The sequence below is a fragment of the Xiphophorus maculatus genome, chromosome 13, assembly GCF_002775205.1.
Source record: "Xiphophorus maculatus strain JP 163 A chromosome 13, X_maculatus-5.0-male, whole genome shotgun sequence".
NCBI lineage: Eukaryota > Metazoa > Chordata > Actinopteri > Cyprinodontiformes > Poeciliidae > Xiphophorus > Xiphophorus maculatus.
The window spans coordinates 13903378-13974233 of record NC_036455.1 but is presented as its reverse complement, the minus strand read 5'-3'; the positions used below and the strand labels follow the sequence as shown (position 1 = coordinate 13974233).

Genomic DNA, 70856 nt, shown 5'->3' with positions numbered 1-70856 from the left:
CCTCTGCAGCTTAAGGAGTTTAAGCTCCTTGTAAAAGGAGGTGGCAGTGTCATGCTGTGGGGTTGAAAAAATATAATGTGGAAATATTGAAGCAACATCTTAAGACATGAAACAGGAAGTAGACGTTTGGTTATAAATGGTCTCTTAAAGGGACGGTAACTGTCCGTGGTTCGGAGGGCGGAAACCATTTTAAACATGGAGGACGTAATTCTGGACTCAAATGCGGCGTCTCACATCCGATGTGACCTTTGGTCTCGGGCCTGAATGGACCGCCCGGGGTTTCGCTCCCGACCTCGGCCGCGGGAAAGCAGGTCGCCACTTATCAGCGTGTTTTTTGTTATTTTGTTCTTTAACAGCGAACACAGCATGTGACGGCGGCGGCTTTGGTCCAATCAGAGGCCAGGCTGAGGCGCGCTGATAAGCGGCCGGCGGCCCCGGCCGGGCAGGAAGTGTTTCATAAGAGGCCAGAATGTGGCAGAGGAATTTCTGCGTGTTTGATGGATGTTTGGTGAGCTAAGCCGCAGAAACAAAGATGTTTTCCCTCCGATCCGAACATTAATCACAGAAACGCTGCCACGGGCATCGACTGGGAAATCTGATTACTCAGACCGGGAAAATGTGGGAATTCCTTCCCAGCTCTCTGACTGGAATGTTGTTTTTCAATAGTTTTCTCACACAGGAAGATTGTTTGCTCTGCAGATACTTTCACAGCCTTTCTACCAAATTACCAGCACCAGGAAATGTTTTTAAACTAATTTCCAGCTAATATTTACTCCATGTTTCTCTATTGAGATGCTGAGTCACATTTCCGGGAATAAATCAGTTCCTCCTCATACCTGGGACCACAAAGAGTTTGGTGTTTATAATAAACATAGTTTTTATTGATCCCAAAGGAAAAGCCTGCTAGCTAAATACTTTAGCTAGAAGCTAAATATTTACCTTCAAATTAAATATCTAACTTGCAAACTAAATATTTAGCTTACTAATTGGTATTATATTATTGCTAATTAACTATTTGGCCCACTAACTAAGTATTTATCTTGCTAACTACATGTTTAGTTTGAAGCTAAGTATTTAGCTTGCTAACTGTAACTATAAATGGCTCCCCGTTTCCTCCTGTTTGTTCTGATCTGTTTGGTTCTGTCCATCCTGGTCCATCATCTCGTCTGTCCAGAGGACATTGTCCCCGTAGTTTTGTCCTCCGTTCAGGTTCAGCTCTGCTAACCTCGGTCCGGCAGCCATCTTGTTTCCAGGCTTTCTCCTTCATCCCTTCCAAGCAGCCATGGTGGTTTAGTGAAAGTTGGCAGCTGAGATGTTTTCCTGTTTTCTCATTAATTATTTCATTAATACCATGACAGAAGCTGGTTTCAGCTCCAGTTTATATGAAAATACAGAAAGTTTTGTAACGTTCTGGCGGTGATGTAAAGCTCTCCTGATCTCCTTCAGATGCTTGACGCTGCTGACCTGCAGCTTCAGGCCGGCTCCCAGCCGCTGGCTGCTATTGTTTCCTGGGCAGGAAATACTCCAGGGTTGAGCTTGAGTGCAGACGAGGCGACGGCTGCATGCCTGCTCAGAAATAACAGCCCCCGACCCCAAACCCCCCTAAAACCCCAACAATGGCTGGCTGGCGGCCGAGCCTTTGACCCAGCAGGTCGCTCCGCCGAGTCGGCCGTGTCTTTGTGCTGCAGCTGTTCATAAAGTGCAGTACATAAAGATCAGACGGCGCACAAACAGTCAGGACTCGGTCCGATCAGCGCCGGCCGTCTGGACCGAACCGAACCCAGACCTTTGGGTCAGAACCGAACCGAACCCAGATCTTTGGGTCAGAACCGAACCCAGACCTTTGGGTCAGAACTGAACCGAACCCAGATCTTTGGGTCAGAACCGAACCGAACCCAGATCTTTGGGTCAGAACCGAGCCGAACCCAGACCTTTGGGTCAGAACCGAACCGAACCCAGATCTTTGGGTCAGAACCAAACCCAGACCTTCGGGTCAGAACCGAACCGAACCCAGATCTTTGGGTCAGAACCGAACCGAACCCAGACCTTTGGGTCAGAACCGAACCGAACCCAGATCTTTGGGTCAGAACCAAACCCAGACCTTCGGGTCAGAACCGAACCGAACCCAGATCTTTGGGTCAGAACCGAACCGAACCCAGACCTTTGGGTCAGAACCGAACCGAACCCAGATCTTTGGGTCAGAACCGAACCCAGACCTTTGGGATCCAACATGTTGACTCAGGAATGACAGAAATACTCTGTTCCTTTGTCGATGTTCCTGATTTGATCTCAGTTTGGTCCAAACCGTTACATCATCCTCCGGCTGTTTGATCCATCCGTCCATCAGCATGATGCTGCCACCACCATGTCTCGCAGTGGGGAAGGTGTGATCAGAAAGCGGTGGGAATATTTTATTACCTCACAGTTCGATTGAAAATTATCTTTCATAAAGATTTGTGCTTCATCTGTTGGTGAGAAAATGATCCTCATGATCTGCTTCGCATCGCAGAATGGAGACGTTAAAGAGTTTCATGTTTCATGTTTAGTACGTTTTAAATGTTTATCTCTCCTCTTTTCCTCCATTTTGCTTTTACGAAGCGGTTGCACTTTCCTGCAGCGTCTCCTCCATGAAAGGCAACATTGCATTTTCCATCCTAAAATTTTGAGTAACTTGAATCTTTGTGAAAAATTATCCAGAATATTTTATTACATCGGCTAAATGATAATGACCTGCGGATACAAAACCCAGTGGAAGCAAAATATCAACATTTCTGCGTGGAAGACGAACACAAACGTCTGACCAATCACGGCGTAGTGAAGCTTTCAGACGCCTGGAGGAATCGAGTTGCCTTTTTTAACAGCTGAAAAAATCTTTCCTGAAATCCACAAAGTTTGCATCTATTTGCTTAATTATATATTATTAAGCTACATAATTCAGCTGTATCATGTTCTATTGTGTTTTTCTTAATTCCTCGTTCACATACGCTTTAAGTTGTGAACTCAGCTGCTTTTCATACTTTGCATATGAAAAACATTTTTGGCCTTCTTGGTGTTCCATACTGGGGGAGCAGAAACGTCTAAGTGCAGCGAGTTTTAGCAAGCGAATCTAAAATACAAAATAACACCATAAGTTATGGTTGTTTGCATGAATATATCAGTTTCACAGAAATGTGCAGTTAGATCCTGAATGGAGGCGAATTTGTTTTATTTTTTAAATTTATTTCTGACATTTTAGGTCAATTCTGAGTGAAAATCCTCGCTGTGACGTTCACGTCCCAGTCGCTCTGCAGCTCCTCCATCCTCTCTCCAGGTCCAGATGACGGATTGATCAGAACTCTGGCAGATGTTGGCAAACCTTCACATCTGGATTTAACCTCCTGGAGAATCTGCTTTGTGTCGTTTTGTCGCATTAAAGACGTTAAAGTTTGTGGCTGGAAGGTGAAGAAGTTCAGGGGTGACTGACCGTCCTCTGGATAATCCTGAGTTCTCGACCTGATCCTGTCTGATGATGATGATGATGATGATGATGATGATGAGAGCAGCCTCTCTTTGTTCTCTCAGTAACGACCCGTCTCAGTTCGCTGCGGTTTGTTTCTCCTGAACTTTTGTCCCGACCCGCGGCGGTCGCGTGCGAAAACATAGATACGTAAACAACGATCAGCAGACAGGAAGGCCTTTAACCTTTAACCTCTGAAGACCAGGAAACCCTAAAAGCACTGAGAATAGCAACAAAAGCCTCGGCGTGTTTACCTTCCTCTGACCTGCAGCCCCAGTTTGTCCCTCAGTTTTCTTCACTCTGAAGATCTGAAACTTCTTACTGGTCATCTTAAAACTATTTATTTTTTCAGCTCAGTACATCTGAATATTGAAATGTCCTGAATCGTACTGATAGAAAGTTAAGTGGAAGGAAAAAGTGGACAGAAACTTGTTGAGGTGATGTTTCTACAGTGAGTAAGATCTGGAAAACATCTGAGCATTTTCTCATTCTGGACTGATTTTTACCTGCTGCAGTCGATCCTGCAGGCGTTTCTTCTTCTCTGTTCATTTTAAATCAGTGAAAACCAGTAAGTCCTCCAGAGGGGGGCGCTATAATCCCAATCTGAAACTTTTTATTCTCTTTATGCATCCCTTCATCAGATTTCTAAACCATACATAAAGAAACAGCACAACGGTCTGCATTACATATTTTCTACATTGATATTTGTTTCTAATGTTTGTAAACATTTAATTATTGTTTTAATCCACATACTGAATGCATTTTAATAATTACTGATTAATTAAAGCCCTTTAACTAGTTAAACAAGTTTCACCAAACAAAATACATTTTTGATGATAAATAAACAGCAATAAAATAAATGAGGTGTGCCTCCGTAGATTATGGAAAGTAGATTATGAATATTTTATAAAATATGTTTCCAAATGCAGATTTCTAGGATAGAATAAATCCCGGGTGTACTTCCCTATAAAAACCACCAGATGGCAGCATCACACGGCTCAGTTTTCATGTCCAGGTTCTGAAAAGCCTGTTGCTCACATAACCACAAATACTAGATTAAACAAAATAATAAAATAACAGTAAAAATGAAATAACTTCAGTTTAAAAGTTGCTTGTGCAGGAACCGACCCGGTGGAGTCCATCGCCGAACCGGGTCGGGATCCGAGCCTGGCGCTGATGATCCGGAGACTCTGAGGAAAAACATTTATTCTGTTTATTATAAATATTCAGCTTTAAAACAGCCGTGATCCACAATCAGGGAAACGATCAGTCAGAGAAGTGGAGATCATTAATCACCAAAGAACCGGACCGGTCCAGACTGAAGGGAACAACTTTTACAGGTCAAAGGTCAGGACAAGGGCAGCCAGCATCTCTGCAGGTCCCACACAGATCCGATCCACAGGAGTTCAACCTTTTCTTCTTCTTTTGCAAAAAATTATGTAGACATAAGTGTAATTGTTTATATCTACCTGATATCAAATGTTTGAACCAGAACTTCACCATCTGCTCCACCTCCAGCTGCTGTGGTTCTGACCCAAACCAACCTGTTCCCCTCCTGGCCTGTGGGGGCGCTGCACCAAGAACCACTGAAGGAAACGACACAAAAACCTCTGAAGACACTGAGAGCAACTTCCTTCTTCACCAGATGGAAACAAGATGGAGGCGTCAGATTTTAGTGTTGGAGGATTTCTCTTTAGTCTTTGGCTGAAGACCAGGAGCCATTTCTGCTGCTAGCGCCAGGCTAACATGTTAGCTTTGGTTGTATTTACCCAGAATGCCCTGCGCTGTAGTCCACTTCCTGCTTTTGGAGCGGGCTCAGATCCGCTTGCCTTTCACAAATCAAACCAGAGTTCACTTCAACAGAACCCAGACCGAGGTTTGGAGGAGGTCAGTTAGCATTCACACCTCACCAACTGAACCGGACTTTGACTAGACCAGGGGTCGGCAACCTTTTCTACTCAAAGAGCCATTTGGGACCGCCTCCCAATAAAAAGAAAGCACTTGGAGCCACAACCCATTTTGACGTCATATATATAAAACCTATATGCTATGTACAAAAATCGATACTATGTTGCGTTTATAAAATCAACGAACTGCTGCAGAGAACACAACATTTTATTTCTGCATGTAACAAAACACATTTTACACTTTGTTGATGCTCAATTTCAAACAACATACCTTCTGTCTATTGGGTCTTTGTATTTAAGAAATAAAAATCGAAACTTACCCAACCAGCACTGAAGGAGAAATAGAAACAGAATGCAGTCACCTGTCCTCCTCTTATTCAGGAGATAAAAATCAAAACTTATCCAAATATTATCCACCGGCACTGAACCAACCAAGCAAACCAAAAAATGCGCAGCCTGCTTCTGTGTCCCGTAGTACGGCGCCCTCTAGGGGACATGGGGATTTTTTTCTTTTGCGTTCCCTCGCAATAATCTACTGGTCAGTTATGCAGCATAATTGAATCCTGTAAGCCTTTCCTACAGTGGGCGCCGTACCTTCTGCTTTAATATAAGGTTATGTGAGGTTTTTCCATGAATGTTAGAATCTTTTAGTGAAATATCTGAAGTTTTATATCTTTCTTTAGGATAGAAAGGCGCCACAAACCTACGATATAAACAGAAACTTTCCGTAAGTAGGAAAGAAATAAAAACACATTATAATTTGGACTATTTCTGAGTTATTATCATAAATCATCTGACAGTTTTGATTGTGTCTCTGTTGTTCTAGTCTGAATGGTTTAAAGAGCTGCTTTCAGTTCCATCTCAGCCTTAACAGACATAAACATGCAGGAAAAAATAAATCGATTTTCAATCAGTGTTTTGCACCAAACAGTTTTTACTATTAACAAGTTTTTATTATTAAAAACACGACAAACTAATGATGGTAAAGGGATTAACTCTGAGTTAACTCGGGGAATCTAACCTGTCCGTTTATCAATCAACTCCAAACCTTTTCTTTGTTCTGTCACAATTATCGATTTATTCCATTTTGATGATCAGGCTTTAAACTTTGCCAGGACTGACCGCCCCGCTCACCGCTTCCTCATACACACAAAGCCAGCAGGTCAGTATCCTTCCCATTCACACCTGGTGACGTCACGCCCACATCGACACACCTAAGTGTCAAAGCCTCCTGCTCCTGTCATATCAATAATTACTGATTTCATTCATATTGTTCCTACAGAGCCTCAGTGAAAACTTGTCTATTATTAACAGCAACACAGGACTTAGTTACCACCGACCCGGACCTCCATGGATCCGGTGGAACGGTGAAGTCGGTACCCAGACAGTGTAGCTCCTGTTAGCATCTCAAAGAGCGTCCAGCTCTGCCCGTCTCAGCGCAGCGTTTATTTTTAGCTCGTTAAAGTTTCGATCACCTGCAGAGTTTTCTTGGTTCTGCTGGTGTAAATGGCTCAAAGTGTTGTGGAGAAATGTCCAGGGTCCAGATCAGGTCCTTCGTTGTTGTTCTGCGAATTATCCAGATTCTCCTCAATTTTTATTTTTTAAATTACAGCAGATAGTGTGGCATTAAAAGACACCAGTCAAACGCAATATGATAAACAACTACTGGGGTAAAGTTAGCCTTCCTGTGTTTGTAGAGTCCAGTTCAGCATGGACCTGATGACGTCATCAACCCATCGGTGAAGAAATGGCGACCTCCATGGGTGAAAAATATAACAACAGATGTACATTTTTTAAATAATTATGAGTTTTGATGTATCACAAACAGCAATTTTTAGGTAATCAGAAATTTGCAGCATTTTTAGGCCAAAATGTTCAACTAGTCCTGGATCATTTAAGATGTTTTCATTTTATTTTGATTCTAAAAATTCAGGTCATCAGGAAAATCCTCAGTTTTTCTCTCAAGCTTCAGTTTTTTTTTCTCAGCCGGAAACGACTCGGCGTGTTTCCCAGTGCAGAGGGATTCCTGGCTGTCTGCTGCTGCGTTACGTAACGGCGTGTAGCTGCAGCGCCGGCTGCTGCTCCTTAATGGACCCATGCAGAGAAAATGTTCGTCTTCTGCAGCCTAACGAACGGTTGCATAAGAGCAGAGGAGGCTCAGGGAGTCCAGGAGGGGGCAAAGGTCATTCAGGGGGGCAAACATGTCGAACTGCCTCAAAGGTTCATTATTATTATTATTATTATCATTATTATTATTGTTATTATTTCCTCACATCGATAAACATGTGAGTCTGATGTTTTCTCTTTAATTCTGATTTTTTGGTCGATTTGTCTGATTTTAAGCAATTTTTCTTTGATTTGTGGATAAATTGGAATTTTTGTCTTTGTCACTTTTTGTTGTTCTTATTCTCCTTTGACCATAAACTTCGCTGCTTCTCCTGGCATCAGCACCAGATTGTTTCTGGTTCTGTTTCAGTCGGTTTGAAATCATTTTGAATCGCCTGGTTGTTTTTCAGGGTTTTTTCCTTGTGGAAAATTAGCTCTTCTTTCCCTCGTTTCTCAGGTTGCATCCATTGTTGTGTTCTGTGGTGGCGTTGATGTGGCTCCCCACCCAGGGCACCCGTCTATCGAGGGGCGGCTCGTATTTCTGTTTTGAAAGTTGCGATTGACACAGTTAACATCTTTTTCTTAATTTCTGTTACCTATAAATGAATCTCTGTAACCTGTAAAACACAATTACTGAAAAAACATTTGAAGGTCTATTCATGCTATTTCTAAGTCTTTTATTGTGAAGGGCGGTTGTGTGTTGCTTTGATGCTTGTGTAACTGCTTCCTGTGGTCTAAGCCTGCGGTTGGCACTAATAGTGATGTAATTGTGGTTTGTTTTGCAGTTTTTCTCTCTTTCTGCAGACGTCTACTCAACTTCTTTCTCCCTTTGTTTTCTGTGTTTCTTTACGTTGGAAATAAACTCAAAGAAATTTCTAAAATGGTTAATCGAGCGGGGCATCCTGATGAAAGCTGTAATGTTCGTCTTGTGAAGTAAATTTGTTGGGCCTCGCCCTGAGACTCGGTCAGATTGGACGTTAAAAGATCTAATTAACAGTCTGTATGAGGTAGCAGTGTGTTTCATTCAGAGTCGGAGAAACCAACTGGACCTCTCAAAATGGCCACCGCTTGCACCATCATCAGGAAGCTGTGGCAGAAACCAGTTTATTTTACAAATTTGTAAGAATGTGTCTAAAATCAAAGCTGCATATCAGAAGTGATGTTTGGTTACGGAAAGAAAAGTTTAAAACGACGTCGCCATGTTCCAATCCCGACTTCTCCATCCACGTCAACTGAAATGGTCTGCATACAAAAGCACACCACACTTTTCAGATTTACCCTCCACTTCTGTTATGCTTTACTTTACTGATTAGCCACATAGAATCCTTAAAAAACAGATTAAATTTACTGTTTTTAAGAAAAGGTGAAATTTAAGTATTTTTTTGCTCTTTTTTCCTTATTTTCTTTTCTGCAGAGGATTTGATTATTCTAATTTCATTCTAATTTCCATCCTGGCTCTGTTTGTGTGGATGAAGCGGCGCAGAGGGGAAACCTTCACGCCAACATTTCAGTGTTTTTGTTCTCCATCTTCTGTTCTTGTTGTTCTGACGAGAAGGCGGTGGGCGGCCGATGGAGGGGTAAAAATAAAGAGCAACCAGAATGAGTCACGGCTCCCTGAATCCCAGTCTGGATAAAAATACTTCCTCAGACACGCGTGCAAACATACGCTGCTCCACGCGCACCGCGCGTTACATAAGCTGCAGCGTGGGAGGCGGGATGCGAGGCGTGCATAATTCATCGACGTGGGGAGGCTCCCGAACACGCAGAGGCTCGGTTCTGCCTGGACGGACCTGGGAGAGCGAAACCGGATCAGAACCAGACGGGAAGCAGGAAAAACTTCATTCACCAAAAACAACGTTAGCAGAAGGAGTTGTAAAGTAGGGCTGCGACATTTAATCGATTGTTCTAACGATTAATCGTTCTACAGAATTTTAAACCATTTTTATACAATACTGCAGAGATTAAAAGATGCAAATAATTAATTCAGTTCTTTTCTGATTGAGAAAACATCATTCCTTTTATTAAACCTGAGCCTGTTGAAGATAAAGTGACGTCACTTCAGGAGTTTTGGCTGAAATATGTTTACAGAAAAATGTGTTTTAGCTTAAATGTTTATTTTTCTACAATTTTAGCTCAATTACTGCTCTGAATATTTTAGTGTTTTTTTCAGTAAATGACCTTTTCTGAGTCTGAATGCTCCAGTTAACGATTAATCAATTAGTAAATTAGTTGATGATTATTTCAATAATATGATTAATCATGATTAATCGTTTCATCCCTGCTGAAGTAAAGCAGGAGGAAAAATCTCCATCAGCTGTGAGAGAATAAAATGTCCTGCAGCAGTTTAACGGGATCGGCTTCAAACGGATCCGTTCCTGGAAAACCTGCAGCCGAGCCCAACTTCTGTTTGATCCCACCGGTTCGGCTCAGGTCCGGTTCGGTTCTGTTTGGTTCTGGAAAAACGAAGTGTGGATGTTGGCCAGTGAGTTTCCAGGGAAAACCTGCAGACTTTCATGGTGTCAACCTTTCCAGTGACGCAATCCGGAGGGAAAGTCCTGGCTGAAGCTAATGAGGGAAACTTTAAACTTACGAAACCAGAGACCAGAGAGCGGGAGGAGAAAATATACTAAAATAAAAATAGAAATAATGTTTAACATGGGAATAATCAGGAGAAAACTAAAAAAGCCACCTTATAAAACTATTTACTGAAACCATCCGTCTGTGCAGACTTTCCACTGAATTCTTCCAAACCTTCATAAATTTTCTATTTAAAATTGCTATAAAATTAACAGATGAATTTATCTGGACTGGAGTTTAAGGTTGGAAACGTTAAAATTTTTTGAAAAGAAGACAGGAACCCTGGAACCTTTGTTAATGGGATTCGACCTTTGTAAGGGCGTAGGTTTGGTCTAAGTTTTGGTGAGACCTTACAACGTACTGCGCCACCCCCACCCCCCACCCCCGCACCGACCGTGTTTGACCAGTGGGGGGTGCACAACATTGGCTTAATAACCCCTCCCCCCAACCATAACCATAACTTGATCATGCATCTTGTGTATACAACCAGATACAGTCATGCTCAGCAGATCAGTTCAAGAACATTTTACTTTTTCCTTATCAAAATTCAGCAAACATTACAAGTAAGATCAAAACAAATATCCTCTGGATCTACTGATTATACAACAAACACAATTGCAGATAAGAACAAAAAATGACTTCTTGCACTTCAGGAAAAAGATTCAATTGTTGAGATATTATTGCGTGATAGATATCTAACTTATGGGTCCCCTCACTGTACTTACAGCCGAGGTAGCAAAATAACTTCTAATGTCTGTCGTCCTTTTCTTTTTTGGTGGCGACATGGAGACTCATAATAAATGTCAAACTCAGAAGGAGATGCGTTCACTGTCAGCATCGTGGACCAAGCTTCCATTCCGCGTGTGGCCAGCTGGCCGCCGCCTGGTGCAGCCAATCAAAGAACGAAGATCCACGTCCTGTGAGCCAATAGCGGGTCGTCATAGTTCATAACAGCGAATTTTAAAATGAATGCTACCACTGCGTAGTATATTGAAATATTAAACTAATCAATGTAGATTTTCGTTTATTTATTTTGTTTTTGTTAAAAAATACATGTTTGTTTTTTTTATTAATATGGCAAAAATTGGTCGGGACTATTTTATATCCCTTGAATATTGGTCGGGACATGTCACGACCGTCCATACCCAAACCTACGCCCATGGACCTTTGACCTTATCTGACGTGAGCCAGAATGCTTCCTCTGTTGACTGGCTGTGTGTGTGTGTGTGTGTGTGTGTGTACTGGTTTATCTATCCTAATTAGGACTGTTTCTGTCAGATTTGCTGATCTGTGCATTATGGGGCCCGGAGCCCGACAGTGATCCAGATTATTAATGTCTGTTTGGCATTCAGTTAGTTTAAATTCAGTTCTTAAAATGAATGTTAGTCACTGAAGGCCATAACTCAGATTGTTCGCATGTGAACAGTGTAGTGAATATTTAATGCGTTTACATAACTAACTGGTGTTTCCAGATATTTTCCCTCCGTTCTCGAACCGGTTCCGTCAACATCTGGGATCCGGATCAGTCCTGCGGTCGGAGAACGTTCCATCCGGCCCCGACTTTGCTTGTTTAAATGTGAGTGAGACTGAAAGGTGTGGTGGTGGGAGGATATCTTGGTGTTTCCATGGCAACAGCCTCAGTTATGCAACAACCAACATAACTGATTGCTGGTTGTTGCAATCAGTTACTGCAACTGATTGCAACAATCAGTTGTTGCAAGCGGTGTGGTGTAAACAAATCATCCACCTTTCATCAGATCTGTGATCGATTCAGGAAAACTGAGTTTGATCTGGATTTATCTGCAGCCTGCGGTCTTCAGGGTCAGTGGAGGTTCTGCAAACAGAACAACATGAATGAAAACATAAATGCTGGAGCAGCGCCGGCCTTCACCAGACTCCTGCCTTTCTCTGGATCTGGGCCTGTCCTGAGCAGACAGCGCCAGGAAACCCCGCGGACTCGGGTCAAAGCGGGACAGAGGATCCGATTGTTCCGGTTCGGCTCTGCTGGGCAGCTGCGCTGGTAATTCGTGGTACCACGGAACCGAACCGCCGCAGGGTCCAATCAGGAAGTCCGCTTTGACTCGCGTCTGTAAAGTTACAGTCAAAAATTAATTGGATTATTTAAACTGAGACAAACATGGTGGTTCATTTTTATATCAAAGATTTACTGAGCCAGACTAAATATTTACTAACTAAATATTTAGTTAGTTAGTAAAATATTTAGCTCTCAGACAGGTATACTATATTTACTAACCTGTTTGTTTACCAGCTAGTTTAATACCTAGTTCACCAACTAAATGCTCAGCCTTAACTAAATATAAAAAAGCTACTTAAGAGCTAATGATTTAGCAAATATTAGAATTTATTTGCATAGAAGAGGAAAATATTAATGATAGCATTGACATGAAGAGTTTTGAAAGCAGAAGTTTATAAGAAATTCCCAAGATGCAGCTTTTATTTTCATAAAAATACTTATCTGAGTTGAATAGCTTCAAACTAAATATTTAGTTGGTTTATTAAATACTTAGTTTGCAAGATTTTTGAAGAAGTTTAGTGAGGAAAAATAATTTCAAAAATCCTTGAGATTATTCTTAAAGAAGCACCACAAAATCTAAACCATCCTGGAGCGGCAGCCAGAATTCATTCCAACAGCGCTTCTTTATTTAGTGAAATTATAATATATTTGTAACAAACTTATGGGCCCCATTGGTGTGTGAGGAAAATGGTCCTTACAATACAATACAAGGCCACACACACACACACACACACACACACACACACACATGCACACACACACACACACACACACACACACACACACACACACACACACACACACACACACACACACACACACACACACACCTACCGTCCCGCATTTTCCACCCTGAGCTGTAAAAACTATAAATCTGCTTTTATAAATGCAGCTGCTGTTAATTGTCACACAGGGAGCTCTGTCCTCCACCTCCCTGCCGCACCAATCAGATCTCTGCCACGGCTGCTTCCTGCTCAGTAAAAAGTTTCGATATTCAAATGTAGCATTTAAAGTTGCTGCAGTTGGCAGAGGTGAGTCATAAAGTCCCACTCTGCTGTCTGCAGGAAGCCGTGGAAGTGGGCGGCTGTCACATGCCGACTTCTTAACGGGGACATTTTCCTTCACTGCAGCAAACTTTCTCCAGGTGATGCTGGCTTTTTCTCACACACTTTATTCAGCTGCTACAGCCGCCAAAAAAAAACGAAACATGGATCAGGGTTTAAAATGTAGCTTAACTTCTCCATCATCAATACGTCACAATGTTCTGCAAAACTCGGATTTTCTCTGGTGAAAATAGCATTTTGTTAAAAAGTCCCTCAGAAGCATCATTTACAGATTTAAGTTGGTAACTAAATATTGTTTACAGTGTATTACATGACATTAAAATGAAAAACCTGGAGATGTGACAGAAAGTAGTGCCACTTTCCACCAGCTTGAAAAGAAACTTCCCCACAGCATGAAGCTGCCACCACCATGCTTCACCATGGTGAAGCTCCATTCAATTTCACTGAATTACACAGATTTTAACTTGCTAAAAATGGTAATTTTTCAATGTACGCACAAAACCTAGAGGCGGAACCTTTGTATTTGTTTCTGGTACGCTGTTAAATTTGACGCACCGTCCGCTAACAGCAGCAACAAAGTGGTTAATTTCTACTTCTAACTGATCTGATTGGACCCTGGAAAAGATCCAATCAGATCACAATATCTTATGTTTTGCATATTATGGGCTCTTAAAAGAAGCATATTTTAACCATAAATAACGACCTCTAAGCAGACATTAACCACACGGAGCCCACGATTCTGTATTAAAATGTTTTCTCATTGGTCCGATATAATATTTGAATCTAATTTTAATATTTAAAATAACTGTGATGATATTTATCACAGGGAATTTTGCAGAATTCAGGATAAGATCCAAACCTTAGCCTGGGCTAGCAGCTTTTATTTTGAAGGTCGAGGGTTTCCCATTTAATTTCGTCCTGTTTTTTGGAGCAGGTTATGTAATCTGAATGTGACTTTTCTCACAGCGATCAGAAGAAGCTGAGTGTGAGACAGTTTCCCAGCATGCAGCCGGTTTCTCCTCCTATCAGAGCTGAAACGGTTTATTATGATGAGCCTGCAGTGGAAAGTGTGAGGCGCAGTAGTGAGAGTGTGAACTCAAAGGTCAACGCAAACAGTCAGACGGCTGGGAGGAGTCTGACCTCTGATGTGCAAATTAGATTTAACCCCTGAAACTGGTTTAGATGGATCTTACCCTGTAAATGACACAAAATATGTCATAAAACAGGATTTCTATGTGTCATTATTTGCTGCAGCTTCCTCCCATTGGAAAACAACTGCTGGGGTCTGTCAAGAAAATCCAAGCTCATCCCACTTCCCCATGCTGGAGATTTTAGTTTAACAGTAATAATAAATAAAGTTATCTTTAAAATGAATCACTCAAGTGATATCTAGGCCCAACAGTAGACTTAAGTGTCAATAAAATAAATCTGGTTGTGTGTGTTGTTTTTGTCTCATGCAAACTTTGCTTTAATTCTACTTTTCTCTATTTAATCATAAGAAATCATAGTCAGTCAGAGAGAGTCATGAAGCAAGAAAAGCAGGTTTCCTGGAAAAAGAGGAAGTAAGTTCCAGCCTGCAGATTTATAAAAAATAGCTGAGACTATTTCTTATTTTAAATCATGAAAGTTTTAAAGAATGAAATCTAAAACATTTTGAGTAATTTGATAAGATTCAAAGTAAAATACTTATATTAATATTGGTTTACTTGTAATAATATTTACACGAACATTTGTGGGAACAGTTACAAGAAAAACAAGTAACTGTAACTTTGGCATCAAATAATTAGAATCATGTATTATTCTTGGTTTCTTTTCAGAAAAACATCTGTAATAACTCACATTAGGATTATAATAAGGATAATTAATAAGTTATGGTTATAAAATCATAAATGAATGATAAATCAGAGAAGCTGAAGAAAATAAATGTGATATAAGTTATGGTTATAAAATTATAAATGAATGCTAGATCAGAGAAGCTAAAGAAAATAAATGTGATATAAATGTGATTTTGACATTGAACTTGAAATGGTGTAAAAGGTGTAACTGCAATTAAACATCACTGATATGTTGGAGGTAGAGAGTAGGTGAAAGGTGAAAGGCAAGGAACTAACAGGAGAGCAGAGATGATCAACGCCTTATTTAGAGAGTAGGTGAAAGGTTGTGCAGGCAATGGACAGGAGGTTGAGCAACTCTGAGACATTAGCACAGACATCAGGACATAATGTCTGTAAGACAGTGATGGATATGAGATCATCTGTCTAAGCAGTCAGAAACCCTATAAAAGGTGAGTGCAAAAGAGGAACCGTTCGTTGGATCCTCCGGGCAGCTTCGAGCCAAGATCGAGATGGACAAAGAACTCTGCAGCTGAAGAAGAGCCGGGGCCACGGAGCCGAAGACTGTCCGGCCATGGGGACCAACCCGTCAGCCCCACAACCTGTGGCTTCGAATCGCACTTCTCTCATCGGCTGGGTTCAGACCCCAAAGACAAAGATGAAGACAAAGGCAAAGGCAAAGACAAAGAAGAAGAACTGGTGCCTTTTTTCTTGCCAGCACCAAGTCCTGTGTGACCTCACCATCCATGTGGAGAAGAAGCTCATCAGACCTACAGAGATTCCTGCCTTCGCCGATCAACATCTTCCTCCTGCTGCAACATCTTCATCATCATCAAGCCAGGTCTGGGGTTCGAAACGTCAAACTCCGTCCGTCTCTCTCAAAGGTTCCCTTTTTTAGTTTTCAGTGTCAGCAGTAGGGAAAGATAGACTAGATGATTGATTTTACTTATTTGATTATTTCTGCTACTGAATTAAGCTGTACTGACCCTTGCAAAAATGCCTTACTAATAAAATATTTAGCATAAAGAAAATCTAAAAGATGTTGTGGACATTCAGTTAATGAGTCACCTTAAAGTTCTTTGATGGTTGTAAAATAGCTGTGATGTTTGATTCTGGAGAGGAAGAGGTGGAAAATGTTTTATAGGTTGCTGGTAGCCCAAATTTAAAACAACATCCTTGGGACTCGCCCGAGTCACTAAAACCTACCTGGTTCAATAACAAATGCAAGTTGTGAAATAGAGAACGAGCGACCGTTAACAGGTGTGCTCTGTGAAACTAGTTGGCTGTAGGCTGCTCAGTCTGGCTAATTCACAGGGGGAAGAAGGGTGGGACACCTGGATGTAGGCCGTTAAAAATCAGGTGAATCGTTTCTCGAAACCAGCTTAAACAGAGTTTACTTCAGTTCTGGACAGGGTAAATCCCGGCAGATTTAGGAAACTCAATTAACCCGTTAGATGGAGAGCTGGTAGCACATCTCCCCTCTCAGAAGAGGAAGTAGAGAGTGAGAGAGTAGAGACAGAAAGGAGGGGGGGGGTGTTGCGCAACAACAAGTGGCGCCCAACGTGGGGCGGCGCACAACTGAGTAGGCGGGCCCCAAAGATACCAAGTCAGTGAAAACAGATGTGAGGATCTGAATAGCTCACTTGGTTTGTTAACTCTTAGGGAATAGAGTTAATGGTGACTGATAAGGCCGTCGGTCACAACCCTTGCAGTAACTGTATGGCATACAGGTGAGGGAAAGCTTCTACTGAGGATAAATGACCGGATCCAGACAGTGAAGCTAGTAGCCAACATAGTCTAGACCCATCCCTGCTCAAGAGCGCAAAGAGAGGCTTTGGGGGATAGACAACTCGAACCGACAGAGAGACGGAGTGATGGATGATCACTTCGAGGAGGAAAATCTGGGGAAGAAACCGGAGGAAGCCGGCCGTCCAGATCGTTTGGAAAAGGAGGAGACCTCAACAGAACTGCATCAACTTTCTGCACAGCTACCCAGGGCACCCAGGACAGCGGATGGAAGGTTTGTTCATCAAGAGCACAGTCCCATGGGGTTCAGTCTGCATGGATGTAGCAGAGCCAATGGGGACAACAGGAAAGAGAGGTGAGAAGTACCTCTTGTGCTGATGGACACAGTGACAACTGCTAGAAGAGCAGGTCTTCCCCTGCAGAGGAACTCCGTTCACGTCACAGAAAGCAGGGAGGCGAAGACACTTCTCCTTTTTGCTCAGAGAAGAAAAAGGGAAGTTGCAGCTCAAAGTGTCACTGAAAACAGGGCAGAGAGTTTGGATTAAAGCTCAAGATCGGCCTGCAGCTACGGTGATCAAGCTGAGATTCAACGCCCGAGATTTTGTAAAGCAAGTACTGAACTTCAACACAGTACTACTGATGAAGAAAGGGGTCCATGAGGAAGCAGTGCTCAAGCCAGTTCTTAGCTACAGCAAACCAGAACATTACGAGAAGATGGCCAGAGAATCAAGCACCATGCCATCCTACAGTAGACTGGCCACTATTACGGGAAGGTTGCCGTTCAAAGAACAACTTCAAGGCTTTGGACTGGGAGGGCCGTGAAGAAATTGGACTATGCTAAAGAAGAACTCCTGTCACAACCTGATGGATTAAAATGGAAAAGGATCATGATTACGGATAAAGCATCATGATGCTTATGCTTTTTGCTTTGCTCTGCTGAACAGCCAGAATTTTTTTTTTTTTTTTTGAGGCCTTCTGTCTCAGCCCATCTTCCCTAAAGAATCATCCCACATCCTGAAGAACTGACAGTTCATCCAGCGAAGGTTCCTGTAGAAGAATCAGAGCGATCCAAGTTTTCTTCGACATTCATCACCTCATGGGGGAAATCAAAACTCCAAGGAGGGGGTGTCAAGAGAAGTGGAGTTTTGATGACTACACTGAGCCCTCTGTGACAACTGAGGATGAAGAATCTGCATCTTCACATCCCAGACGAACCTCTTCTCTTTCCAGGGGATGAGGACGGCGAACTGCAGGAGGGTGATGGACTCCCAGCATGTGAAAGGTCTGACCTCGTGGAGGGGGTGTCAAGAAAATCCGAGCTCATCCCACTTCCCCATGCTGGAGATTTTAGTTTAACAGTAATAATAAATAAAGTTATCTTTAAAATGAATCACTCAAGTGATATCTAGGCCCAACAGTAGACTTAAGTGTCAATAAAATAAATCTGGTTGTGTGTGTTGTTTTTGTCTCATGCAAACTTTGCTTTAATTCTACTTTTCTCTATTTAATCATAAGAAATCATAGTCAGTCAGAGAGAGTCATGAAGCAAGAAAAGCAGGTTTCCTGGAAAAAGAGGAAGTAAGTTCCAGCCTGCAGATTTATAAAAAATAGCTGAGACTATTTCTTATTTTAAATCATGAAAGTTTTAAAGAATGAAATCTAAAACATTTTGAGTAATTTGATAAGATTCAAAGTAAAATACTTATATTAATATTGGTTTACTTGTAATAATATTTACACGAACATTTGTGGGAACAGTTACAAGAAAAACAAGTAACTGTAACTTTGGCATCAAATAATTAGAATCATGTATTATTCTTGGTTTCTTTTCAGAAAAACATCTGTAATAACTCACATTAGGATTATAATAAGGATAATTAATAAGTTATGGTTATAAAATCATAAATGAATGATAAATCAGAGAAGCTGAAGAAAATAAATGTGATATAAGTTATGGTTATAAAATTATAAATGAATGCTAGATCAGAGAAGCTAAAGAAAATAAATGTGATATAAATGTGATTTTGACATTGAACTTGAAATGGTGTAAAAGGTGTAACTGCAATTAAACATCACTGATATGTTGGAGGTAGAGAGTAGGTGAAAGGTGAAAGGCAAGGAACTAACAGGAGAGCAGAGATGATCAACGCCTTATTTAGAGAGTAGGTGAAAGGTTGTGCAGGCAATGGACAGGAGGTTGAGCAACTCTGAGACATTAGCACAGACATCAGGAAATGTCTGTAAGACAGTGATGGATATGAGATCATCTGTCTAAGCAGTCAGAAACCCTATAAAAGGTGAGTGCAAAAGAGGAACCGTTCGTTGGATCCTCCGGGCAGCTTCGAGCCAAGATCGAGATGGACAAAGAACTCTGCAGCTGAAGAAGAGCCGGGGCCACGGAGCCGAAGACTGTCCGGCCATGGGGACCAACCCGTCAGCCCCACAACCTGTGGCTTCGAATCGCACTTCTCTCATCGGCTGGGTTCAGACCCCAAAGACAAAGATGAAGACAAAGGCAAAGGCAAAGACAAAGAAGAAGAACTGGTGCCTTTTTTCTTGCCAGCACCAAGTCCTGTGTGACCTCACCATCCATGTGGAGAAGAAGCTCATCAGACCTACAGAGATTCCTGCCTTCGCCGATCAACATCTTCCTCCTGCTGCAACATCTTCATCATCATCAAGCCAGGTCTGGGGTTCGAAACGTCAAACTCCGTCCGTCTCTCTCAAAGGTTCCCTTTTTTAGTTTTCAGTGTCAGCAGTAGGGAAAGATAGACTCTATCTAAAGAGCAAAGGGGCTTGATTACAGCGTAATTATATTCCAGGTAGCTCAAAAATTGTCTTAAATTTTCATTTCAAACTGAAAAAAATAATAATTTTTGCTCTCAAGAGAAATGCAATTGAATTTGCAGAAGTTGAATCTGATACATTTTCTATATAAAATACATTTCGGATCTATAATTGGAATTATGACCAGTCAGAATCAGAGTGAGATATCTCAAATTTATTTTGACTAGACCTTATTGTTAATATCTGAAATATGTTTCACATAGTAATTTATTGTAAATATGTAGAATTCAAGCCTTTGTACATCTTAATGGTAAATATGACATAATTTAGTCAGAATGTAATTAGATATCTGAAATAGCTTTTTTATTTAGTGAAATTATAATATATTTGTAACAAACCAATTTGATATGACAAACCTGATATGTCTTAGCATAAAAGCTAACGGTGTTGCTAACGTTAGCGTCGGTTTTTGTTGGGTTTTCGAGCTGAAGTTAGCATGAGGATTGAAGCTTCCGATTGGCCATCTGACTGAAGGGAACATACTGCATTGGTAGCTCTAAATCAGATACTAACTTCATTGTATTCTGAACCTTTACAGATATTATTTTATATTTATTTAAGCTAATAGCAACTTAACAGTGTTTCTGGTGTCTGCAGGTTAAATAACTACTAAATAACAACACTAGGGTGGTTGTATATATATATATATATATATATATATATATATATATATATATATATATATATACAAAGCCTCATATATATTATATATATATACAAAGCCTCAACAGACAATGTGCTCAGTGAATATCTCAGACAACAGGGAACGGAGGTTGAGGTGCCAGAGATACCATCATGGGAGGACAAGCCCCTACATGGGATGTACCACCAGCAAATAACCCAAGTGGCCGATATCAGTAAATCCTACTAATGGCTGGAAAAAGCTGGACTCAAGGACACCACAGAGGCCCTCATCCTGGCCGCCCAGGAACAGGCCCTAAACACCAGAGCAATAGAGGCCCAGATCTACCACACCAGACAAGACCCAAGGTGTAGGTTGTGCAAGGAGGCCCCTGAGACAGTCCAGCACATAACAGCAGGGTGCAAGATACTGGCAGGGAAAGCGTACATGGAACGACATAACCAAGTTACAGGCATAGTGTACAGAAACATCTGTGCAGAATATGGACTGGAAACCCCGGGATCAAAGTGGGAAACACCCCCAAAGGTGGCGGAGAACGCCAGAGCTAAGATCCTGTGGGACTTCCAGATCCAGACAGACAAAATGGTAATGGCGAACCAACCAGACATTGTCGTAGTGGATAAACAACAGAGGAAAGCCGTTGTGATAGATGTAGCAATACCAAGCGACTGCAACATCAGGAAAAAGGAGCACGAGAAACTAGAGAAATACCAGGGCCTCAGGGAGGAACTGGAGAGGACCTGGAAGGTGAAGACCACAGTGGTGCCTGTGGTCATCGGGGCCCTCGGGGCAGTCACCCCCAAACTGGACCAATGGCTACAACAGATCCCAGGAACAACATCAGACATCTCAGTCCAGAAATGTGCAGTCCTTGGCACAGCCAAGATACTGCGCAGAACCCTCAAGCTCCCAGGCCTCTGGTAGAGGACCCGAGCTCAGAGGATAAGAACCACCCGCCGTGGGTGAGAAGGGAATTTTATATATATATATATATATACATATATATATATATATTGTTCTACATGCTGCCCTTCCAAATATATTTAACAAAAATACTTTATTCAAATATTTATCACTTTATTATTATTAGTTGAATGAAAATGTAGAAAAAATTCTTCCCAGATTAAAGTTTAATATTCTCAGTTGAAGAAACATAATGTAGATCCTCATTGAGTGAAACCTGAGCCTGACGCTCTACTTAAACACAGTGGTGGCAGAGTGATGCTGTGTTGCTGCAGTTTTGACATTGGACAATATATCAAATCATCATCATAATATCAGTGTGTGCAATAATCATCATACAAAAGGCTGCTTGGAGTAATAATTGTTGGCTGATGTATTCCAAGTGTTATGAACTAAAGACATTATCCTGAATCCTAATAATGGTTTAAATTATATTTTCTGTTCAGAGCTTAAGAGTCCTCAGCTGCAAACTTTCTGATTCGGCTTTTTAAAGTCTGTTATAATATTGTGTTTTTCTTAATATTATGCATTTGAAAATTATTTAATGTGTCTCAATCCAATTCAAGTTAATTTTTCTGTCCCTTATTTTGTCTCCTTCCTGCTTCGTTTTTAATTTAACATCAGAGATGGGAAAGTAAAATGCCGACCCATGAATATGAAAACTAGTGGTGGGACTCAATCATTTTTTTTAATCCAGTTAATTTCAGGGCCTCTAATTAATTAACGACACATGACTAAAACACGTCAACAACATAAGAAACATTTTCTATTCAAAACCCTTTTTACTTTTAAATGATTGAATAGACATGCGATCAACAATATTTATAGTTTTTAAACTGTTATTCAGGTTTTTAAGCCATCAGCTTAGAAAACATTACATGTAGATAAATGTGGAGGAAACAATTTGATGGAGAAAAATTGGAGAGGTAAAAAAATCTAAAATGGCTAATGAAGTAAATATATCAACATCAGTTGTGTAAATAATTATATTAAAGAGTCACTTTATAAAAAACTAAAAAGGGGGAAATCATTTAAAATTTTATTTTAATAATTACATTAAAAAATATACATTTTAAGTGCTAGATCTAAATATTAATAATCTGTATCACGTTTTTTTTTTTTTAAAGATAAAAATAAAACCAGTTTTGTTGTTTTTGTTTAATTTGTTAGTTCAGTCAGCACAGTGATCTATTTCTGTTTATTCTTGGTTTTTGCATGTTTGGTCCTCCATACTCCGGATCTACTCTGTTGTAAATTCATCGCAGTTCCTTGGAAAAGCAGAGAAGGGGTTTTCCTGGATGTTTTGGACCGGGAGAGGCCTGCGTTCTCGGGGCGCCGCCCCGGAACCCGTCCCGGCTGTTGGGCCCCTGCTGCGGGGCCGTGTGCAGGGGAAGCCCGGTCGGTGGCGGCGGAGGGCTACAACGTGACCTGACAACAAGGAACCTCCGGGAAAACCGTCAGTCCTGAACTCTGAGCCGAGCCGAGGCCGGCGGGGCCCAGCAGGGGGGTTCCCGCCGGGCGCCCGGGCCCTGGAAGCGGGCAGATCCTGCCGGATCGGCGGCCGTCTGGAGCCCCCTCGCGGCGCAGAGCGCCCCCTCGCGTCTGGGAGGCGGAGACGGGACCCCCCTGACGTCAGAGGGCCTGTCTGAAAGTGAGGTAGAAGGTGAAGCAGAACCAGAACTGACCCCCGCCCCCGCTCCGCGGTACTGGAAGCCGCCGAACCTCTAGCGCGAACCGGCCTGGTGAGTACGACCCGGCCGTCCGCCGCTCCGCTCGCCGTTTCCCGGGCCGCCGCGGCGGGTCGAGCCGCCGCTGCGGCAGCGCCGGTAACGGGTCACCGAGTGTGAAGTCTCAGGGCCGCCGAGGAGTCTGCGCGCTGCCCGGGCCGTGTTTGCGTGGTTCTGCGTGGTGTCCACGGACTCCCACGGAGTTGTCCGCGTTCATGAGACGTGGTGCTTGTGCGCGTGCGTGCCGCAGGCTTGCAGGAGCAGGAAGGCGTCCCGGCTGTTGCAGAGGGGTTTTCCCTGACTCCGCCCCTCGCTGCCAGGGCGTTCACGTGTTGCCACAGAATCCACGCTGTCCACGCGCACGCGCCCTGTCGTGTTTTCGTGTCAGGACCGCGCCTCCTCTCTCTCCGCTCTGCCGCTGAGCCTCCCCAGGTGTGCGTCACCTGTTAGGACGCGGCGTTCCCTGCGAATGCGCAGACGGGCAGTGCGCATGTCCGTCCAGCCCGGACCGCGCTGGCTGCAGGTGAGCGTCCAGGCGTGTTTGTGTCATGCGTGTTTTTTGTTGCTGGTGGAGCCGCAGGACGGTGATGTCATAGCGGAGTGGAGACCAACCATCAGCCGGTAGTAAGAGTTATGCAACATGGAGACAAAGCGGGTTCTGCTGCAGCGGATCGGATGGTTCCGATCCAGATTCTGATCAGTTCGGAACGGAGCCGCGTCTATCTGCAGCATCTCCATCAGATTATCCTCCTGTTGCTCCTCAGGTTGCTGGTTGCTGCAACATTAAACTCTGTGAGTTTTATGGATGTTTTCCTGCTAACCGTGTGTGTGTGTGTGTGTGTGTGTGTGTGTGTGTGTGTGTGTGTGTGTGTGTGTGTGCGTGTGTGCGTGGGTGTGTGTGTGTGTGTGTGTGTGCGTGTGTGCGTGTGTGTTCCTACAGATGCACCCAGGAGTCCCTGCGAGGTGAGGAGGATAAAGCGAAGATGCAGCAGTGAGTGGAGGCTGAAGATGCCACGCACCAAGCAGAACAACCCCAGGAACCTGAAAGGTGAGCGCCTACTTCCTGCAGGTGGATTCCTGGCAGGTCCATGATTTTCTGCAGCTTTTCTGCTCAGATCCATTTCATTCCTTTGTGTTTTTCAGTTTTTCTGCGTTTGGCCTCCAGTAGTTGATCAACAGAACGTCTGAATTATGTGTTTTAGTTGCCGTTGTGTTGAAAGTAAATTCCTTTTTGGAAAACTTTGGCTCTGAGCCTCTGGGATTCTCGGCTTCTCCCGACTCTCCACTCCATTAATCCCACAAAATCTTCAGCGGTAACAACGTCACAGCTTATTGGTCGGTAATTGAAACCAGAAACCCCTCTGTCGTTTTTCACCTGTTAGCTGTTGACTGAATCCTGAAAAAATCCTTTTTTCCTATTTTTGCTGTTCATTGAATGCACCAAAGCAGACTTTATGGCCTGTAAATGGAGCAGAAAACAGTTTGGTGTTTAAGGAGGAACTAAACACCAAACCAACTTTTTGTTGCAGATAAACTGTCTAAACTGGCCCTTATTGCTGCCGTCTTTGGGTTTCTGTGCAATTTTTCTTCATTTTGTGTGAATTTGTTTGATTTTCAACATTTTTCCTGAATCTGTCTCAGTGCTGCCCTCTTTGGGTTGAACAGTGGTCCTGCAGGTGAATTTTCCTATTGGTCAACGGTACAGACATAGTTCTGGTTTAAAATCAGACAGACGCCCCCTGGTGGCGAGTCAGGAGTTGGCACAGTGAGCGTTGATGGTTGGCGTTTCTCTGCTATGAACATGTTTGATTCATTTGCACCGTGGAAACGGAGTGGAGTGGAAACGGAGTGCAGTGGGTCTCCGCTCCGACTGCAGGTCCTCAGGAAATTATCTTGGCAGATTTTAGTCTCTTTTTTGGAAGAAAAAGTTCGTTTAATCTGAAGGGATGCTTAAAGTGACAGTTGTCAAGTTGTCAAAAGAGCTTTTTTCTTCTTGACCAGATCCCAACTTCATCCCTCTGCTCATCCTCCCATTTGGCCACGCCCATTACGGCCTCTTGGCTCCGCCCACTTCGGTGCCTTTTCTCAGATTTGTCAGAGCGAGTTTCTGCTTTACTTTCACTTTAATTAACTGCTTTGAGAAAAATAAGGATCAATTCACAACAGACCCGTTTGTTCTGCTTTAACCCAACTCCAGTCTGCTTGTCTAGTCAAAGTCCGGTTGGTGAGGTGTGAACACTAATTGACCTCTGACCTTTGGTCCTCCAAACCTCCGTCTGGGTTCAGTTGAACTGAACTCTGGTTCAGTTTGAATGTGAACGGCAAGCGGACCGGAGCCCGCTCCAAAAGCAGGAAGTGGACCCAGGGCATTCTGGGTAAATACAACCAAAGCTAATGTGCTAGCCTAGCGCTAGCAGCAGAAATGGCTCCTGGTCTTTAGCCAAAGACTAAAGAGAAATCCTCCAACACTAAAATCTGACGCCTCCATCTTGTTTCCATCTGGTGAAGAAGGAAGTTGCTCTCAGTGTCTTCAGAGGTTTTTGTGTCGTTTCCTTCAGTGGTTCTTGGTGCAGCGCCCCCACAGGCCAGGAGGGGAACAGGTTGGTTTGACTCGGAACCACAGCAGATGATGGAGTTTTGGACCTGGTAGAACCGGGTTGAGTCCAGAGCAGCGGTCCCCAACCTTTTTGGTCGCGCGGACCGGTCAGCCCTTCACAACTTTGCAGCGCACCGGGGGCCGGGGGGGCTGGGTTGTTCGCGCGCGTCGTAAGTATCGAGTCCGATGCTGTTTTGTTGCTCATTCTGCTGCAAGTTGGCTCAATTTTGACGTAACCGGTAAAATCCGGTTTAGAATTTTCAAAATAAAAGATCTGGAAGTAGTTCATTATTTCTTGCGCGGACCGGTACCGGTCCACGGCCCGGTGATTGGGGACCACTGGTCCAGAGGGTTGATCAGAGCTCTGTGAGGTCATGGTGGTCATCTTAGTGTTTATAAGTGTTTATAGTGACAATCTGCATCGTCTCCAGTCTGTGTGTTTGTGAGGAAGCAGCAGATTGGACTCGGAGCGGCGCGTCCTGCGGTGTGAACGCCGACCGGCCCGACGGATTTCCTGTCGAGTCGCCAGCAGACGGCGGCGCCTCACAGATGGTGAATGTGAGGCGCCGCGCGGCGAGTGTGATCGGCAGAACGCAGCGCCGCACAAACAGGGCCCGGCCCAAACAGAACCCGGCCCAAACAGAACCCGGCCCAAACAGAACCCGGTCCAAAAAGAACCCGGTCCAAACAGAACCTGGCCCAAAAAGAACCCGGTCCAAACAGAACCCGGCCCAAACATGTGAAGGTCCAGCTGTTGATTCTTCACCTGTTGATTCTAATAGAGGCTGGTTCTGGTTCTGGTTCTGGTTGATGTGTGCTGGGCCAGAGGTTCTAGAACTGGTCCTGATGGTTCTGATGAACGACCCGTCCTGCAAAAACACAAAGTCTCACCAAGTGTTTCTGATCCAGATGAAGGAGTTTAAATAAAAAACTCCTCAACATCTTTTGTTTCACTTCTAACACGTTAAATATCTTTCATTAAGTGAAATAATCTGTTAAAGTTTGTAAATTAGTTTTGTCTTATTTCAGGTGAACTAAGATATTTGTAGTAGAAACTAAACTTGGTTAGATTTAGTGTTTTTACAGTGCAGCTGCTGCTGGAGACTTTAAATGAGTAAAATCTGATCAGCATGAGTTTCGTCTGGAAGCAGAGTTTATGTCAGGAGTAGAGCTGGATCGATTAATCACGATTAATCACGATTAAGAAACAATTTAGTAATTGATTAATCAATAATCATTTAATCTGACCGTTTGATTTAGGGGTGAAACATAAAACAGATTAAATCTGATTAATCGATTGCTGAAATAATCATAAACTAATTTAGTAATCAGTTGATCATTTAAGAACAACACAGAGCAGTAACTAAGTCAAATATGTACAAAAATATAAACATTTAAATTTTAGATAAAAAAGTGTGTAAATAGTCCCGTCACAATAATCAATAAATCAATTATAAACCACATAATAAATTAAAAGGAGTTCAATAACTTCCATTTTTTCTCTTTCTACCAGAAACTGGATGATAAAAACCTGAAGTTTCTCCTCGACTGAACCTTTGGTTCATTTTATCTGGTGTTTAAAATGTTTCTGTTCCAGATGTGAATGTTCGTTAGAATCTAAAGTTTATTGATCTTTGAGAACGAGTTCCTGCATTATTATTATTATATTACCTGAAAATGGTTTCAAAACATCAATATTATGGTTTATGGCAATCACTTTTCTCAGCCAGCTGGTTCTGCTGGGTGTCAGGTGAGCAGCAGCAGGTCCAGGTGTTTGTAGGAACAACCAATCGGCAGGAAGGAGCCGTGACTCGGCTCCGTCTCCGCCGGGAGTTTTAATCCGCGTCCTTCCAGACTCCCAGTCAGTAAACGGCAGCAGAGGAATCGTCCGGCTGCGCGTCGCCCCCTTGGCCTGCGCCGCCCTGCAGACACGTCTGCAGCTGGTGACGCAGTCTGCGGTCAGAGAAGCAGGAAGTCCTGAGTTTCTGTTTGCGTTGCCGCCAGCTGGTCTCCCAGCAGCGGTTTTCCACAAACATTCACTCCGCAGCGCTCTGGAGAAACTCCTGCTTCTGCAACTAACGATTATATAAGCAATCAATTATTCACACGATTAATTGATTAATCAGAAATAATTTCTTTCACATTCTGCAGGTTTTTATTTACCACTTAAGCTTATTTTATAGCATATTGAAAATACATTTAAAAATACATTTAAATAATTTAATTCCTTTTTTAAAGTAAGAAAAATAAACATTTTATTGCCTAAAATACAAAAACAAATTAAAATGATTCCTTTAGTGAATACTTGATCATTTGTAGAGTCATTGATTAATTTTTGAATAAATTGCCTGATAATTAGGTAATAAAATGTGATTAGTAGATTTATTTATAGATTTTGCAGCAGGTGAAGCTAAAACTGCTCCTGCTGGAGTAAAACAGACAAATGTTTTTATTTTAAATAAAAAATGTCTATTTTTTGTACAGTTTTGGCTTAATTACTGAACTGCATAAATACAGGTAAACAATCAAATCATTTTTTTAAATTAAAAATAAACATTTTATGCAATAAAAAACAAAAACATGTAATTCATTGACTAATATTTGATGTATTTTTTAACTGATTAATAGAAAAAGGTGCTTGATAAATTTATTTTACAGAATTTGAAACAAAGTTAAAACTGAGCTGAACAGATTCACAAAGTTTTTAATAAATGTAAAATGTTTTGTTTTTATAGTTTTGACTAAATTACTGCTTTGTTTGTTCTTTCAGAAAATGTTTTTTAACAATTAATCAATTACTAAATTAGTTGGCGATTATTTCAACAAACGATTAATCATAATTAATCGTTTCAGCCCTAAATCAAATACAGTCAGATTTAGTGATTATTGATCAGACATTTTACTAACAAACAGTTTAATATCATGTCCAGCTGGAGGATCGTCTCGACAGCCGGACCCGTCAGTCGGTGCTTCCCCATAAACTCCTGTTATAAACTGGGAGCTTTAATGGTTCCAGTACCAGTAAAACTATTCATAAACTAATAATTTATGACACAGTATGCGGTCAGACATACATACAGTTCGGCTTAAAACATGCAGTTTAATATTTAGGTTATTCTTCCCTGTGAAGCACATCTCGACAGACCAGAACACGTCATCAGCAATAAATAAATACTGAAATATCAAAGTTTAGGGAAACTAAAACCTTTATTTTATAAAAAAAAATTACATAAATTATAACAGAAACAAAGTACAGTGCATCCAGGAAGTTCTCACAGCACTTCTGTTTCTCCATATTTCGTTACGTCCAGGCCTGAAATGATTAACTGGACAAATCAGATTAATCGATCATTCAAATAATCAACTAATTTGGTATTTATTTAATTGTTAACTGGAGCACACACACTCAAAAAAGTCAATTTGCTGAAATAACACATTCAGAGCAGCGAAGAAACAAAACTGTACAAAAAATATACATTTTGCATTTAAAATGAAAAACAAACAAACGACTAAACTTTTTTGTAAATCTGTTGTACACAAAACTCAAGTCCAGTTTTTTTCTGCCCAATTATTAATGTGTTCATTGAGCAGTTAGTCATCAGATGATGTTTAAGCTGAAAGCTTTGAGCTTTTCACATGTTGATGTTGGGATTATCTGCAGATTCAATCTTTGCTGCAAATGATTCATGAAATGTTTATTTTCTCATTTAAAAAGGAATTAAGTTTATTTACATATTTTTAATATTTTGTAAAAATTGTTTAATGAAAAATTTGCAGAATGATCATTTTTTATCTGATTAATCGTCAGAATTATTGATTAATTGATAATTCTGCTGAATAATCGATATGTTTTGAGATGATTGAGATGTTTTGTGTGTGTACTGTTAGATTAGGCATCATAAGCTGGAGGGAATCTCTAGTATCCATGGTTTTTATCTCTTTACCAGCAGTTATAAAATATGAGTTTTATAAAGAAAACTTGTTTTCTCACTCAAGTCTTTTTTTTTAAAACATTTTTTAAAAGGAAAAACTAGAAATTTGAAGACAAGTAAAAAAAAAGGCATCATGAAACAATGTCGTGACATATTAATTTGTAGAGATGATGGATTAGGATCTGACCTCGTTAACCTCGTTAACCTTTGTGTTGGTAACTGTGCCAGCAGTTAGTTTAGTAAACACTAAAGCAGCTCAGAAAGGGTTAACTCCCTCGCTGGGTTCCTGCTTGTTGTGTCAAACTCAGGCAGCCAAACCAGTGCTTACATGCCGGCCCCTTAAATTACAGCGCGCTCCTTCACACAAAGGGAACTTCTCTCCCTGGGGCGGATCGAGCCGGGCGTTAGCAACCGTAGCTACAACAGACGGGCCCAGACTCGTCCGCGGCCGGCGTGTTGACTCGCTGTAACCTCCGGGAAGCTTTCATTTTCTCAGCGGCAGAGCAGGGAGGTTCCCAGTTCATGACCAAAACATTCAATCAGTGGAAAACTGCTGTTCACTTTCTGCCCTGGACGGTTTAGCCCTTGTTTTTATGACGTTGGCTTAAACTTATAATTCAGTTATTTCTCTGAACTTGTTTTCTACTCAGACACAGAAAAGTGAAAGTTTGATGACTGCAGAGATCTTCCAGTAGTTTCATGAGGTTTCACTCTGCGGGGTTTAGTGGTTTAGTGGTTTAGTGGTTTAATGGTTTAGTGGACGGTTGTTTCCTCCTGACGAAGCTTTGGAAACGTTCGCTTCCATTATCGATTAACCTGAGTTACTAACTTCAGTAGTGTGAAGCTTTCAGAGCTATGCAATAACATTTGTTTTCAATTAAATAAGAGTATAAACTAAAGAATTTAACTGAAATTTTCTGATTTTTATGTAGCCAAACAGTTTATTTTGAATCGTTTTTGCTGAATCATTCCCTCTAAGCAATTATAACACAAAAAAACACAACATATGTCTAAATTTAACCAGCTGCAGAGAAAAGCGTAATAAATCATTTACAAAAATAAATAATATATCCAATATCGGTAATCGGCCCAAATATCGGTAGTGGGACCCGCCTTCTTCTGTAAATGATCTGTTAAACTTTGTCAAACAGAAACTATGTTTCAATCCAGTTGCTATGAATTTTCAGTAAACTTGTAAAATGTTGCAGAAAAAGAAAATGTGAATCATTGTCCATGTGGTTTGGAGCGAACCAATCAGCCATCGGTTGTCGTCACATAAGAGGTTCAGTGAACCAGCGCAGAGATTCCTTCGCTCCAAACTGGAGGTTTGGACTTCTCCGGGTTTTTGATCTTATTTCTCTCTCTAAATTCTGTGGATTGGTTTCTGTCTGTTTCTTCACCAATAAACTCGTCTTCTCTCGATGCTGCTGCTGTTCTCATGTTAACCATCACACACATTTTCCTCCAGCCTCTTGGCTGATGTTCGCCTCGCCGCCACCTGAACGCCTCACCGCCGCCTGAACGCCTCGCCTCTAAAGGTCGGGTTCGTGTTGCTTCGTGAGTTCGGAGAGAGCCGGATGTTTTCTTCTTCATACATGATTTAAAGGGATCCTATTAGAGAAAATTCACTTTTTGCACATATTTATTCTTCCCTTTGTGTGAATAGTGGTTCTAAAAACAGCCCAGCTGGTTTTGGGGAATAATTTAATGGTTTCCAGTTTCTGTAAAATGAGCCATTACAAAAACTTCCCTCCCTTTTTGAGTCAATGCACTGTGCCATTACCTAGCAACCCCAGCTGAGTTCCAGCACATTTGGTCAGCTGGTTTTGCGCTGTATAATGGCTGCTGGAAAACACAAGTATTTTGTTGTTGATTTTCCATCCAGAAAACACTTCCTGCATTCTTCCTGGTTGTGCAGGAGGCTCTGCTAATGCTTTTCAAAGATGTACGGTTAAATTATTACGCATCTGTTTGCAGCCATTTTCACATGGAACATGGAGTTGGGGGCGTGGCCAGCAGAGGCTTATTAGGATTTAAAATGACAGAGGCCCTAAAAATGAACTAAACAGACTAAAATCTGATTATCTAGGAATCATTTTGTGTAAAAATGTAGTGAACATGTTTTGTATAGACCATAGATCCATCCTAGCCTGCTCATAAAGTCTAATAGGTCACCGTCAAGCTGTGGGCCTGTTTCTGTGTTTTCCACTCATAAAATCCTCCTGCCGCCTCATCAGTCTGCTTATTGGGCGTAAACTTTTCAAGGCGAAGCGTTGCTGAAGCTCTGAGGAGCTGAAGGTAAATTGGAGCTAACGAACGGTGACCTCCCTGGGTTTCCTGAAAGCATGCGCCGCCACGCAGGCCGGCTCTGCCCGATGCCGCCTGTGGCGGCGGAGACGCACTGATGACACGGCGAGGAGGAGGAGAGATGAAGAACACTCCAGAGGAAACGTGTCATCTGCAGGGGGCGGGGGGTGACGCGATGGAGCCTCTAAATAAACTGAAGAATCCTTCATGGAGGCAGCGCAGGGCTGAGCCCTGAAAGGCCGGCTGTGTGGGGGCAGCGCGGCCTGATGCAGCGGTTGCCAGGGAAACTGAGCGGGATGAATGCGGGTCTGCAGGTGCTGTTCTGGTGGCCGACTGCTGGAGCCTCCTACGAGCGCGGAGGGCAGGAAACGGGTCGGGACCGCGGAGAAACGCTGGAACATGTTCAGACTCAGATCTTATCTGATCTCAGCTCCTCACTTTCACTTTATTTAACCTGTAAATCTTCGTTTCCCAAACTCTGCCAGGCTGAGAATCACTTCACCGTTTATCAAACTCACAAACCACCGAGCTTCAAACAGACATCTGATTATAACCTGACAATATTAGTCTGTTAGCTCATTTCTTTGTTCATCCTGCTGAGCTGTTTTGTAGATGTTACCGAGTCGTTCACAGATTCTGAAGGTGTGGATTTTAAGCTTGGTTTTCTTTCAGCCCGACGTAAATAATTATTTTTGGTGTTCAGATGCAGTTAGTGAGCGCGGGGCTCAGGCCCGGTTCTGCATGTATCGTAATAGAGCTCTGAAAACAAACGCTGTGCAACTCACCCTGAGGAACAGAAAAACATTCAGACATGAACTCCTCAGATCATGTAAGTTCACCTGACGTCGTTTTCTTCCCAACAGCTGCTTTAGCTTTTATTTTATTTTATCTTAAGGTGCTTATTCATTATTATTTCTAAACATAATCCTTTGTTAAGATAACTGCAGGCGTCGCACTTTAAGTTCACGCAGATAAACAGTTGTTTAGGTGCAGTACCTTGCTGACCACCAGGGGGACCACAGAGACTTGAAGCTTAAATCTCTGTTCATGAAATATTTCTCTGTGGTTTGGAATAAACTTAGAAGTCGTCTTCTTCTGTGGTTTTTAGTCAGGGAAAAGTGTTTATTTACATGATTTGCATCGGCAGATTCATTTGGTTCTGGAGCAAATCGGTTCTGATTCTGATGCAGTTCGAGTATCGAATGTGTTTTTGTTGGATTAGGGTTAACCCTGCAAATTTGATCTTTCCACTTTTAGGTCTGTTGCATGTTTATGGTTCTGGTCCATTTAACCGTGCTGCACTGGCTGACTAGAACCTGAATCTAAGGCTCGGTTTGCTGCTGGGAAAAGCTTGGATTAGGTCTGCAGCTAACGATTAATCATTTATTCTGACGATTGATCATTTATTATGATGATTAATCGGAGTAGATTCCAATTAATCATCAGCACATTTTGAAGATTCCTCTTTTTATTGATGTTTGCAAAAGCAGGAACATATTAACAGTGTAATATTCAAATATTTGTAACCTTTATTGTTACATTTGTCCCGGAATAAAGAGTCACAAAAACTAAAAAAGAAATAAGGAAAATGTGAATTTCAGCACATTTCCATTTACTGGTTTGGAACAAATTGGACGGACTTCCAAAGTATGATTTTGCCAGATGTTGACGCTACATATGGCTGTAATAAACAGGAAGTAGAGGTTGCTAATTAGCATAGACCTCAGGGAATTGATTAGATTATATGATTGATTAGATCGCATCAGATTTTAAAATGTGCATTTATGTTAAAACAGTAACTAAAATCCAGACTCCCTCCAGACCACTTGGGCAAAATGAAAAGAGTGTAGCGTCAGAACTTGACACTTTTCCCAGTTTTGTGCCTGTGGTAAGGCAGAGACCCGCCAGTGGAAGGTTACGTCACCACGTCAGATCTTATTTGGGAAATGTGTTTCCATCTTCCCTTTCACACATCGACTGTGTTTTGGAAAAGCCAAACACCACCTCGCCTGAGCAAAAAAATGTTTTCACCAAATTTGGGAAACTTTGAATGCCCCGGTTTCCATTTTCTAATACTTTCTAATACTTTACTTTAAAATGCGCATGGAAGAAAAAACATTGATGAACCTACATTACTAGCAAAATGTCATAGCTGCAGAAAAAATGCAGCAGTTAAACGAAATAAAAGAAAGAAAAAAAGCAAAAATAGTAATCATAAATCACTGCTAACTCACTCCAGGCCACTAGAGGGAGTCGACCACCAAGTGGTTTGGGACCAGACTGTCGGTAAGGACGAAACGTCCAACAGACAATTAGAGGAAGAAAAGATGCGTCAGACTTCATATCTTTATCGATATTAAAGAACAGCAGCATATTTATGTATATAATACCAGACGCCCCCTAGTGGTCTGGAGGACTTTGTTTTTTTATTTGTGGTATTTTTTTTCTACTTTTGTTTTCTGTGGTTGGAGGATTTTTCTGTTGGGTTTGTTTTTTGTGTTTGTGTGTTTTGTAGTTTGATGTTTGCATATTTTACGGTTTGCTGAACAGTTTAGTTTAGAAATGTGTTATTTTTCCTAAAGGGAATCCACTCCTTCGTGCAGAACCCCCTCTGACCCAGGGGTAAATGTCCAGAGGGTTCATGTGGAAATATCTGCAGGAGGAGGAAGAGGAGGGCGCTGCCTGCTGGCTGAGCTTCCTCCTCTTGCGTAACTCTGGACGTCTTTTCTTCATCTGCTGTTGCCATGGGTAGGGATCCTGGAGGGGGGGTCTGAGCTCAGTGCCACTCGGGTGGGAAAATCTCAGAGGAATTCTGCTCCGGCTGACGTTCTTCCTCGCTTTGCTGCTCAGTGAGGAGGAGGAGGAGGAGGAGGAGGGTGCCAGTGATTGGCTGCAGCGCTGCAGACCTTCCTCCTGTAAGTAACAGCCTGTAACTGTACGAGAGGAGCTGCGCGGCTGCAGGGCGTCGGCGTGAGTCACAGCGAGCTTCAGGTGTAAAACAGATTCCTCACTGCAGTCAGAGATCCGGCTTCCCCTGCAGGCCTGAAGCGATTAGCTCAAATAGCCGGATGTCAAATTAAAATGCAACAAAATTATCAGCCACATATAAAAAGTCAAACAGTCTTTTCTCTTCCGCTGTGGAAACGAAGCGTTGGAAACCTCTGATTATGTCGTAGAGTTTCAACACAAAGACTTTCTACAAATCCCACATAATTTTAACTGAAATCTGAAGATATTTGCCTCCAGAAAGGATCTAAAGTCCCTCCAGCAGCACCAGCAGCAGGCGGCTCGGCATCGGGGAACCCAGCTCAGAGGAAGGGATTAGCTGGTTCTGCAGAAGCCCGTTAATAACTGCTGGTTGTAAATCAGGTGCAGGCAGAGCGTTAGGAAGCCGTGTTCACTCAGGGTTTAATTAGGAAAGCATCGCTGGACCTGCTGGGTCTTGTTGGGTTTATAGTGAAAAATGGCAGAAGAAGAAAGTTGAAACAGGAGGAGGCTGAGGATGAATCCCTGAGGAACACCGAGAAACGTTAGAGGAGGTAACGTTTTACTAAAACAGGTTTTTAAATTCTGCATATTTTGATTTAAAAATGGAAGAAATACATTCAAATGACTTGAATGCTTTTTTACTCCCAGTAAAATTTACTCTCCTAACATTATAGCCTTTATATTTTATTATTTTTAGTTGATACGTAATAAGATTGATGTAATTATTGGCGTTAGTTTGGGCGGAGGTGCAGTTGAAGGCGTGATTGAAGAAACATGAAAACCTGCCGCAATCAGGAGGTTTTTACTGTTTATGCTAATGAGCTAATAGCAGAGCTAATTTTTCATGCAGGCGTTTGCTAACTTTAGAAACATTTAGTGCACTTCAGTTTAATATTTACAGATGAATGCTAAGACTCTAATTTCCTTGGCAGTTTTGTAAACTTTCAGTTGAATAAAGTTTGACGTCTGTTGAAGTTTTGATCACCGACGGCTAAAATTTTTCAAGTAGTTTATAGTTTATAGTAGTTAGCTGTTTATATCTGTGCTTTTATTTTGAAGACTGTTTATGCAGCAGTTCATTTTCCTCTCCTTATATTTTCGCTCTATGATGCGGTGCAACAAATTGTTTATTCTGGTGCAGAAAAAATGTCTTTTAATGTTGAAATATTCGTGTTTTGGGGAAACTGTAGTCGGCCATTTTACACTCTATGAACCCTGTGATGCTGTGAGTTCTGGTGAAGCCAAGAACAAAAACAAATCTTCCTCCGACTACTTCCGGTCTTCTTCTTCTTCTTCGTAGTTTTCGCCAGTAGTAGCATCCGCCTATTGATCACATGACGAGTGTTTCATCTGGCTGAAAAACCACTCTAACTTTTTCTTGAAAAAATTGGTGTATTTCCATCAAGCAAATTTATTTTCGTAATTTAAATTTTCGCAGTTTTCTGGTTCATGGAAGCAGCTGCTTCCTCCAGACCGGATCCGGATCGGCCGGAGTGTTTCTGTCGCTGCGGCTCCACGTCTTCATGCAGCCTGCAGCGGGCGGATCAATGCTCCATCAGGTTGATGGGTATTTATATCCCACTCGCCCTGCAGCTAATCTCATGTTCAAAGTGTGTGAGGATTTAAAGAGCTGCGCAGTTTTTAGGGCTTCATCCTGCTTTGTTTGGCTTTTTATAGCAGGAGACGCCGCGCCGCTCGGGGAAGTCGGAGCAGGGAGGGCTTTCCCAGATTTACAGAAAGGATTAAAAAAACGGAGCAGAGGGAGGAGAGAAGGAGGGCTGCAGTGACGGAGGAGAAAACAGGCAGAGAGGGAAAGGAGAGCTCAGAGGACGGACGCTCGTCTCGGTCGGTCGGCTGTAATTTGGGATTGTTTGGGTCAGGAATGTCAGGGGTTTCCCGGTGAGCGGCCCAGCGGGGAGTCTTCCTCTTCTCCTCTTCATCATATCAGGTACAGCAGCTCGGCTTTGTGTTTGTGTCTCTGTTCGTCGCTGAGGTAAAGTTTCTCCTCGGTTCCGGCTGATCCGCGACCCGGACACCTGTCGGCCCAAAGTCCTCAGGCTGAAGTTTCTGTTCCGGTTCAGAGGTTTGACAAGTGAAGAAAACAGAAAAACAGCGCAGACTTTAAAACCTGGACCAAGGTTCTGGTTTTTCCTTCAGAATCTGATGAGATCCTCAGGCTGAGGCTCTTTGGATATTAAAAAAATCTAATGAATTCAGAGGGAAACACTGAAGACCAGAGAAATGCTGGGAGACGGTTTGTTCAGATTCCCAAACAGAAACGCACCGATCCATCAGCCACAGACTGGAAAGGGCAGATTCTTCCCTGATCAGCTCTGATCGGTGATCAAAGATCAGATCGCCTTTGATCAGCAGCCAATTATTGACCAATCAACTTGTTTCTACGTGTTAATCGGGTCACGATCAGATTGTGCCATTGATCATAAATGGCTCTGATTGGTGATCAGATTGTGATCGGCTCGGACCGGCAGCCAATTATTGACCAATCAACGTGTTTCTGTTTATTAAACCATCCATCCCAAGCAGCCAACAGTTTATAGTTTGATAAAGTTTTATAATTGAATAAAAATGAGAAGCAGGTGAGGGGAATGTAAATGTTTCATTTCGGTTAATTTTTTTCTTTTTGTGTTTTAGTTCTTAGAAAAAAAGATTTAAAGAGAAAAATAGAAAATTGTCAACTGAAAAAGTCAGACCAGTGCATTTGATCCAGCTTTTGTTCTCCAGCAGCACTTTGATAATTTAATAACGATATTTTTATTCATGTTGTATTGATGGTCAGGAGAGGAAGGATGAAGGTTGAGGCCAGAGAGGCGAGGAAGAGGAGGATGGAAACGTAAAGAGGAAGAGGCGCGGTTATGTAACGTCTCCTGCAGAGCGGCGCAGCAGTGAAGGAGGTGAAGGTGGGCGGCAGCTTCAAAATCACAAAACAGAGACAGAAAACATCCGATTTCAGTCCAACTGGAGCCTCTGGGCTCAAAGCGGCTGAATTAACAGACCTGATGATGGATTAATAATCTCAGATTACAGAATATTTCCACCAAACCGCCACAGATGAAACCCAGACAAACCCACAGATAATCTGTGGAAACAATCCATCTCTGCTGCCGACTCCCAGCGCTAACCAATCAGAGCCAGGAGGCGGGGCTTAGCGCTGTCACTCACCCTCCATTTGGCGCTGCTCATCCCGCTCTCTTCCTCCCTGTTTGGGTTTTTGAAGACAGTTTTTATGATGGTAATATTTGATGCTTTTAGGTGTCGTTATTTCACCTGTTGTGTGTTTAGCATTTATTTTGATTTGTTTGGTGAATTTCTCAGTAGCAGCTCCAGGAGGATCTTTACAGATTATCTGTCTCATAAACTGAGACAATTTGAACAAAAATACCAAAACATTTCTTTAAAAGTTGCACACTGCAGCTTTAATTCATCACAGTAAACAAATTTAGATGCAGCCGATCAGGAGGAAACACACAAAGTCCCAAAGTTACGCAAAACAGTCGGCATCAACGTGACGCAACAAGGCGTCATGGCAACGATGCACTGGACCAGCAACTGCAACAGTTGCAGCAACGTGCAATCTGAGTAGGATGCAACCAACAAACTGTCAAAACAAGAATCATCATTTTAATGAGCTGGAGCTGAACTCCAAGACGAAGCAAATGATAATAATAATAATAATAATTACCAGTTGGTACCAAACCAGAAAATTCAGAAACAAACACAACAAGCTGACAAACTAAACATATTTACAGAAGGGTCCAAAGTGTGGCTCTGGGGCCGTCTGTGGCCCCTGGAACAGCGCTGTTCGGCCCCTGACTTCGATTCCTGCAGACTGACAGTCAGTCAGTCATTTCCTGGGAAGAATTTAAAATTAGGGGTGATATATCGGTATCGCATCGGTATCGGCTGATAAGTGAAACTGGGCCAATATTAATAACCGATATTTATCTCCAGCTTGTTGCTGTTTGATTATGGAAGATGAAGGGATGAGCTGCTCATGTGATGCAGCATCAACGATTATTCTGATTAATAATGATTAACTAATTATTGAAATAATTATCAGCTAATTTACTGATCGATTAATCGTTCATTGAAGCATTCAGACTCAAAAACAAGCATTTTGCTGAAAGAACAACAAACTAACAGAAATTAAATCAAAACAGTAAAAAAATAAACATTTTGCATTTAATATAAACAAAAACTTTGTCCAGAACTCCTCAAGTGGCGTTTTTAGCTTCACAATAAAATGTTTCTTACTTAAAAACTTAAACTTAAAAAAGAAATTGAATTATGTATTTGAATATTTTTTCTGTACATATTTTAACATGATATAAAAAAGGTTTAAGTGGTTAAAGGTAAAATTTGGCTTTTTAATCAGATTAAGTGATTAATCGTCAGAATAGTTGCTGCAGCCCCAGCAGGAGTTTAATGCTGATAAATATCGTTTCTCAGCTAAAGCAGCACCACTAATATCGGATATCGCTATTGGCCCAAATGTTCATGTCAGTGCATCATTAATCCCCATAAAATGTCAAATATTAGAGGAGAAAGTTTTCCTCTGCTTATCAAACATTCCAGGTTTATGAAAACTGGAACCATAATTTACTGAATTACAACTTTCCTGAAGAAAGTCAGGCTCTTTAATTCATTCCAGTGAAAAGAGATGAAAATTCAAACTTTAAGGAATTGCTTTGTTTTCTTTCAAAGAGCAAACGAGACTTTAATTTACAGATCAGTTTTCTACTAGAATCCGACTCGATTGTTTGCTTCACTAAACTATTACATGTAATTTGTTTCTGAACAGATAAAAATGAAGAATCTGTTTAGTATTTTTAATTGAAGTAATAAATAAATCTAGTTGAACTCGACTGACTTGCTTTAACGTTTTGATTGGCTCTGATTTTCTGTGTTTCTGACTCATTGCAGTCATAAGGCAGAAATGCATGAAAACAAACGAGTCACTAGAAGTGGTTCAGTTTGTAAAGTGCCGGAACAAGTCGGGGAAGAAACACGGCGACTTGCGTCAACATCGACGTGTCGGGACGATGTTTCCCTTCCTCAGCTCCAAACCAGAACATTTAACTTTAACATTTAGTCTCAAAATGTTTTCACCAGGTTTTAATATTATATTTATGGCAGTTTGGACAAAACAAACGGCTCCACATTATTAATCAAATGCAGAGAATCAGAAAGAGAAAGTAAAACAGGAAACAGAAAAGTCGTGATTTTAGTTTTATTCAAACATTTTGCTGCAGCTGAGTTTTGTTCCTCTGTCCTTTTAAAGCTGCAGTTTGTAACTTTTATTAATATTTGTTAAAAATGACAGTTTGATATGAGACAATCTGTGAAAATAATCAATCTCCTCCCTGAGCTGCTACTGCTGTCTGGAGAAATACCCCAAAAACAACCAATCAGAGCCAGGAGGCGGGGCTTAGCGCTGGCAGTCAACCTTGTGTATGCGCTACTCAATGTGCTAATGTTGGAAAAACAACTTACCATTACAGGAAAAACATTTTTCTGCCATCATCAGTGGCTATGCTAACCAGCATTAGCATTTGTAGCAGGCTATGTTGTGAACTAGCTGTAGCTTAGCAAAGAGCAAGCAGGAGAGGGTGAGTACAAGAGTGATTGACAGCACTAAGTCCCGCCTCCTGGCTCTGATTGGTTGTTTTTAGTTAGAACAAGAGGCAGAGATTGATTTTTTTTCACAGATTATTTGTCTTGTATTAAACTGTCACAACATAATGATCATTTTACCAAATGTGTGAAAATATTTTTTATAAACGTCACAACCTGCAGCTTTCAGCCTCAGATGACAATTTAGCTTCTCTAACCTGATGAAATATTAGAAGCCGCAGCATCAGGACGCTTCAGGCTGCAGCGACGGAAAACAAACGGATCGCCTGGATTCTCCGTCCAGATGATTCAGGAACGTTTCAGGAACAACTTTGTTCCAGCAGCAGAATCAGCTGCTGGTTTCCTGTTCTCTTCCTCTCAATCCTCAGATCTAATTAAGAATCGTCTCTTTTCCTGGAAGGCTCGCCAGCTGCCGTGGCGACATGGGCGCCGCGGCGACGAACGAAGCCACAGCGGCCGGTTGGATTCAAACTGAATCCTGTCAGATTCCTGCGTTTGTGCATCACAGTCGTGTCTCTTGTGGCAAAACAGCATCTAAAAACTTTCCAGGAAGTTTTGATCTTTTCATTAAAGTCGGGCCGAGTGGCTGACAGAGAGGAGACAAATGATTTCCTGAAAATTAGACGTTGTTATTGTATAACAATAAGGTCCAGACCAGCGTTTCCCAATTCCGGTCCTCAGGCCTCCCTGCTCTGCATGTTTTAGATGAGCCTCTATTCCAGAGCAGCTGATTGAAATGATTTCATGACCATCAAGTGCTGCAGAAACCTGTTGATCACCCAAAGATTCAATCCAGGTGTGTAGCAGAAGGGAAACACCTAAAACATGCAGGGCAGGGAGGCCTGAGGACCGGAATTGGGAAACGCCGGTCCAGACCAAAGTCGGACTCAATTAATTAATCGCGATTAACTAAAAATAATCGTCAACTAATTTAGTAGCAAATTAACGGGAGTATACCGATTCAAAAAAGGACTTTAGCTGAAAGAACAACGAAGAGCAGTAATTAAACCAAACTACACAAAATATGAACATTTTCACTAAGACAAAAATATTCATCTGTGAATCTGTTGTAGCCAGAACTCGTCTAGAATCACATTTAGATCCAGTTCAGATAAATGAGTTCTCAACCGCAGATGCATTTATTGTGATGTTTTTATTTGTCTAATTCATTTAGTTTTAATTAGTTTTTGGGGAATGTTTGCTGGTTATTAGTAGACTATTGTTTAGTTTTAGTTGAGTTTTTATTAGTTATAGCAGTTTTAGTTTTTCATTCTTGTAGATCATTTTTAGGATCATTTGATCTTAAAAAGATCAAAGGTAATGAATACTCAACAGAAAATGTTATTTTCTTGTGTGTAATTTAACTTAGTGGCATTATGTTTTATTCCAGTCAGATCCAACAGATTTTAGCACTAATAAACTTTATTTACAACCAATAAATGTCACCATTTGATTGGTTTACCAGATTAGAGCATAAGCTAATTCTCGTCTGAAGTCCGATTTGTATGGAATGGTCCGATTCTGACCCATAAACGAACCTGTAGATCATCATGTTCATCTGAGTCTGACTCACATTCATTGAGCTAGCTAAATGTTTAGCTTGTAAACTAAATATTTAGCTAGCTTCAAGCTAGCTAAATATTTAGTTAACAAGCTAAACATTTAACTAGCTCAGAGCAAATTAAATGATGCATCGTTTAGCTGAGGATCCATTGGTAAACATCGCAGTGCCTTTAAATCGGCTCATCTTTTGTTTTCAGGGCAAATGTTTTTCAAGAAAAGAAGAAATGACAGGAAGTGATTCGAAATCAGGAGTTCATAAAAACCAAGCTTTTATTTTGGTAGTCCACTTCCAGTTATTGGCAAGTGAATTTGGATATTGGTTAAATATTTAGCTCCATATTTAGCTTCATTTGCTAACTGAATATTTAGCGTGAAACCTAAACCTGTCGGTCAGTCGACTGAACCGGTTTCTGTTCGTGTGGAAAAAGTCGGGGCAGAAAGCATTCCCAACCATCTGGCCTGGTTTTGGTCTGGCTTTGGTCCCGGTTTTGGTCTGGTCCTGGTGTTGGTTTTGGTTCTGGTTTTGGTCCTGGCCTGGTTCTGGACTCCTCTGAGTCCAGGGAGCTGAATGAGTGTGACCCTGACGGAGCGGCTGGACTCCCTCAGCGCGGCTCAGCCGTCATTAGCCGCTGCGCTGACTCAGCGCTAAGCTGCTGGATGAGTCACGGCCCGGTTCTCCTGACGACCCGGCTCTGCTGCTTGATTACAGAGCGGGACGATGATCCACACAGTCAGCGGTCGCCGTGTGTGGCGTAAATATTTAGCTTCTCTGGAACTAAACGGCTAAACAACCCAGAAATCCCGTCAATGGATTCAGGATGTAAACAAACTGTGCTGCAGGTCCAACCGGGCCCAGGATGTTCTGATCCAAACACTGGGTCAGTGTTTTTCTAAATGCTCTGTCATGACCTTTAACCTTTAACCTGCTAATAGAGGCCTAGAAACTGACAGCAGTGGGCTTATTTTTGCTAATCTGCTGTAGCAGACATTATGTCTTGTTTAGCATTTTTGCTAACTTTTAAAACGTTTAGCACACTTAGCGTTACTTAAATTAATTTTTCAGAATAAATTCTAATTTACTTGGCTATTTTCTAAACTTTCAGTGGAATAAAGTTCAACATCTGTTGAGTCGTTAGATGTTTATATTCATGCTCTTATTTTGAAGTCTGTTTACGCAGCAGCAGCGTTTCCTCTCCTCAGTTGCTACCTTGTTAATATTATTTTGGTCTAATCTTCAGTCCCTGCCGTCGTCTTTCTGCCTCGGCGTTGTGATCACACTCATCAGTGAGTTTTTCACTCTGACATCGATCGGTTGTCAGATGCATCGGATCAGCAGAACCCGGCCGATACTGTCTTTAGGTGTTTCAGCGGTTCAGTTCTGCTGTGACCCAGAACCAGTCACGGCCCGGTCCGTGCAGCTCTGCTGTAATCCTCCAACTATGTGCAGATGTTGCAAAGTTTGTTTTGTAACTTTACAGCAGCGTGACGATGACCCAGAGATGATTCATCTGCTCTGGCCCGGTTCTGGCCAGATCAGGCCGGTTGCATAATCAAGAAAACTCTGAGTTGTGCAGCTGAGCAGGAAGTGAAAGCAGCAGGCCCGGCCGTGGATCCTCCTGCAGCAGAGGGAGGAGGAGGAGGAGGAAGAGGAGGATCCCCTGGAGGTGCCTCAGCCGCTCTCAGTGACGTTGTGGGTCGGGTTCTGCCGGGCCCGCCCCCCTCTCACCGCGGGCCTTACAGGAATTCCCCTCATCGTCACTCAGAGGAAACCGCGCGGCGCCGCCTCAGCTGATAGGCAGGAAACACACACACACACGGAGCGGGTCGGTCCCGGGACCGAGTCCAGAACCCAGAGGAAGAGGTTCTGCTCTGCACCGGCTGATTCTGCATGTTGGTTCCTGTTGGAGTTTCTGGGACGGTTCTGCTTCAGGGCCCGGTTCTGGTCCGATCGGTGGAGGTAAGGTTCTGAACAAAGACAGGAAGCAGGCGGTGCTGTCGCAGCGGGTCGGCGGAGCCCCACAGCTCCCATTGCTCCCAGTTTGTTCTGTCCCACTGGTTCTGGTTCCAATGGAGTGGGCCGGGTCCAAAGCTGCTGCAGCTCTTCGACCCGTTGGACCTGTTTGTTCTGGAAGCTGCAGGGTCCGGTCCGGTCCGGTTCAGCAACTGCTACGGCTTTTTATTTTGCACTTGAAGGGAAAGTAAAATTTGACAGTTGATGGTTTTAATGGGTAAACTGGGAGGTCATTTCCTGAAACGGGACCTTTATACTTCCTACTGGTTGCCTAGCAACAGCTCCCTGCAGAAACAAAAACACAGCAGATAAAATCTACCTTTACTGCAGGTCGGCTGTTTCTGAACACCTGAAACATCCTGCAGGTCCAGAGAAACGTTTGTTCTGGTTCTGACTGCAACACAAGATCAATCAGGTTAATCATGACCAATCAGTAATCGATTAACCATTAACTGGTTTAGTCAAAAAAATAGAAAGTCAAATCTGTACAAAATTACATTTTGCATTTAAGATAAAAGCAAAATGTCTGTAAATGTTTTACCCAGAATCCACACTGTTCAGGTTGGTTCTGGTGGAACCGCCTGTTGCTCCCAGCAGGGGTCCGGTTTGGGTTCTGGTTCTGATGGACGTTCTGGTTTCCTGTTTCTCTCCACTGTCGCCTCATGCTTGGCATCCGGTTGATGACCAGGTTGGGTGGGGTCACTCCATCGCTGCGTCCTCCATTTTGTTTTTACGAAGAGAGCGCCACCTTCCTGCAGGCCTCCTCAGAGAACAACGTTACAGTTTAAGTTTCTATTTCCAAGTTTTCAGCTGTTTGACAGAAGCAGGAATATTTGAGGACAGGAAACCGAACTGCTGCCCTAACAGACTTCAAAATAAGAGCATGAATATAAACACCAAACTACTGAAGAACTCTTCAGTTGGTGACCAAAACCCAAATATTTATTACTTTATTCAGCTGGAACGTTACAAAACAGCCGAATAAATTAATTAGTGCTTTCAATTTATCTGGAATAATTTATTTAGGAGAATTTAAATGTTCGCAAAAGTTTTTCTCTATTAGTGGAAGTTTGTGAACCATTTAGCCAATCATTAGTGAGGGTGCATGCTTAGTTCTGACCCTACCTGGATCAGTGACCATCCAGAATATAATAATAACTATAATAATAATAATAATAATATATACACAGATATTTCTATACATGTTTGCTGTTGCAGGTTTTAATGGTTCCACAGATTCAGGCTGATCACTGCTGGAAATCCTGTTGTCTGCTGGAGGATATAAAGATTTATTTATTACTTCAGGGTGGAAAACTAATCCACCTTTCTGCTCTCACATTCAGGTAGAAATGCTCTGACCTGTTAGCTGCAGTCAAGCTACAACAGCAGCTCCTCTACAAATGTTTCATAATTGTGGCAGCTGCAGTCAGAGGGAGCTGGAGGAGTTGATTTTCATATTCTTCCCCCACACACTCCTAGCCGCCCGCTCCGCTTCTCGTTATTTCAGGTTTTAACTGGGAGCCCACGCGGCCCCATAATCAGCGGCCTGCAGCTTCCTGCGGGGGCAGCAGCAAACCTCTGCAGAGGAGCCACTACCAGATGCCTTCTTCTTCTTCTTCTTCTTCTTCTGCTGCTGCTGCTGCTGCTGCTGATCGGGGCGCCGCCCGGACCCGGACCCGCCTCTCGCTCTCCTTATGCATTATTGAGAGCTGCAGGTTTGGGCCGGCGCTCGGCATTCTGTCCACGTTCTCACTGCAGAGCAGGATCGGCTCCAACTCCAGCGCTCCACTTTTTATTCTCGTTTTACATTTGTTCCCACCTCCTCTCTAAATTATTTAACAAATCTCATCTTGCAGCCGTACCTGACGGGAAAAATCGAGTCCAAATAAACAAAGATGAGGAGCTGCAGATAAATCAGATTAGCTTCCAGTTTTTAATCTGTTATGATCTGCAGTTTAATCCGTTCTTCAGCTTCTTTCTAACAGCTTCAGCTTGGCTCTTTGAACGTAGTGACCTTTGACCTCTAGCCTGCTAACTGAGGCCTGTAGAGTCTGATTTGGAGCTGTGGGGTTTCAGCTCATTTCTCTGAGCTTCACGCTCTGACGTTGGGCTGAATCTTCTGGGCAGGTTTGGATGTTGTTGTGTTTCCACACCTGCTGGTAGAGAAATGATCCCAGATGGTTCTGATCTGCAGAACCAGCCCGGTTCTTATTCCGGGTCCAACATGGAGCCAACAGAAACTCCATGCAGATGGGGAAATGTGCATGAATCTGGTTTTTGAATTTTAAACTCCTTTTGTCTCAGAAGTTTTCTCACATTTTGTCTTTTTGATTATTTTCTTATCCGGAGGATCTTTGGTTAAAGGAGCAGATCTGCAGGGATCCGCTGTGTGTTTTAGGGATCCGCTGTGTGTTTTAGGGATCCGCTGTGTGTTTTAGGGATCCGCTGTGTGTTTTAGGGATCCACTGTGTATCAGATCTCTGCAGCAGCAGCTTCCTGTTGTCGCTGCGTTTTGTAAACAAATGCTGGTCGCTGGTTTTCTGCTGACAGCAAGCCTTTGTTTTGCAGCGCAGGGTGGGGACGGCGTTATGTAATCGCTGGAGAGAGAGACGGAGGAGGGTGTGCCTGTAGTAACACACACACACACACACACACACACACACACACACAGGATGACATAATCCACTGACCTCCTCCACTCCAGAGTTTCCTGGCATGGATCTGGGAACATCCTGCTTTCTTCCCTCTTGTTGGTGTTTGTGTGTTTCTGTTCCAGGATGTTTTCAGGGTTTCCTGGTTGGAGAAGAAAATTTTTCTCTTTTCTGAAAATTTTCAGATTTAAATGAAAAGGGGACAAATTGTTTCTGGTTTTTCCTGCAGAACTGATTCAGTTCTGAACCCAAACTAACACCAGCTTAGGTTCCTAGAACCTCTGTTGGGTTTGTCGGTACTTCATGAGTCGGGTTGTCAGAACCGGTCCAGTTTAACAACATTCATCACTTTAATGAGTTCAAATATCCAACACTCCTCCAGAAAATATCCAGGTTCAGATTTCATGTTTTACAGAAACAATGAAGTTCAGACGGTTCTGGTTCTACAGAACCTACAGACAGAACCCGAGAACAGAGGAAGAACAGATGGAGGATAAACGAGTGTAAGATGAAAAGATCTAAGCGTGGATGGAGCGATGGTTTAGATTCTTACCGTAATGGGTCGCGCTTCCTGTCGGAGCGTGTTGCACTTCCTGTTGGAATGGTTGAACTTCCTGTTGGAGCGTGTTGCACTTCCTGTTGGAATGGTTGAACTTCCTGTTGGAGCGTGTTGCACTTCCTGTTGGAATGGTTGAACTTCCTGTTGGAGCGTGTTGCACTTCCTGTTTATAATGGTTGAACTTCCTGTTGGAGCGTGTTGCACTTCCTGTTGGAATGGAGGCGCTGGTTCTGGTTCTGCTACCTGATCTGGATCTGGACCAGCTGAGAGTTTGAGCTTTATGGTACCAGTGCTGGTTAGTATCACCAGAACCAGAACCAGTTCAGAACCACACATTACAGCAATGGAAGACCTGGAGCAGAACTTCTGAACCGGGCTGGTTCATCCATACCCGGTTGGATCAGAACCGCTTAGTGAACATTAAAGTTTTCAGCCCCTGGTTCCTCTTTGCGCCTCACATCAATAATTCCAGCAGCAGTCGGTGCATCGGTCCGTTTGGGTCAGACAGAACCAGGCTGCTGACCTGCTGCGTCCTGGAACCAGGCAGAACCAGAACCAGAACCAGAGCTGGGTGTTTCCCAGCATGCAGCAGCAGCAGCATCGTCTCTGCAGCGATGCTGAAAACGTGTCTCTGCTTCTCTGTTGCAGATAAAATCGAAGAGGCGCAGAAGGAGCTGAAGGATCCGAATGGTTCACAGGAAGGTAAGAACCGACTCGACCGGTTCTGTCCGGGCGGACTGGAGAGTTTCCACACCCAGCAGGAGGAATCTGAGGAGCTAAACATGTTTCTGCAGCAGCAACTGGTCCCAGTTTGTTTTCCTGTAGTCCCACTGATCTGCAGCTGAGTGGACTCCAGTGCTCCCAGTTTGTTTTCCTGTTGGGCTCTGTGGGTGTAGCCTGAGGGCTTAACTGGTTTCCAGTAAGAGAAGCTTTAGCCTCATCCAAGAGGTTTAATATTCTGATGGTACTGAACCTAAAGCAGCGCAGCTCCTGTCCTACTTATTCAATAAATTAGCAGCAAAAACAAGTTTTGAATTGTTTTACAGTTTACAGTAAACTACAGTAAACTGTAGTAAACTAAAGTCCCACTAAAGTTTTTTTTCCCTTTAACGTCATAAAGAGACGGACAGGAAACATCCAGCGACTTTTCACACTAAAACTTACTTGGACCAGAGAAATCTTGAAATGTTTTGGAGAAAGGTTTTGTTGATGAAAACATTTTATAGACCAAAATAAATGAATAGATAGAAAACTTTGACCCAAATCAGGAACCTGCATATTCATTATTCTTCCAGTGAGGTTCAAGTTTTTAGAAACAGTCGGTAGCAGCTGCTGCTGCTGAGGGACAAACAGCCAGTTATTATCTTTAGGGGTTGAATACTTTTCCACACAAGGGCAGGTTGGTTAGGACAGATTTATTCCTCTTTTGAAAGCTGCTTTTTCGATTTCTACAGTAAATGTTTGAGTTTGAAAAAAAAGTTTTTTATTTGATCATCTAATATTTATTATTTCCTCACTTCCTGAACAAACTGTTTTCCTTCATGTTTAGATTTGGTTTGTAAAAGAAAGCAGCTATGGGATGTTAATCTGCAGTAAAACACTGACGGACATTTTCTCTTTGATTGGTGATAAAACCATTAAAACCATTAAAACCAGTCCTATTGGTCGACGCAGGCAGATGAAGAGCAGGAGATGTTTGCAGACATCCAGTTTCCTGCCTGATGCTCCTGTTTTGTGTCTGAAACCGTTTCAGAGACGGTGTTTATCTGTTGCTGAGGGTTCCTGCACAGCTTGCCTGAAGAACAGATTAAGTTAGAGAAGATCAGGCAATCCTTAATCTAATTATGTCTACAGAACTTAAAGGCCCCTGAGCTCATCCTGGGAAACACCATCACAGGCCAGGAAACTGTGACGGAGCACAGCGAGCGTTACGTAACCGTGTCCTGAAAAACCCCAGCCCGGTCCGGTGCTGAGGCTGCAGGGTTCTGATCAGCTGCTTCACAGAACCAGAACGAGTGTTAGACACGACAGAAACTTTTTTTTTTTTTTTACCCCCCCAGGGGGTCTTTTGTGGGCTCTAGTGTCCCTTATATGACAGCAGGCTGACAGGAAACGGGGGAAGACATGCGGCAAATATCGTCGGGTCCGGGAGTCGAACCCGCGACGGCCGCGTCGAGGACTGAAGGCCTCCAAATAAGGGTCGCGCTAACCGCTACGCCACCACGGCACGCCCAGACACGACAGAAACTTTAATAAATCTTTAAAGAGTCTTCTTATGAAAAACTCTTTGTCAGATTTTGTAACAAATTAGTCGAGTCGAAGGAAAGGACATCGGTTATAATGCTGATCGGGAGGTGATTTTCAGCTGACGAAGCGTATTTTTGCTTTCTGGTCAGGACTATAAAACACTGAATGATAGTTGACCTTCTATCGATGTGTTTGTTTCTGTCTCCACAGGTGTGTCTGAGAGCAGTCAGAGGGCTGCAGACAGCATAAAAGGCCTGAAGAGGAAAAAGGTTGTTGGAGAAAATCAGCTGAAGAAAAATCCCAAATCTCCTGTGAAGAAGCCCCTGAAGTCAAAATCATGTGAAGCTGCAGCCCACGACTCGTCACCTAAAGACACGAAACCTTCCTCCTTCCCCACCCGCCCCTCCAGCAATCCACCAACGTCTCCAAACAGAAAAGAAGACCCAGAAAATGTTGTACGAACTGCAGCATCCCTCGAGGAGGGGTCCTATTTTTCTGATGCTGAGAAGGTGAAGCAAGAGTCTTCTAGGCCTCCGTCACGTGAGCCCTCGGACAGCAAGGAGAGGCCGCAGGTTACTGCCGAAGAGCCTCTTGCCAAAGACAGCAAGAGCCCAGAGCACGGCTTCGTGGGAGAGTCGTACCGCAGCAGCGACCCTCTGGACGTCCTGCTGAAGGCGATGGAGCCTGACTTCAGCACGCTGACTGAGAGGAAAAGCCCCTCGCAGGCCATGGCCATCAATAAACCACCTGCTACTCTCTATTCTCAGCTCAGAGGGGGAGTAACTCCTCTCCCTGCAGTCAACCTAGGTCTCCAGACGCAGCCTCCCCACATGCAGACCTATTACATTGACAAACAGGGGAACGTCATTGGCATTGCAGCAGCTCTGCAGGGAAATCTGCAGACATCACAGCAGGGAGCACCACAGTTTATGCCAGTTGCTTCAAATTCAGAAAAACCCAGTTTGCACATGAACTTTAGCACCGGACCACCAGCTCCAATGGGCACCAATGCTTTGCCCCAAAGCCAACCCCCAGTAGCACAAACATGCCAGTCTATTCCTGCCAGTGTTCCCAGCACCATTCAGGTTCCAGTAACGCCGAGCAGCAACCAGATGCAAATGACCACTGTCATGAACTTCGGTGCTGAGCAGGTCGCCAAGGACCAAAAACTTAAAAAGCCCGGAAAGTATGTATGTGAATACTGCAGCCGGGCGTGTGCAAAACCCAGCGTGCTGCTCAAACACATCAGGTCTCACACAGGAGAGCGACCATATCCCTGCGTCACCTGCGGCTTTTCCTTCAAAACCAAGAGCAACTTATACAAGCACAAGAAATCCCACGCTCACGCTATAAAGCTGGGGCTCATGGCACGCTCTGAATCCGGAGGTGGATCGTTGTCTCAAGAATCGGACAAAGCTGCTGGTACACACTCAGAGGCAGAGGAGAGTGCTGACAGTGATGAAGAAGGTAGCACAGCCGACCTGGATCCAGATTCTACGCAGAGCTGCACAGCTGCTTCCTCTGAAAACAGTTTGCAAGGTGCAGGCATTACACCCTTAGAGTTGAACTTACCAGTAAGATCCTCCCCAAGTCGGAGGGCCCACGAACCTAAAGTGACGGCAGCTCTTCCAAAAGTTGTTGTGTATCCAGTTAACGCGTCTCCTCTGAGGGCAGATAGTCCAAGGGTTACAGGTGCTGCACCTGAGCAAGCTGCTGCTCAAAGGCAAAGAGACTTTCAGGCTACAAATCTGAGACCAGGCATTCTGTCCTCCCTGAAGGAGGTGGAAGGTACAAATCCCTCACTGGACACTGTAAGTGAGGATGAAGACCAGCAGTGCAAGTCTCCCCTGTTGGGCGGGCATGCTCAACTTCAGCGGCAGCAAGCTACAGACTTCTCTCAGCAGCAGCAGCCCAAGTGTTTGCTCAGTCCCCGCAGTTTAGGAAGCACAGATTCTGGTTACTTCTCTCGCTCTGAAAGCGCCGACCAGGCCATGAGCCCCACAAGTCCTTTTGTGAAGATAATTCCCCCAGTAGACCTTGACATTTCCAAGAATACACTTCCCAGCATCCCTGCCTTGGCTGCAACTTTAATGCATGTAGCTGAGCAAAAACCACGACCCCCAGAAAGACAAATGCGCCCACCACTGGAAGCCACTGCCCGCTCCCTGGAAGAGCGCATTTCAAAGCTGATATCCGACAATGAAGCAGTGGTGGATAACAAACAGCTGGATAGCGTTAAGCCACGGAGGACCTCTCTGTCCAGAAGAGGCAGCATTGACTCCCCCAAATCATACATCTTCAAAGATTCATTTCAGTTTGATTTAAAACCAATGGGAAGGCGGTCGAGTTCCAGCTCAGACATCCCTAAATCCCCATTCACCCCCACAGACAAGTCAAAGCCAGTGTTTCTGCTCTCCGTTCCTTCCCCCTACCCTCCAATGGACTGTCTGCCAATAACACGAAGTAACTCCATGCCCACCACGCCTGGACATTCAGCCCTACCTGTCAACGTTCCTCCCATCCCCCACCCTCTGAGGGTCTGTCAATCCTTTGATGATAAAATTGGTTCCCTAAATGATGAGGTATTCTCATCAGCACCACCAACTCCAAACCCTGCCATGCATTCTCGCACTTTGGTCAGACAGGTAGCAGTGGAAGATTTTTCCACAAGTGAGGGTCATGGCCTCCCTTCTGTTCGCTCCATGGATGAGGGCCATCATGGCCCGAGCATCTCCGCTGACTTGATGCAGAGGAGCAAGTCATTTGAACACAGTCAGGACAGAAACAAGAAGCCACAACAAAACAAAGGCACGATGTATGAATGTGAAACTTGTCGGAATCGGTACAGGAAGTTGGAGAACTTCGAAACTCATAAGAAATTCTACTGCTCAGAGCTTCGTGCCCCAAAGAACAAGCCAGTGGTTGTTAAAGAAAGTGATCAAGATGTTTTTCACGTCGGCGTACAACACCCAATCATCCCAAGGTCAACAATCGGCTCAGGGATACTGGATCAACAGACATCAATCAGGAAGAGGCGGAAAATGAAAAGTGTTGGTGATGAGGATGATCAGTCTCCAACTGACACCATCCCACCATGCTCAGTTAGTTTTGAGTCTCCAATAGATCCTACCAACAGGACATTCTCTCGACATTCTCTAATAGTAGAGGTCCAGCCCAAAAACAACCAGCCAAAGCTACCTCAGATCCAACTTGTAGCACGAGGGATGAATACAGATTCCAGACTGTCGCCCATTAGAGAAACCCAGAACAGCAGCTCGGTGAAGGGAGAGCTACCTAGGCAGGGCAGTGGGACGTCAGTGATTAAACACACCAACTCTCTGACCAGCCACAGCTCATTTGAGGCAGACTCTGTGGATAGGGTCTCTCCAGTTATAACCATGGAGAAGGACTCCCTGAGTGAAGCCAACATAGAAGGAGCAGCAGCTGGCTCCGCCAAGACCTACCATGAAAAAATGACCAAATCCTCCAGTACTGAATATGGAAACCAAAAAAACGAGCAAAGCAATGATGGCAGGCTTAGTGTTAACTCCACGCCTGTCCAGTCTCGTCTTGTTCGCCAAAGCAACATCCAGGTCCCTGAGATTTTAGTCACAGAGGATTCAGACAGGGAGCATGAGACCCAGGCTGCCGAACCAGCAGACAAGCCTCCAGATCAGTTCAACTGGCCTCAGAGAAGCGAGAGCTTATCAAAGTTACCGGCAGAGAAACTTCCTCCAAAAAAGAAAAGGATTCGGTTGGCTCAGATGGATCACTCCTCAGGGGAATCCAGCTTTGAGTCTACTCTCTCACGCAGCCTTAGCAGGGATAGCAGTCTCTCTCGTTGTTCCAGCATCTCTGCCTCTTTCGATAGAGATGAGCTCTCTCGATCTGAAAGTCCATCCAGAGCCGAGAGTTCTGGCAAAGCCCCGGATACCCAAAGTCTGTCAGCAGCTTTCAACACCCTTGGTGTGCCTGGAATCATGAGGCGTGCCGCATCTGAGCAAATCACCTGTACACAGCCCTCTGTGGAGATTTCAAGTGATTATCGTAGCAAGTCCTTTGATTGTGGAAATGTGTCTCCCAGCAGGTCTCTGTCACCTGTTGCTCAGCCAAAGACTGGACAACTCTCCCAGGTACCGCTTATCGAAAGGAGGCGAGGGCCACTGGTTCGACAGATGTCTTTAAAGATTGGCCCAGAAAGCCAGCAGCCTGTGCGGAAAACCGTCATCCCTGCAGACAAAGCTCCCATCACAAACGTCAGCTCTTTTCCACAGAACAGATCCCAGCAGATTCACATATCCAGTAGACGCCCCGCATCTCAGCCATTCATACTTCATCCTGCAGAGGCACCCCTGCAAAAGAATGAGCAAATAGTGCAAAGTATTAATCTAGGAAGTCCGACTCAGCTGCCACAGGTCCATGGTCTTCCACACCCTTGGCATCAAACGTCAAGGGTTAAAATTACCCAGAAGATCCAGCAGCCGCTCAGCCAGATCACAGTGGGTCGGGAAAGTGTCCAAAACAAAACTTCCGTCTTTGAAGACAAGAAATGTTTCGTTCCCAAATATCAACTTCAGTGCCCTCAGAGATCAAGCCAAACATTCTCCTTCTCTTGTGCACAGGGGACTCAGATCGCGTTGCCAATTTTAACTATTCCAATAGCCAATCCCATGCTGAGTATTCCCAAATCATCAGATGTAATACAGAATGTTTTTGTTACCAGTCAGCAAGCCTCTGAGATCAAGACCAAGACGGTTGTCTTGGCAGCTGAGCAGCAGAAGAATCAACCAGGACCTGTTCCACTGCCACAGATCCTGATTACTCATGAGCAGATGCACCCTTCTTCCTCCCTGTCCAATAAAAGCATCCCGGCATCGTCTCACAGCACTGTCGAGACCACCCCTCAGGTTGTGTTGACAGCAAAGAAAGACGTTCCTCCAAATCACCCAGACCAGGTCCCTTCTTTCTGCACTCAGAAACTGGCTTCAGTAACACTTTGCCCCCAGCAGGAACCCACTGCTTCCAGTAAGCGCATGCTTTCCCCTGCCAACAGTCTGGACATTTACATGGAGAAGCACCAGAAACGGGCCAAGGATGAGCATGGGGTGGCTTGTCTGACAGATGGAAGATCACTTAGTTACCTCAATTCAAAGATGTCTGAGGTGACACGACAGAGGAAACTGATGCTTGTTCGGCAGGTTTGCACAACAGAACCGGCGGACAGCCCCATCGAGACCGAAGCGCCTCCTCTGCCTGACGTCAAGACAGCTTCTGAGAAGGACTCGGAGGCCACAGATGATGTGAAACCCATGTCACCTGATGGTTCTGGACTGGAAAAAGACAAGAGAAGTGTGATTCCGGAAGAGTCTGTTCTCACTATTACGAAAGGGAGTCAGGACACCTCCGTGCCCAACACCTCCCTAAAGCCCCACGAAAAAACTGAGGAGCAGAGATGGTCCCCGGCCAAATCCCTGATCCGACCTGCTAGTTTCCATTCCGGACAGGGGAAACTGACCACATCGGTATCGATGGTGAACACCAAGGACACCCACCGCCTGTCTTTTCCCAGCTTAAAGACCACTACCACCTTCACATGGTGTTTCCTGATGAAGAGAAAACCTCTGCATGTCCAGCAGACTGGCCTGAAGACATCAGCTTATACTTCCTGGACTGTAAACCCTAACAATCCCAACCCCCTGGGGCTACCCACCAAGATGGTGATGTCTCTTTTTGACTCCAAGCAGAGCTCCAAGAAAATCCACTACACCTCTGCTATAAAGACGAGTGGGAAGTCGGACATCCTGTCGTACTCAGGCAAACTGAAGGACATCATGCCCCGGGTGAGTCTCTTTTTAAAATATCTCACACTTCCACTAATAGCATAGCTAAGCTTTTGTTTAGCGCTTTTGGTAACTTTGAAAATGTTTATTCAAATTATTGTTAACAAAACAGCAAAGTATTCTAAAATTCAACATCTGTGCTATTTATCAACTGTTATTTCTTATAGTAATAAGACGTTTATATTCATGTTCTTATTTTGTTTACGCAGGAGTTCAATTTCCTCACTTTCTTTTTTGTAAAGAAAGGAACAAATTAATGTAAAGATTAACACACATGAACTGCTTTGGACTGTTTCTGTTAATATTCCTCATGTTCTCCAACGATGATGTGGTTCATAAAATGTTTGTTCTGTACCCAGCATGCACCAGTAAACACATTAAAATCTACTGATGTCCTGCATACTTTCTGACCATTACGCAAAATCAGCAACAGAGTTAGCAATACTAAACAACTATAAAACTCAGATTATGAGTGAAAGGTCTGTTCCAAAGAATCACTTCCTGAAGAGCAAACCATACAGGTAGATGTGTCAATGAAACATGAATGATTGAAATTAGCGCATTATCCATTAGCTTCCAATAAATACTCTGTTGGTGTAACACTTTGGTGTTAGCGATGCTAACGTTTATGATTAGTACTTCAGGGTTAGCATAGCAAGCTTTGTAGCTTGTGGTACCCACCATTGATTTTATTCAATTGCATAAATTTATGACTTTACTTTCTCCTTTAGGTTCTGGCTGCCCAGAAGTCTGTGTCAACAGAACCGAGAGGTAAACTACAACCAGAACCTCAAACCAGTAACGATTCAGACAAGGAAGTGACCCCTTCAGCAGAACCACGGCGCATCAAAATTTTTGACGGCGGGTAAGACTTGCTCTGTGATTATCTTCGCAGAGGTTTTCTTGTCGCCTCATGGATTTCATAGTGACCCTGCAAACCCACAGATACAAATCTAACGAGGAGTATGTGTACGTGCGCGGCCGTGGACGAGGAAAATACATCTGCGAGGAGTGCGGCATTCGCTGCAAGAAGCCCAGCATGCTGCGCAAACACATCCGCACCCACTCGGATGTGCGGCCGTACCACTGTGTCCACTGCAACTTCTCCTTTAAGACGAAAGGTAAGAGGCCTCAGCCTAAATAGAAGATAAATGTTTGTCTGGGTTTCACCTTTTTCTACTTGTTAGCAAAGCAGATTCTCAGAAAATAGGTTCACATGTCAGACCCATAAAACAATTTTTTATATATTTATTTTTAAGGTTTTATTGGCTCTATTTTATTAGAGAGTGGTCAGACAGGAAAATGGACAATAAGAGAGGTGGAAGACATGCGGGTCATCAGGCCAGGACTTGAACCTGTGACAGCCGCGTCGAGGACTGGGCTGGCCTTTTACACGGCGCCACTGCAGCACCCCACAAAACAGATTTTTATTTCAGAAATGCTCTGGAGAAGAGAGTCAGTAACAGCTTCTACAAGGAGGATTAGCTACAAAAGGCCATTGTTAAAGACGCTTGTTGTTCAGAGTTCTGTATTCAAGCAAAGTAATAAGTTGTTTACGAAAATACATCCATATTACAGGCATAAATTCATTTTGTCTGAAAAAAATTAAAATGATCTGACATGTTGACTGATGTGTTTCTAGTTTAACCTTGCAAATATTTTATGTCACATATAATATGTATTATAAATATATTGCCATTAAAAAACTCCTGAAAACTTCAGCGCTCTCCATGTAACAAATCTGCTGCATTTGTTATTAAAAAAACAGAAGAATTATTTTGCTGATGTCGCACGTGTCCGACAACCTTGTGACCAAAGTCTGCGGTAGTTGTGTCGGTCTTGGAGCAGAGACTTCAGGTGACAGATGGGAGCTGAATCATTTAGGATTTAAAACCGTTTCCATGGTAACAACTTTCCTCAGCAGGTCTGTGTATGACTTCACATCATGTTACGGATTGTGGCACAGAGGTAGAAGCGAAGCAGAACAAACAAGAGTTTGAATTAATAGCGTTATTTATTAGCGCTCGTCAGACATTTGAGTGAGTTTTAATTTAGTGCGTCACATTTAAAATATTTAAAGATGCTAATGCCTGAATATTGTTTATATTAAATGCAAACTTCAGACTCCTAGGCAGGGGCGTATTCAGGAAGTTTTTCAAGCGGGTTAAGTGATGATCTTTGGGTGTTACCAAAATAAAACCCAGACAAGAAGCAGAGCTGGAATAAACTTTGTAAAAGTGAGTGACTCAAAATATGAAGGCCATAAACATAAATAATTCAGACTAATTTAAGCTTTTTATCTTCTTAAAGGGGCAGTATTTATTGAGCTTTACATCATGTTATAATTTTATTTCCTGGACTGTTGCCTCGATTATTTCATGCATGTTTGAGAAATTCTTTAATCTCCATTCAGCTGCAAAACGTCTGGGTGGACCTAGCCCCGCCTTCGAGGCGCAGCTCCTCCTCACAGAGGAGCCCTCCCCTACAACTCAGCTCCTTCAGACTAGCCAGCACCAATTAGCAAACGCCTGGAGGAACTAACTGCTGCTCAGAGTAACGCTGATAAAAACCCTAAAGGGTTATTAGAGGAGCCATGTTGGGATGACTTCCTGGAGGCGGAGCTTCAGAAAGAACAGGAGCTTCTTAAAGAGACAGAGACACAATTTCAAGGCGTTAAAATAAGGGAGTAAAATTTCTTTAAGACATATTTGATAGTTTTTAAAGCAACTGAAGATAACATAGTTAGTTGATTGTGCTATAAAATGGCACTATGTGCCAGAAACATACAGAATACTAAACCTTTAAGTTGTTATTCACTAAAAAATATTTGTTTTTGAAACAGTCAATTTTATAAATTAGCTTAAATTTATGTCCAACAGTTTTAGGTGTACATAAAACTGTCGAAAAGAAGCTTTTATGTTTGTTGCTGCTGCAAACTCCTCAGATCTGAATTAGATTGGATTTGGTGGGAAAGCTGCACTGAGCATGTGCAGCAGGAGCCGTGCATGGCCGTCACATTTACTTTAACGGAGCAACTCCAGCTCTTCCCAACTGTTCCAGGCTGTAAAAATGAAAGATGTGGTTCCACCGTCTCCAGCTATGATTCATCGGTCCTGATCAAACTTCCCACGCTCCGCTGCAGAACAGAACCCAGAGTCAGCAGCCCACGTTCTTTTAAAAATGTCTTCATCAGTTCCTCAGCTTTCCCAAACAGAGCGCCCCATTATGTAAGCTCCTTTCCAGCTCTTCCACCTGTAACCTCTCTCTGGCTCTGTCTACAGGGAACCTGACCAAGCACATGAAGTCCAAGGCCCACAGTAAGAAGTGCATGGAGATGGGGGTGCCAGCCGGGGCGGTGGAGGACCCGGACGCAGAGGACTCTGGTACGAAGCTCCGCTGGATGACTTAATGTTCAAACCAAACGACTGGCTTCTCTAGCAGAACGCTCAGCAGGACTCAGAGGCGGCTGGTGTTGCTATGCGGATCAATAGTTTTGCCTCCGTCTAATTAGGAACTCTAAAAGCAGCTTCTTCCTCTGGTAACTCAGAGGCCATGTGGGCGGCAAGCACTGTGCTCAGAAAGAGGAAATTGCGGCGTCTAAATTTAGAAAAGGAGAGCGAGCTGCCTGAGAGCGTTCTCTGGTCCGAGTTTGTTTTTCCTCTCCTGCCTGTAATGGAGCCGAGGGGCTTCCTCCTTCCAATCCTAACCCCGACCCTAAATCCTTCCTTACAGTTTATTTACGGTTTTATTTAGGCTGAGGTGGTGTTAAACCACAGGTGCAACAGTCATAAAGCCAGATAAGATGCTGAGTTACTTGTTGCTATGGTTATCTTTCCAGGGGAAACTGGAGCCCCAACATCATCGCTTGTGCAAAGTCTCAACCTTTTCTTCAGTCAGATTTTCATAGTTTATGAAGTTTTACTGCCTGATCGTCTGATAGACTTGGTTAGATTGGAACCAAAATTGCAACATTTGTTACATTTTGTGTTAAATGATCCAAACCCTTTGTGCAACCTGTTCCCCTCCTGGCCTGTGGGGGCGCTGCACCAAGAACCACGGAAGGAAACGACACACAAACCTCTGAAGACCCTGAGAGCAACTTCCTTCTTCACCAGATGGAAACAAGATGGAGGCGTCAGATTTTAGTGGTTGGAGGATTTCTCTTTAGTCTTTGGCTAAAGACCAGGAGCCATTTCTGCTGCTAGCACTAGGCTAGCATGCTAGCTTTGGTTGTATTTACCCAGAATGCCCTGTGCTGTAGTCCACTTCCTGCTTTTGGAGCGGTCTCATGTTCATGTTCAAACTGAACCAGAGTTCACTTCAACAGAACCCAGACCGAGGTTTGGAAGACCAGAGGTCAGAGGTTGGTTAGCGTTCACACCTCATAAACTGAATCAGACTTTCTTGGGAAACAGACTGCCGTTGGGTTGAAGTGGACTGAACAGGGCTGGTATGATAAAACCTTGAGGTTCTACGCTGCATGAGTGGCCCGGTCGGTTCCTTCGGTTCAGGACTGGAATATTGTAATTTTTACCATAAAATAATCAGACACTGTTTGCAACATTTGACAGGAAACATTCAGCGTTGACGTCGACTCATGAGGTTTTTCTGCTTCAGGTGACCGAAGTCATTTGAGCAGCACCGACCGCCAGGACTCGGATGGCGATGACTCGGACGGGCCTGATGATGAGGAGAACGACGATGAGGAAGAGGAGGACAGCCAGGCGGAGTCGGGCCTGTCCACCAACCCCTCGGTGTCCGCCAGCCCACAGCATGCCTCCTCCAAGGAGGCCGATGTCCCGCCCAGCGCGCTGCTCGCCCAGATGTCCATCAGCGCCGTGTCTCTCCCCTCGAAGCCCCTCGAACCCTCAGACTGCGTCCTAGTGACCTGCCCCGCCCCCCTAGTCCTCTCCCCACCGCCCGTCACCGCCACCGCAGACTGCTGCCCCTCCGACTCGGACTCGGTGCACATGATGAGCCCCGTGTCGCCCTGCAGGCAGATGTCCATCGACTACCCGGACTTTGACGGACCCGTTAGTCCACCGGCGCTGAGCCGCGGCTCCAGACCGCTGCAGGTGAGATGCTCATGCTCCCTCCCTCCTCTCCTTTCCTTCCCTCTCCCCCCTGTGACTCCTGCCTGCAAGGCGCCGCCACAGACCTCCTGTCCGGCTGCACCAGGTATCAAACCCTCCACCTCAGCGCTCCGTATGGAGAAGCATTAGTGCCAAAAGTAAGACAACTTCCCTGTAGCAAGAGGCTACATCAGGGGTGTCAAACTCCAGTCCTCAAGGGCCGCTGTCCTGCAGTTTTTAGATGTGCCACAGGTACGAAATGCTGGAAGGAAATGGCTTAATTACCTCCTCCTTGTGTAGATCAGTTCTCCCAGCCTTGCTAATGACCTAATTATTCTATTCAGGTGTGGTGCAGCAGAGGCACATCTAAAAGTTGCAGGACAGCGGCCCTTGAGGACTGGAGTTTGACACATGTGGGCTACATCTATGCTGATCTGATATCCCGGTATCGGTAGCCAGGATGTTTGTACATCTTTAAAAAGTCTTAAATTTATGTTAAAAAGTAAGTTGGTGTCTAATTAATCACAGGTTTTAAAGTTTTTCTTTAATCTCGTATATTTGATGTATTTTTCTCTTCTACCAGACTTTCTCTGTCAGCCAAAAGTTTGAGTCGTACTCCTCAAATGTTCTGTGACCCAAGGTGGTTGAGGCTACTGCTAAGTCACTGCTAACACACAATAGCTATCTAGGTAGTTTTATTTCATCTATCATGAGAAAGTGAAAAGATGGCTGGATGAAGTTCATACATTTCTGTGGAGATATACGTCTTAAATTTTATTTTCCCTGGGTAACAAGTGCAGCCTCACTAGCGTTAGCCCTGGATAGGCTAACAACTAGCATGCCTACACTGGTCACTCGCTGGTTTTTCTTCTTTTTCTGCTGTTCATTAGCACAGATATGTTAGCATTAGCCTTGTATAGGCTAGTACATCTATCTGTGCTAGGAATGCTCATTAGCTTACCCAAGGCTAATGCTGATAAGTGTAGGGAATGCATGTAGCCTCCTGCTACAGGGAAGTAGCCGCCCCTGGGGGAGCATTAATATTAATTTTGGCGTTTCATTGATCTGAATGAACCCTGACCCCACAGCTGACCTTGGTTCTGATTCTCCACAGAATTCTGGACCTGCAGCGGTGAACAGTGAGTCCAGCACTCCGGTGGACCGCAGCACCCAGACGTCCTACACGCCTCAGCTGCAGCTCCCCCTGCAGGCGGCTGCAGAGACTCACCTGTTCAGCCACCTGCCGCTGCACTCGCAGCAGCCGGCCCGGTCGCCCTACAGCATGGTGCCGGTTGGGGGGATCCAGCTGGTTCCGGCTGGTGTGACTGCCTTCGTCCCGCTGCAGGCCGGGCCGGTCCAGCTGACCATCCCGGCGGTGGGGGTCATCCACCGGGCCGCCAGCCCGCTACCGGCGCCGAGCTCCCCGGGTCAGGTGGAGGGCGGGCCGGCGGCGCTGGGCGGCGTGGTGCCGTGCTTCCCGCTGGGCCCGGTGACGGGCCTGGAGACGCTCAACCTGATGGGGCTGGCCAACGCGCCGGGCCTGACGCTCAACGCCGCGCTGGGCCTGCAGGTCCTGACGTCCGGCCCGGCTCCGCAAGGCGCCGCCCAGAGCCCGGTGCCGGGCCTGCAGATCGTCAACATCGCGCTGCCGGCCATCATCCCGTCGCTGTCCGCCCTCAGCCCGCTGCCGCCCGGCGCCGACGCCCAGCCGCCAGCGACACCGGAGCCGCCAGCGGAGAAGGAGGAGGGACGGATCCCCCCCCGGCAGAACCCAGGAGCCGGCGCCGACAGACCAGAACCGCCGGCCGGCCCAACCAAGCTGACGGACGAATACAACGAGGCGTCCAGCGACGACGAAGATCGACTTGTCATCGCCACCTGAGGCCGCCGCCTCTTCTTCTTCTCTTCTGTTTTTGTACTCGTCACTTTTAAGGACCGAAACACTCGAGCCGCGGCTCTCCTTCCAAAGCACAGATGCTGATGTTGTTACGTGCAATCATCGTCCGACGACCAACCGTTTGTTTTGTACATGCTGTAAAGACGATTGTGCCTTTTTGGAGTTCAATGTAAATAATCCGCTGGTTGTTTGTGTTTATTTCAGATTTATTTTGGAAAATTTGACCCGTAAACGTCGACGGACTTCTTCATGTTTGAGTGAATCTCTATGGATTATGGGGCAAAAATGTTTGTGTACAGATGTTGTGTTCAGCTATTTATTAAAAATCCATCTAGTGCACATTTTGATCCATAAGTCTATATAGGTATGTGCATTATGGTAGCTTTACATTGCTGTATGAATATTCTTAACTGTATCAGTAAATATTTGTTTATGAAGCTTTTTGATATCTTGCTGCATCTTTTAGAAGAAACTGAACAAAACAATCATATTTCACTATTCACTGTGAATTTAAAAGGTAAATAAATCCAGTTTTATAGCATTTAGCTAAAAATAAACCATACATTTAAATTTAATATACAAGTACATATACAGCTGTGAAAAAGTATTTACACCCTTATAAAAGTGTTGAACCACATTTTTTGATTTAGTTTCATCAGCCACACAGAGACCTGATCTATGGAAAACCGTTTCATTCAAAATTAAAGGAATATTCCTTAAAATAAAACATATTTAAAGAAATGATTACCTTATTTTATAAATTATTAATTCCATAATGGTGTTTTTATTTTCTGACTTTTATCTAGTAAAGCAACTTATTGCATTGGCTTTAGTGAAATGGAGCCAAAAACTACAAGTCTATGAAAGATTTACAAAATAAAACACCATTATGGAATTAATAACAAATAAATGCTAAAATAAAAATATAATCTTTTAACATTCTATATTGTTAAAATGTTGATAAATATTCAATGAGATATTGAATATTTATCAGTAACAGTGTTTGATTTTGAATAAAACGGCTTTCCATAGGTTCCTACTAGGCCTCTGTATTCCAGCATTAACCCAAACAGAACCAGTCTGATGACTTGAAGTAGGCTGCCTCAGTAGGTTGTTTTTGGAGTGGCCTAGTCAAAGTATGGACTTCAATCTAATCGATGTGCTGCAGTATAAGACGTTGTTCCTGCTGGACAACCCTCCAAAGTGTCTGATTTAGTTCTGCAGGTCAAAGTTCATCCTGAAACAGAAAAGACTTCATCAATGCCAACCTCTGACCACTAGGGGGGGTAATTACTTTTTCACATCGCACTCATCGCGTTTGGATCACTTACTTAGTTAATTCAGCATTTAAAAACAGATTTCTGTTTTTCTTTGGCTTATTTTTGATTTAAACATTTAAATGTGACTAAAAATCAGAACCAGGAGAAAAAACATGTAAGGGTGTAAATACTTTTTCCAGCACTACATTTCAATAAAATTATTCTGAATGATAACTGGTCCATCACCATCGAGACAATTAGTGAAAATGGTTTTAAGGTTTACAGAAATGAACTCCTACCGTGAAGCATGGTGGTGGCAGCATCATGCTGTGGGGACGTTTTACTCCACTCAGATTTCTTCCGCAGTATCAACCTGTGGGTGTAAATACTTATTAACGGCTTCATTAAAATGTTTCTGGTGAGAAATGAGAACAGATTTTTAAAAAGCTGCTTTTTGCCTGTTCACTAGGGGGCGCCGTGCAACAAAACACTGAAAAAAGTATTTGGTAAAAAGTAGTGAGTAACTATCAAATGTTTAATATTTAAAAATTACATCAGCAGACGGATTAAAATATAAAGGAAATATATGGAAATTTTGGTATTTTAGAATGAAAATAATTATATGAATTACATAAAATCAGACAAAAGAAAAAAATCTATTTCTTTCTATATAAAACTGATTTAACTTTCACACAATTTGGTGAATTTTTGGTTCAAAAAGTTTGAAAATTACTCAACAAAATTAAAACGCAAAACGTAGTAAAAATAATCCTAAAGTAATTTCGTCCAAAAAAGTGGGAATAAATAAAATGCAACACCAGCTTCTGTTTATGAGGTGGATGGGTCAGGTAGGTAAACTACGGCAGGCCACGTTACCATAAAATCACTTCCGTCTGACGACCTGTTATGACATTGCAGACATCTAAAAATGAGTTTTGACTCGACACAATCACATTCTGACTCTTCTGAACGGTAATTAAAGATATCATCAATCACATACTGATGAATAAAAATTCCTTTCAAGATGGCGTCACCTGCTTCATTATGTGACGAATCACACAATTCAAGTTAACTCAAACTTAATAATGACATTTTTAGAAATCTGAATTTCTAAAAACTCCTAGCTAGCATTTCTAAAAATCTAAATATTTCAGGAAAATCTGTGAAATTCTGATTTTCCTGATTTGTGGTGTTTAGTTTCTGCAGCTGACCTTTGACCTCTCTGCGTTGCTTCAGGTCGAACAGCTCAGAAGATTGCTTACAGCTGATTGGCTCATTCTGCGGTGACTCATCCATCCAGAGCCAAACCCAACAGCGACCCCCGCAGGAGGACATGTGTCACTGCAGGTGACAATCTGAAGAAAACAGCAGCAGAATCAGAAATTAGCAACAATTTCTCACTTTAATCACACATTAAACTATTCAGGACAGTTTAAAAGCTCAAAAATAACATTAAATGAAACAAGTTTTCATGGTTGTGTTTGTCTTTAGTCATCGTTTTGTAAACGTCATAGTTTAACTGCTGCTAACAATCAGCCTTCACAGTCCCATCACAGGCAGGGGGCGCACTCCTTAAAAACACCTTTATACACAGAAACTAGCATCAAATCCAGCAGCAACTTCAGCCATCAACACAGAGTCTCCTGGGACAAATGGAAACTCTCCCGAATCTAATTTAAAACTTTTTCAATGTTTTTTTCCCAAATTATTTTTAAAATAATTATTAAATTAGAAATAATTAATTAATTTAATTAAACATTAAATTATTTTTTTAATAAAATAAAAATTTAAAAAGTTAAATATTAAACTTCCAGGAAATAAAGAAACATTTCTGTCAGCCACGGTTGTTGCATTTCTTTCTAAGCCTTTTGCAGGTTGAGGAAGGACGGACTCGTTAGCTGAGAGCGCCCCCTGCAGGACAGCCAGAATAAAACGGACTCTTTTATATAGACCGAAACCAGCAGGAAAAGCTGTAAGTGTAAAGAGGATCCATGGCTGATGTTCTGCTGGTTTGTTCACAGAGTCGTTTCCTGCAGTGTTACGTTGAAGTTTACATCAAACAATCACAGATAAATGGATTAAACCAAACTGGTTTCAGTGGTTTTACCCCAGTAAGAATGAAACTGGTCAGCTTGCTGCTGTTTGTCCTGCAGTTTTCACATGAATCCCTGCTTTAACTGAACCAAACGAACGATCTGCAAAAACACAAAATATTATCAAATATTTTAGTCTAGTTTCCAATCCAAATATCTTATTACACCTACAATAAGACAAAACTAATTTACAAGTAACTTTTCAGTAAGATATAATATTATATTGATGAAACGTGGCAGACTTTGTGTTTTTGCAGTTTGATCCAGATGCATATAAAAGCTGCAGAGAACAGAAACGCTGCGTGTTTATACATATTTTATTTTTAGTATTCATTTGTACTTTTTGCACCAGAGGAATGTTCTATTCTGTGAACTTGTTTACTGGGAATGGCAATAACATTGGCACTTATGGTTTACTCAGGGGTCTCAAACTCCAGGCCTCGAGGGCCGCAGTCCTGCAGGTTTTAGATGAGCCACAGGTACAAACCACAGGAATGAAATGACTTAATGACCTCCTCCTGGTGTGGATCGGTTCTCCAGAGCCTTAATGACCTAATTATTCTGTTCAGGTGCTGCAGCAGAGGCTCATCTAAAGGTTGCAGGACTGCGGCCCTCAAGGACTGGAGTTTGAGACCCCTGGTTTAAATAGTGAAGAACAGAGTCGTTTTTTTTCTAGTTTTTACTTTTTTTATATACTTTTTTGTTCTCAATCTTTTCTAAATGATGTTTGAGAGTGAAATCAGTTTAGTTTCAGTTTTTCATTCCATCTCCTGAACATAAATCCACAGTTTTTAGGCTAAATGGCCCAGAATGAAGCCTGTAGGTTCATAAAGTCTCTGATTTTGACCTCGTTTTTTGGGTCAGTGACAGTGCGCCGCCTGCTGGGTGGAAGCTGCAGCGCAGTGGAAACCCCACAGGGACAAACAAACTTCAGAGGGAGGAGGAGGAAGAGGAGGAAGAGGCTGCTTATAAAGCCGCAGCGCTGCACATGTGGAGCCACAGAAACAGGATTCATGCTCAGCTCAGGTTCCTCTGCGGATTATTCCTCATTTCACAAAAGATGGATTTTAAACTCTGGATCTCCGCGCTGTGCGTGACGCTCTGCGCAGGTAACTGGCTCCCACTGAGCATGCTCAGTAAACCGAGCGGGTTCGGACGGCTGAAACGGTTCCGACACGCAGAAAGCAACAAAACAAAACCTCACGCCGTCTCTCTGCTTTCCTTCCAGCTCTGTGTGCGCCAGCCGCAGGGACGCGCTCAGCGGCACCTGCCAGCGCGCAGCGCCATGTGCGCAACAAGCGCTGCTCCTGCGCAACGTTCCTGGACAAGGAGTGCGTCTACTTCTGCCACCTGGACATCATCTGGGTCAACACACCTGAGTGAGTGCAGCTGGAGGTTCGGACCGGGTTGCATCCAAACCAACCTGACGCTGTTTGCGCAAAACTCTGCTGCGGCACTTTGAGCTGAAAGCTCCAGACTAAGTTTCTGTTTTTGAACCGAACTTCCATCGGAACATCTCAGCTTCTCAGTTAAACAATAATAAACAAAGTGGATCAAGTGATGAAAAAAATTATTTTGATTTCTATTTTAGAAGCTGAATTAAATATTTCATACTTTTAAAAACGTAATTATTATTATTTAGTCAGACTCTTTATATGACCGCAGTAAGTAACGAAACTATTTCGCTGTAATTTTCCTCCTATTTCCTTTTTTCCCATTTCATACCCGGAAAAAGCCTCGTGCTTTCATCTGATTTCCTTTATAATTGCACTTTTCGAGAAATATGAAAATGACCATTAAATTATTTAAATCTCAAGTATTTTTAGTAACTGGATTTTAATTTATTACGATTTTATAATGTCCGTCATTTGGTTCTGATCCGGTCAAATTTGATAGAATTTTAGGCTCCGATTGAAAACAAAACAAAGAAATAGATAATTTTGGTAGAAAATTATTATTATCATTTTATTTTTTATATAAATGTGAACAGATGACAGAAATTTACTTTAAATTATGAGCTCTCAATGATGGCAATAAAACGTCAAAAACTACAAAATAACCCAGACTTGTTTGGGGTATTACGCATGCGCAGGAATGTTTGTGGCGCACTAATAAGAAGCAGATTTATTCCTTTGTCTTTGTTTATTTCATTTTAATCTGAAATCTTCTCTCCTTCCAGGCGCGTGGTCTCCTACGGACTCGGGAACGCGCCTCGGGCCAAGCGCGACCTGTCGGTCTCCACGGCAACCACGCGCGCGCCCAGATGTCGATGTCTGCATGGAAATGACAGCAGCTGCGTGAACTTCTGCCTCAGGTGTGTAAAAAATCAAATCAAATCACAAATCACCACTCAGGCACCTGCGTGACCATGGTAACTGGTTTGTGCGCGTGACGCTCACTGTAATGTGATCTCGTGCAATGCAGGTCAGAGATGACGACGGGCGCGCGCATTCGTTCCCCAGGTCACGCGCGGACAGACGACACGGGCGAACCCGACAGGTGAGTCAAACAGAACACAGGTGGATCGGGAACATCCGGGAACAGCTGATGTTCCTGCAGAACTTCCGGGTTCTTCCCGGATGTTCCCTGCAGCTCATTCCTGGGGAACCTTCATGTTCCGTCATGTCCGCACATCAGTTCCGGTTCGTTCAGGGAATCTGGATCCAACCAGAACTTTACCCGCCTCGCTCATGTTTCCCGCCTTCTGGACCGGTTCTGGTCTCTAACATCCATCCATCACGTGACTCTCATGACGACATAAAGAGGAATAAACACCTGCAGCTTCAGGGACTTAAATCTTAGTGAAAAACATAAGTTACCAAATCTGAGTCCTTCTGAACCGAACATCAACCCGTCTATAAATATACAGAAAACTCTAAGAATCTGGAAAATTCAGAAGAAAACTCTAAAGAAATTCATAAAAATAGTAAATTCTGGGTAATTACATTTTTTTTCCAGAATCAACAAAGAAAAACAATGTGTTTTGTACCATAAATCATACATATTTTTCTGATCTTGTGTTTTCTTTTTGTGATGGACATTTTTCAAAATGGCCGCCATGGTTTAATAGAGAATATATATTTGCGCTGAAATCGGCAATAGCTTTTTGGTTAGCCACAGCTAACCAAAAAGTTAATTCGGTTACCTGCTAATTTGCTAAATAAGAATTTAACTCCACCAATGCTAAACGACTAGACACAAAAAATCAGTACAAGCTAATGCTAAACCGCTAAACACACACAAAATAGGTAAGCTAACGCTAACCATTAAGACGAATGTCTGCGTCTCATCTTCACCTCCTGTCACTTGGTTGTCTGAGACTCACAACAGCAAAGTCCTCATTTCTGATTCTTGTACATAAAATCACTTTAAAGTTGCATGAATGTTATGAGCAAAGGAAAAAACTTGATGTAACATGAACTTCATCCAAGACATGAAAATGAGGAACATTACATGGCAAGAATTGGTTTAAAAGGCTCAAAAGTGGCAGCCATCTTGAAAAATGGTCATCAACCTGAAATTCAAGGATTTGAGGGGAAAAAAGAAAAATCATAGAACCTGAATTTTCTGCTTGTATCCATAGTTAAAAGATTTTTACTGTAGTTTGCTTCATTAGAACAGAGAGAATGAAAAACTGAACTCCCTGAGGATCCAGTCTTCCTGACCTGCTTCCTGTTTGGTTTAGTGGGCGGAGCTTAGACTTTGTGCGCTCTAAAGTTTCTGGTTCTGGTTTCTGATGACTGTTGTTCCTCTGCAGGCCTGAGGGCGTGTTCGGAGCGGTCCGGCGGATCCGCCTGCTGCTGGAGAAATGGCCGGCGCGGCGGCGTCACCGGGCCGGAGCGTGGCAGGGCGAGAGCGCCGCATCCTAAACGGGACGCGTCTCCTCAGAGTTCAGACTGAAACACGCGGCAGCAGAGCCGTAACTGGAGCTGAGTGGCGCCAGGGGCCGGGGGCAGACACCTGGGCTGCAGCGGAAAACACCTGGACCCGATTCCCACAGTGCGAACAGAGACTCACACCTTCAGGGATTCCAGCCGCAGTCTCACGGGAAACACGGAAGAGTCGCAAAACCTCAATATTTCCTGGTCAAAGACACAAATGGTCGTTTTTTATGACTCGAAGCAGGAGCTGCATCCCATGTAGGATGCAAAGAAACTGAGATTCAGAGAAGAAAATCTGATTTTCATCCTGAAAGCTTTTTTTCATCTACTTGTTATTTTTACAGCCTGAATTATGTTAGAAGTTTAGATAGTTTGTATTTTTAAAACAAAAACTGTTTATTTGGTCAGTAGGATTTTCATTTTGTCTGAAATGTATTTAAAGTCTAAAAAATGTAAAGTAACTAAAGTGTTTAAATCTAAAATATGCTGGAAACTGTTCCACATTTTCCTAATCCGCTCCACATTTTCCTGATCCGTTCCATGTTTTCCTGATCCGCTCCATGTTTTCCCGATCCACTCCATGTTTTCCTGATCCGCTCCACATTTTCCTGATCCGTTCCATGTTTTTTCTGATCCACTCCATGTTTTCCTGATCCACTCCATGTTTTCCTGATCGGCTCCGTGTTTTCCCGATCCACTCCATGTTTTCCTGATCCGTTCCATGTTTTTTCTGATCCGCTCCATGTTTTCCGTTTTGAGGCCGTTTTTATCTGGAAAACGACTCGGACTCGGAGTCAGAGTGGGACTCTAAGAGAAACATTTTTTAAAAAACGCGAGGAAGAGGAGCTGAGGTGATGATGATGTCAGTGAAGGTGCTCCGGTTTTCCTCGGACTCGACTGAAACCAGAACCGCTGGACTTTTTTTCTCTTCACTCCTGTTATTTATGTTTTCCTCTCTGATTTATTTATTAATTCCTGCGGAGGCCATATTGGTCCGTCTCATGTTTGTCGGGTTCATTTCTGTGAAATGGTGCCGAATTCTGGCCAATAAATTTATTTATCACTAACAGACCGTCTCCATGGTTACTGCCGCATGTGTTTCCATCTGGCTGTGGATCCAAACAGGGAAAATCTGAGATAATTTGGTTTCTAAATTATCATCAGAAACCAAAAAAACATCCAGAAGGACTCAAGCTCTGAAAAGCTCAAAGTTTTCATGAAAACACGTCAGAAAATTCCTTCAATCACAAAACAATAAGATAAAATCCATAAATGAGATTTTAGATGATGAGAAATCAAGATGAGCATAAAACAAAAACTTCAAAAACAGCTAAAAATATAAAACGATGCTGATGATATTCCAGA

General features: G+C 43.2%; 3 protein-coding genes across 6 annotated transcripts; 2 read left to right on the top strand and 1 right to left on the bottom strand.

The window, feature by feature from the left end:
* The first annotated feature begins 22859 nt into the window (after positions 1-22859).
* hivep1 (human immunodeficiency virus type I enhancer binding protein 1) lies at positions 22860-62704 on the top strand. 3 transcript variants are annotated; one of them, XM_023344447.1, is made up of 9 exons: positions 22860-22958; positions 23884-23991; positions 47851-47904; positions 49660-55289; positions 56021-56154; positions 56235-56410; positions 58571-58672; positions 59907-60364; positions 61476-62704. In XM_023344447.1, exons 2-9 carry the CDS (start codon positions 23952-23954, stop codon positions 62241-62243), a joined length of 7362 nt encoding a protein of 2453 aa, XP_023200215.1. In that variant the 5' UTR covers positions 22860-22958; positions 23884-23951; the 3' UTR covers positions 62244-62704. The 3 variants fall into 3 exon arrangements, with proteins under 3 accessions (XP_023200215.1, XP_023200216.1, XP_023200217.1); XM_023344448.1 differs by lacking the exon at positions 22860-22958 and adding an exon at positions 23384-23466; XM_023344449.1 differs by lacking the exon at positions 22860-22958 and adding an exon at positions 23480-23707.
* Positions 43945-47840, bottom strand: LOC111610394. Of its 2 annotated transcripts, XM_023344451.1 has the most exons (4): positions 47197-47840; positions 46683-46785; positions 44534-44752; positions 43945-44386 (listed from the first exon to the last, which is right to left on the bottom strand). In XM_023344451.1, the coding sequence occupies exons 1-3, from the start codon at positions 47536-47538 to the stop codon at positions 44550-44552; spliced, it is 648 nt and encodes a 215-aa protein (XP_023200219.1). In that variant the 5' UTR covers positions 47539-47840; the 3' UTR covers positions 43945-44386; positions 44534-44549. The 2 variants fall into 2 exon arrangements, with proteins under 2 accessions (XP_023200219.1, XP_023200218.1); XM_023344450.1 differs by lacking the exon at positions 43945-44386 and having other exon boundaries at positions 44487-44752.
* A 3862-nt stretch (positions 62705-66566) lies between the features above and the next one.
* On the top strand, positions 66567-70558 carry edn1 (endothelin 1). Its single transcript, XM_014470164.2, has 5 exons — positions 66567-66719; positions 66839-66989; positions 67790-67924; positions 68035-68109; positions 69368-70558. Exons 1-5 carry the CDS (start codon positions 66599-66601, stop codon positions 69477-69479), a joined length of 594 nt encoding a protein of 197 aa, XP_014325650.2. The 5' UTR covers positions 66567-66598; the 3' UTR covers positions 69480-70558.
* The last annotated feature ends 298 nt before the right edge of the window (positions 70559-70856 follow it).

Excerpts from the sequence above, each read along its gene's own strand:
- LOC111610394 (XM_023344451.1), bottom strand. The coding sequence starts at position 47,538 with ATGTGTGGTTCTGAACTGGTTCTGGTTCTGGTGATACTAACCAGCACT. Across the intron at positions 46,786-47,196 it reads AGGAAGCGCGACCCATTACG|GAAACCCTGAAAACATCCTG; the intron begins GTAAGAATCTAA and ends TTCTCCAACCAG. Across the intron at positions 44,753-46,682 it reads GAAACTCTGGAGTGGAGGAG|GCCTGCAGGAAGGTGGCGCT; the intron begins GTCAGTGGATTA and ends TTCTCTGAGGAG.
- hivep1 (XM_023344447.1), top strand. The coding sequence starts at position 23,952 with ATGCCACGCACCAAGCAGAACAACCCCAGGAACCTGAAAG. Across the intron at positions 58,673-59,906 it reads CCCGGACGCAGAGGACTCTG|GTGACCGAAGTCATTTGAGC; the intron begins GTACGAAGCTCC and ends TTTCTGCTTCAG. Across the intron at positions 60,365-61,475 it reads GCGGCTCCAGACCGCTGCAG|AATTCTGGACCTGCAGCGGT; the intron begins GTGAGATGCTCA and ends GATTCTCCACAG.
- edn1 (XM_014470164.2), top strand. The coding sequence starts at position 66,599 with ATGTGGAGCCACAGAAACAGGATTCATGCTCAGCTCAGGTTCCTCTGC. Across the intron at positions 66,990-67,789 it reads ATCTGGGTCAACACACCTGA|GCGCGTGGTCTCCTACGGAC; the intron begins GTGAGTGCAGCT and ends CTCTCCTTCCAG. Across the intron at positions 67,925-68,034 it reads TGCGTGAACTTCTGCCTCAG|GTCAGAGATGACGACGGGCG; the intron begins GTGTGTAAAAAA and ends CGTGCAATGCAG.